General features: G+C 37.7%; 2 protein-coding genes across 2 annotated transcripts; both read right to left on the bottom strand.

Moving 5' to 3' along the window:
* Positions 1-9692: 9692 nt before the first annotated feature.
* On the bottom strand, positions 9693-32668 carry LOC103181128 (broad substrate specificity ATP-binding cassette transporter ABCG2). Its single transcript, XM_007897376.2, has 16 exons — positions 32553-32668; positions 31450-31851; positions 20608-20667; positions 19679-19793; positions 19349-19501; positions 18278-18435; positions 17964-18115; positions 17401-17520; positions 16251-16519; positions 15629-15711; positions 15419-15508; positions 14891-15015; positions 14347-14501; positions 13702-13791; positions 12843-12955; positions 9693-12011 (listed from the first exon to the last, which is right to left on the bottom strand). The coding sequence occupies exons 2-16, from the start codon at positions 31755-31757 to the stop codon at positions 11864-11866; spliced, it is 2139 nt and encodes a 712-aa protein (XP_007895567.2). The 5' UTR covers positions 31758-31851; positions 32553-32668; the 3' UTR covers positions 9693-11863.
* Positions 32669-46678: 14010 nt separating this feature from the next.
* Positions 46679-60476, bottom strand: pkd2l1 (polycystic kidney disease 2-like 1). Its single transcript, XM_007899726.2, has 16 exons — positions 60348-60476; positions 59408-59462; positions 59216-59329; positions 56444-56571; positions 53095-53348; positions 52311-52535; positions 51318-51546; positions 50664-50834; positions 49632-49813; positions 48859-48979; positions 48659-48757; positions 48286-48407; positions 47987-48104; positions 47363-47520; positions 47010-47157; positions 46679-46729 (listed from the first exon to the last, which is right to left on the bottom strand). The coding sequence occupies exons 1-16, from the start codon at positions 60474-60476 to the stop codon at positions 46679-46681; spliced, it is 2304 nt and encodes a 767-aa protein (XP_007897917.2).
* Positions 60477-72089: the final 11613 nt, after the last annotated feature.

The following is a 72089-nucleotide window of genomic DNA, read 5'->3' on the forward strand; positions in this document are numbered from 1 at the left end:
TACCAGAATGGCATTCTGTTTACACAAAAAGGTTGCAGGAGTCATATTTTATGTTACCCTTGGCTCTCCTCAAATATTTTCACTACAGTTAAGATCAAATAATCATTCACACCAATTAACAGGAAATGCCTGGTGCAAGTAAGGCCTTAACAATTTTCAACATGGATTTACTGCATCACTCTCATCGTTATTTCATTTGACATCTTTACTCAAAAGCCCGCCATGGAAGCTAAAATAAGCAAACTCATTATGGTGGAATTCTGAAAACATCTCCTGCCAATAATCAATATGATATTTTGCTTGTTTTATGCCCACTGTTTGATGTTTAGACTACGAAAATCTGGCAACTGTATATAGAATTTATATTTATTCTTTAAGGAAATAATCTTTTTCCTGAAAATGGTCTCTTCAACTCTCATCATGAATGATTAAACTGCTCTATTAAAAGGGAAATAATAATAATAATCCTTGCATTTGACATAGTGCTTCATCACATCTTCGAGATGTCTCAAAGCGCTTCACTGAATGTACTGTAAAGTGAATTGACTGTATTTTGTGGGAAAAATGATATAATATTTGGCACATACTGTTAAAGCAGTTTTAATAAAATTTAAGCTTACTAATAAGCTTAGCAATATGAAACAAGTGGTCAATGTGAAAAGCTTAGTTTGGTCTTAATGGATCTGTTCAGATTCTCCTGCTGTTCACATTATTTATAAATGATTTGGAACAGAGCATGTCTTCTAATAGACAATTTACTGATGATAAATTGTGGGCAGGCAGTTAACATAAGGAAGATAATATCATACAGGATGGTCTGAACCAATTAAGAGGGTGGACTAATGAGTATCAGATGGATTTTAATGTAGATAAATGCTATTGGAACTGTATGAATGATGAAGGAATGTTTATTAGCAAAAATGCAGAGGGAAAAAATGATTTCTAATGAATATCCATTTACTGAAAGTTTGCAGTACATGTATTTTTTTTAATATAAAAAATGAATGTTACAATTTTTCATTCACCTGCACTTCCTATCTGGATACCCATATTGGTCTTAAGTAATATGTGCATGTTAAATCAAAGAAGCAGCAGTTTAGGCAGTTAGGCCAGTGGTGGCGGGGAGAGGAATTATTCTTTTGTGAGAACTAAAACTACAGGATTTAGCATTAGAAGGGGAAGAGAACTCATTCGCATTCAGAACAGATGAGAAGAAAAGGAGAAATTTGGTGAGAGAAAAAAACAATTAAAATGTATTCTGCTAATACTTGGCCAAGTGAATTATCATAGCCAGTGTTCTGATTATCCTTCTTGGTGAAATGATGTGTAGTAGTTAATACACTTTAAGGGAATAACTGCTCATGTTGAAAGAACGTCTTAAAGCACATCACAGAATTTTACTGTAAAATGTAGTGACTGTGTACTAGAAGCCATTTGATGTAGTTCTCACAAGCATATGGCTACATGCAAATGTTTTACTCAATATACAATGTTCAATTATCATTTTTGTATGTTATTTGTGCAGCTGTCAGCATTGGGGAACCCAATTTGAAACAGTGCAGTTGTCAAGAATAAAATTGATCTTCCCACTCAACAGCCCTCAGTTAGCACACTCTGAAGGTGAAGTATTGGCAGTATGAACACTGCATTAATGTTTCCATTAAACTCTCCCAGGTTCAGTATGGCATCGCCAGCTGGTGTGTAAGGGCTATGTCTAATTGTACCAACTACAGGGATGATTATAATAATAATAATCCTTGCATTTGATATAGTGCTTTTCACATCTTCTAGACACCTCAAAACGCTTCACAGAATATACTGTAAAGTGAATTGACTGTAAATTTTGTGGGTGAAATGCGGCAGCCAATTGCACACAGCAGTGTCCCACAAACAGTCATGGATTGAGTGACCAAATTATTATTGTTTTTTTTCTTAAGGGATTATTATCAGGCGTGTGGAGTAAGGAAACTTGCACAAGATTTTGCCTTCCCAGATCTCTCACTTGCGAGGCGAGTGCTCTAATCTCTGAGCTACAGTACTCCTGAAGCTCAAGACTTCACCAATTCTTATATCATCAGTGAAAATAAATCCCCTCATCATTTTATAATGCCTGGTTACTAAATTTACCAACTCAAGGAGAATCATTTGTGCTCGGGATATCCTCCCAATGTGAAAGGCGCTATACAAATGTAATCTTGTTGTTGTTTCCCACCAAATTCAATCAATTTACAAATGTTTAGAGAACCATTTCCACAGTGCTCCAACTATAGCCTCAGCAGACCACCCACTAGCATATTAATGTGTATTCTCCTCCTTCCCCTCCTGCCCTTCCCCCACCCCACCCTCCTCATGTCAGCCTTACTTTTAGCCTCTCAATCAAACTGTCAACTTGGTGGGAATCTGGCTCTGAGCTAGCTTCAACTTTTAAATTACTGGATGTAGGGGCTCCTATAGGCAGGAGAGAAAATAGACCTTCATTCAATGTGTCTGACTAGATTCGAATCCAAACTCTAGAGGGGAGAGGGCAGTTTACTAACCCCACTACAAGATATGTGCCCTTTTCTGTTGTCGTATTCATATTTTTATTATTATTGACAGGTACTGAACAGTAGTATGCCTACAAAATGTTAATGAATTCATATTTTGATCTTAGGTATGTTTGTGGAGATGACTTGAGGCTAAAGATATGTGACTATTACAGACCGAGATTTAATAATGAGTCATAACAGCCTTGGAGCAATTGACATTTTTTAATCCATATTTTAAATAAACCAAAGAGAAAGGCTGGATACCATCTATATTTGATAATTGAAGTTCCCCCTAACAACTAAATTATGTTGTTTAATATGTTCAAAGATTGAAATTATTATCAATTACATCCAACAGCAAACATGTGTTGAGAGAATAAAACCGTTTTCCACATTTTTAGCATTTATTGGAGAAATAGGCTGAAGAGAACAAGAAACAGCGTTAGGCCATAATGGACCTTTTTAAATGTTATTAAAGATCCAAACGAGTGACAGTTCACTAGATTAATACCTGCACTGAAGAGACTTAGTTCTCATGAGATGTTGGGATCACTAGGCTTATATTCCTTAGAGCAGAGAAGGTTAAAGGGGTGAATTGATTGGGATATTTAAAATAATGAAAGGAATTGATAGGTTAGATCTGGCCTCTGGTAGAGTTATCTATTTCAAGGTACAGAGCTAAATTAAAGACAGAATTAAAACCAGTATTTCTTACCACAGAATGTTCTGAAGATGTGGAATGGTTTACCTTAGAAAATAATCCATAGGGATGTCTAAAAGGCAGATTGTTTCTTATTAGAGGTATTAATGGTGGGATGGGTGGAAATTGAGATTAAAAATTCTGTCAAGATTGGAACAGGCCTGATAAGATGAATGGCCTCCTCTTCTTGTGTTCCTATGCTCCTAAAAGACTAACACTCAGGCTCCACATTCAATACTGCGGTTGTCCTGGCAGTGATATGGCTCCCAAGGACTTAGAAATACACTGTATGCAGCTTCCATACTTTTTGTACTTTGGTAACCAACCTAATGATTGGTTACCAGTCGGTATAGCAGCAGATTAATCATTTTTCAGTTGCTTACTAGTAAAACAATTCTGCTGGGAGAACTGGTTGAGAAATAAACTTTCTGGAATCCAGCTTTAATTTTTTTTATGTGAAGCCACAACGTGAAGCATGTGGAAATGTGCTGAAAGTCATTTAGTAAGCACAGCAGATTTACTCTACTCCTGATATTTAATGAAATGATGCTGGTTTTGGATGCTGAGCTTGAGCAGAACTCGGGTGTCTGAAATTTTCAATAACTACTGGTTTCTTAGCAACAGAGGAAAGAATCTAATACCCTGAGAGAATTGAAGGAAAATGTGGTAAACATGCTTGTAAAGGTATAAACTCCGCCTTTAAGCACTAAGAGATTTCTTTCCATTTGGATAATGTTGTATAGACCAAAAATCTTAAACTAATACCCTATTGTTTCTATGTTTTACTGACTGATTCCAAACTTAGCACCATCTTCAACCGCCCATGGAAGAAGATCTCCCCGCAATCCCTCTCCGCTGCCTTGGAGTCCTCTAATCTCCTCCCACTCTGGCCCACCTCTCGCAACAACCCACTCGCTGCACTCACTCTTTTCCACAACACCCTCTCTACCACACTCAACTTCTTTACCTCCCGAACTGCCTCCTATTTCCGATCCTCACCCTGGTTCACCAGCCACCTCTGCTTGCTTAAGGGCCAGGTGCGGTCTGCCGAATGCACTTGGTTCAAATCCGGTCCACCGCCACATCTGGCTCTCGCCTCAGCCAAATCATCCTTCTATTCCAGGTTAATCCTGGAGGTGAAAGGCAATCCCAGGCTCCTGTTCTCCACCACTAACCATCTCCTCCACCCTCCCCGATAAGCCTCGCAGGTACTTTCCTCTGACTCTCACTGCAAGAAAATGCTGGACTTCCTCGAGTCCAAAATCGAGGGAATCCACTCAGCTGCCACTGCCCTCCCAACTTCCAACCCCTCCCTACCCCCACCCCACACAATTACCCATCCAATAATTACCTATCCCTCCTTCCACACCTTTGAACCTGTCACCCCCTTCATTGTCTTCAACATGGTAACCTCCATGAAATCCACCACCTGCTCCCTCGACCCCATCTCTACCCCTCTCCTTAAATCCCAGCTCCACCTCCTTGCCCACTGTTCGCCGACATCATTAACCTCTCACTGTCATCTGGCACTATTCCTTCCCTCCTCAAAACTGCCACTATCACCCCCACCTTGAAGAAACCTTCCCTTGACCCATCATAGTTATCTAGCTACTGACCCATCGCAAATCTCCCCTTCCTATCCAAGGTCCTTGAGAGAACTGTTGCCTCCCAGCTTTGCTCTTTCCTCTCGTCTCACTCCCTCCATGATCCCCTCCAATCGGGTTTCCGTGCTGCCCACAGCACGGCAACTGCTCTCGTCAAGGTCACAAACGACATCCTGATTGTGTGTGACCAGGCCTCCCTCTGCCTCTTCGTCCTCTCTGTCACTTTTGATAGCGTGCACCACTCAATCCTCCTCCACCGCCTCTCCTCCCACCTTAACCTTCAAGGTTCTGTCCTTGACTGGTTCAGGTCCTACCTTTCACACCGCCTCCACTTTGTCGCAGCAAACGGCTTCTCCTCCAGCCCCCGCACTATCTCGTGCGGTGTTCCTCAGGACTCTGTGCTCGGGCCCCTCCTCTTCACCCTCTACATGCTCCCCCTTGGTGACGTCATCTGCAGACATAGGGTAAATTTCCACATGTATGTGGATGACACCCAACTCTACCTCTGTGCTTCCACCTTGAACTCCAGGACTACTGGTGTCCTGACCAACTGCCTGTCCGACATCAAGTTCTGGACAAGGGACAACTTTCCCCAACTCAACGTCAGCAAGACCGAGGCCCTCCTGATTGGCTCGTGCCAGCACCTCCGCACTTTGGGCCCTGGCAGCATCAGCCTCCACAGCTGCACGCTTAACCTCACTAAGCCAGTCAGGAACCTGGGTATCTTGTTTGACCCTGAACTGTCCTTTCTCCCCCACATCCACACCATAACCGGCACTGCCTACTACTACCTCCGCAATATTTCCAGACTCTGCCACTGCCTCACCCCTCAAACTGCCGAAACCCTCACCCATGCATTCGTCACCTCAAGGCTTGATTATGGGAACTCCCTCCTCATCGGCCTTCCCAACTCTTCCCTTCACAAGCTGCAGATCATCCAAAACTCTGCAGCTTATGTACTTTCACGCACCAGGCTCTGTGACCCCATCACCCCCGCCCTTGCCCGACTCCACTGGCTCCCCATCCCCCAGAGGATCGAATTCAAGATCCTCGTCCTCACTCCATGGCCTTGCCCCCTCCTACCTCTCTGACCTGCTGACTCCCTACCAACCTACCCGTTCATCGGGCTCCGGGCTGCTCCATGTCTCCCGCTCCACCCGCCCTACCATCGGTGGCCGGGCTTTCAGCCTCTCTGCCCCCACGCTCTGGAACTCCATCCCACTGTCCCTTCGCATCACTTCCTCCCTTGCCTCCTTCAAGGCCTGTCTCAAGACCCTTCTCTTCAACCATGTCTTTGGTCTCCCTCCCACCTCTCTGCCTTCCCTCACCCCTACACCACCCCTCCCATGCTCGGGCCCCGACACCTGACTGTTCAGCGCTTTGGGATGTCCTCCCAGCGTGAAAGGCGCTCTATAAATGTAATTTTGTTGTTGTTGTTTGAAATAGCTAAAAGTCACAGATAGTGACAAATAACAAATCAGAGTAAATGCCGAGAGCTGCAATGTGCCTAAATACAAAATAACAAAAGTGCAAATTTTAAAATTCATTTTGATATTTATATACTTAGTAGAATTTTCACTTGAAGCATAAATAAATATTACAAGAATACTATTCCCTGCAAGTATTCAAGTCTCTATATCAACAAGAATACTCTATCATTTGCAAGATACAAGAGAAAATCATGCTTTTATTCACTGGAAGACATTACAGGTTGCAGCGCTTAATTGGTTTTTCTCAATTGGCTAATTTGTATTCTGGTCACAAAAGTTCATGTGAGATTTTGCAGATGCATTATCTCCATTATATTCCCGAAGGAACAGTTAAAGTTTCCATTTTTAGCTTTGCAATTTATTATTAAGTATGCTTATACAATATAGAATAATAGAGTACGTGTCCTAATGTGGCAATAGTTTCTATGTTATGTGTGGTAACAGAGAACAACAACTAAAAGGGCAGTATTCTTAGAAGAATAGCAAAATCCAAATTTTAAAAAGGGGTGGAATATTCAATGGTACAGCAAAAAACAGGTATGAAGAAGCAATTTTTAACAGAGAAATTGCTTTGGTTGATTTCTTGCAACACCAACAAATTACATTTATATAGCACCTTCCACATCAGGAGGACGTCCCAAGGCGCCGAACAGTCAGGGATCCGCACCCAAGCTGATGGTTGGGATCAGGAGGTGTGGAGGGCAGGGGTAAGAGAGTGACTGAAGGCACCATCAAAGAAGCGGGTTGCATTCATTCATCACAATAACAATACAGTGGAAGCCAGTTAAGCCGGACAAATTGCTATTGCTTGGTTAGAGGTTACCTGAAGTTTTTCCCACCCAGCAGAGGCCACAGCAGGGCTTCCTCCCTCACATTGCCATTCCCATTGGAAGGGAACAGGACCGATTACTGGCAGCTTAGTGGTCATTGTCAGTCTGCAGCCCCTTATGAATCGATAGCCACCCCACATACCCCAAGTGCCTTCAGCTGTCAATCAATCATGATTTCACTCCTTCCATTCCTGTTCCTCCACCTCCTCACTGATTGACAGCCCGACTCCAGACACTTGTGAATGGATTTTAATAATTTAAATAATTTTTAAAAATATTTGGACCAAATTATTAATAATACTTTCAATTCTGGAATACAAATTGTATTGTGGGGGGGTCATAAATTTGACATGATAAATATTGAATGAATCACTAAATTGACCCTATCATATCTTTATGTTTGGTTTAAATTAACCAATACTTTTGAACCTGTTGAACAGCTGATTTAGCCTCCATATAGCATCAGCAATCTCTCTATGAGTCAAAACAACTGCATAAGAAGCTTAATGACGCATTGAATTAACTTCTAAAATGCTAAAGTAATTTTTATTTTAGCGGGATTGCCAGACACCGATAAATACAATTTTCTATATTAATCAAAGTAGCTACTGTCACCTTCAAAACAATAAATTAAATCTATCAACATTAATCTCACTAAAGGACCATTAACACTCATTACAGCCTGCAAAAAATATTAAGTGTAAGGTAACTTGGATGAGTTAAATATGACATAATTTATTGAGAGAGTACTTCAAAGCAGCCAATATGGAAATTATTGGTTCCCAATAGGTTTGATCTGAAAAGCATATCATATTGCTTTTTTACACATTTGATTTTAACTTCAAAACACATGTGCAAAAGTAAACAATGAAATAAATATTACGATGTGTGGCTATAGATACGTGGTTTCCATGCAGACTGGATAATTGCATGAATGATGCAATGATTCTGATTTCTGAGAATTTATTTGTAACAATTTTTTTGTAGCCTTAGTAAATGATCAGAGGCAAAGATAATTATGTTATTATTTGAAGCTAATAAATAAATAAAGTACTTTCCACTTTGAGGATTTAACGTTCACCTGACCTTAAAGAAGAAAATAAATAGAAAGTGTTTTGTTGAAATCTTTTCTGCAAATGGATGACAATTTCATGCAGATTGTTTACAGTTTGTGTCAGGGTGGGTTTTAACACTTCAATATTCCCGAAATGTGTCTGTTACTAAAACTTAGGTTGTTTGCCTATCCTGGGAGTAAATGCTATGAATAAATCAATCACAATATTATTATTATTATTATTGTTAATGTAAATCTCTAAAATCTGATCAACTTACATATCTGTTGCTTTTTAATTGTGCAGATCGCTATTACATTTTTAAAGTAAAACAATTTACAGTGCAATGTAATAGCATGTCAGTGTTTAACTGCAGTGTGATAGTGTATTCCTCAGGCTGTTGGACTTCTGAAATAAGCTGTGGAAAGGTGCCAAATTAGGCGCAAATTGTACTGTTCCTGCTGTCTCTCACCCCTCCTGCTGCTTCTCACCAGTATTGCTGGAGGATTGAAAGCATGTCAATCTCACTTTCTCCCTGCAGGTGGTGAATGGCCTCGGAGATGACTAATAGTACAGCAATGGTGAACTAGAAGAAAAAACGCATTCTATACTTAGCTCCTTTTTGCCTTTTTGGGTCGTGGTCCCAAAAGGTTGACTCGCTTGCCTTTCTCCATAGATGCTGCCTGACCTGCTGAGTGTTCCCAACAACTTCTGTTTTTGTTTCAGATTTCCAGCATCTGCAGTATTTTGCGTTTTGTTACTTATGTCCTCTATGAAACGTTGTTATGTTGGTTTGCTCTTGAGGAACCCATTGCCCAAGTTTTAACAACTATGCCTGCAGTAATTTTCTATTGGATCTCCTTGTCTTGCACACTTTAATAGTCTCTTGATAAAGTGCATATTGCGACACAGCCTCACAGCTTTTAGATTAAAGTAACTACTAATTTGATTTACAAGTACCCCGAGAAACATAATTGTAGACAAAGTGCTACAGAGAGCAATATTTACATAGGGCTAGACAATCAGTACTTGAGGAGTTAACCTTTGAGTAAAGATTTCTTTCTGGTTGGGTTATAAGAGGATTTGTTTTGAGTCTTTGTCCCTCAACTTTTCATCTTTGGCTTCGTAATTCATAATTTTATGAAATTCACTGACCTCCAGTGCACTTTAATAACAATATTAAAGCCTTCATCCTTTAATGTTAACAAAAGAATTAATTCACTCATAAAGGGCTTCAAGTCTTTCATTCCTTTGGTCAGCTTTTCAGATAAATGTAAAATAAGGAATAATTGATAGAGTGATAGGAAGTAGAAGCAGGACTGACTGATAAAAATATTTTAACCATTTGTTTATCAACCATAAACTATATTAGGTTATACAACATGATACGCCTTTCATATTGCTACAAGATATTTAATATCCCAATCCACACACTTCTAATTTACAGAAGTTTCAAAACATTCAAACAAATTCAAACAAAACATCTTGGGTTTTTTTCAGTTCTGTGCTGATTAATGTTTATTGTTGCACAATGGATTCACAGCAATTTCTGAAGCTGCATCATCTATACTAATAAAGATGAAATATCTATGTATCTGTCCGCCAAATACGCAATAACTGATTGACATAGAAAAATGATTTATACCTCATCGGAAAGGTCTTGAATGGAGAAGTGTCAGGGGCATATTCTTTCTCCTATCATCGATGGCCTATGACCTAAACAAGCGCATGACGCCTGTATAGCAGTCTTGCTTAAGGTGTGCACATCAGGTTTATGGCATGTAAAATGGTTTTTGAGTGGTATCCCTGAAAATGCCAGCTCTAAAAACGAGCATGGCAGCCTTGCAATAACTCGAGGACCTGCCCGATCACACCGTACACCCCTTCGGTTGGCATAGCTTTGATATGATCTTCTGTCATTGATGAGCTGTGACCCAAACAAGCTCATTGCACAGTGTTTATGACAGGTTAAATGGTTTGTGAGTGGTATCGCTGAAATCTAGATTCCCTATTAGATCCTTTGGTTGCAAGCGTAGCTGCAATGGGTACCTCTAGTTCATCAATAAAAACAATGGTTTAGAAAATTTAACAAATGTATTCAAAATCTGGAGTTGAGTTGCAAATTGCAACTTCCAGGTTTCAAAGATTGATTGTGAAACCTGCAATGAGATTTGTAAAACAGTAAACCACAAGCCAGGAAAGTCCAAAACAATAGTGTTGCTCACAATCTTTGTTTTGGGCTTTGTTGACTTGGGATTTGGAATGCACAGTTATATGGTTTTCACAATTGATAGCTGCAACTTGGAAGTCAGAAATAACAGTCTAAGACCTATAAAGTCATGAGAGAATGAGTCTAGTACAATTTGCAACCATTATACTGAGTTGGTGTAAATACCACTGCTTTTGAAATCACATCTTCCAAATAGTAACTGGAACAAGCCTGCAGTGCAATATGAACTGTCTCAGTTCCCCCATTTATACAACCTTGACTGCGGTTGCCAGATTTTAATCTTACTGTTCTTTTAATCCTTATGAAACCTATAATATTACAATAATTTGACACATTTGTCAAGTAGCTTTTGTATTCTCTTAATTTTGTCTGAAGAGGCCCAAAAATATATCCACATCCTGCAATCTGTATTCTATTTTGAACATTTGTAGCATTGATGAAATAGCGATTTGTCAGCCTAATATTGATAGAAATTTAGATTGAGGCTCTACAACGTCCCGCAAAATGTAGTACAATGATAATTCCGGCCACAGCTGCTTGACTGTTAAATAAATCTTCCATTAGTAGATGTCCCCTCATTATTGAATTGCATGATAATTAGGCAGTCCCATGTTTTCCAACTACTTTTTTCACTGATGCACAAATGATTGACATTTCCATTTTCTGGAAGTACAAGTGAAGTACTCCAGGTTGCTTTAATTTCCAGATTGCAATTTGGAATCATTTATTTCCAGACAGATAGTTGTACTATTCTGACAGATGACTATCTCTACTAGAGGATAGATCTCTACCAGTGTATCAGTTCCTGGGCTAGACCCCTTCTCTTCTAATTTATTAATGCAGCTACACTTTACTGTTCAGAATTATGAAACAATCCACTTAGAAGAGTTGTAAACTATTTTACAAAACATACTAGGCCTAGAAATATTGCAACATGAATTTTCCAACATGTGCTTCATCCACACTATTTTGATATATAAAAGAACACAAGATAAACTTTTCCTTCTCTATAAACACTTTTCCTCCTCAGTGGTGTATTGACTGAACACCATGTCTGAGAAGAAAATAAAACATTCAAACATTTCTAAAAATGATCCATTCAGCAGTTTTAATCAACAACCTAATCCACAATCAGAATGAATATATAGTAAAGTTAAAATACTCATGCCAAATAGAGCATAAAATAGCTATTGGAGACTGAACTTTAAAAATCTACGCTTTCTTTTTTGTTGTATTTTTAAGTGGTGACTTTCCAATATAACTTCCACCACTTATAAACAATTCAGTGCACGTAAACTGCCGGACTCTTACATTTTTCAAATCTGTTTATATTTGGTGAATGTGTATCAAGGTAAATGTTTCAATATCCACTGGATCTGTGAAAGAGGGAAATATTTCCTGGATGCAAGGCTACCTATTTGTAGAATTTTTATGTGTACTTTCTCATAAATCTAAGTTTCATGTACGTAATGGTGAGAAAGATTATGGTCATGCATAAAAGGGCAACTATGTTCTCCCACATGGCCCAGTCATCAATTCCAATTCCTTGACTGCACAAGTATTCTTCACCATAACATCTGAAACAAAAGATATAGTAAATTAGAAACTACCTTGCAGAAGCACTCTAAAAGCAGACAAAATTATTCCATTCAAATGATGAACAACTGTAATGTACATTAGCTCAATATGATCTAAATAAAATCAATACTTGAAACAGCCAGTTGCATCCTGTAGAAGTCGTTAAATTGATCAACCTTCTTTTCATTACATCTTTTGCCTGAGAGGCAATATAAAGCTATATCCATAGCAGTTTCAGTACTAGTTGGTAATAATCTAATTTCATTGTATGCCAAAATAAATTGTTACAGTGCATAAACTGACCATTCAGACCTTCACATCTTTGTAGATGCTTTCCTCCGTATGAACCATCTTGTCTAATTCAGTTGAGACAGTTAGCATATGTGCATCAGATTTTTGCATTAATTTTGGATTTACGGATTAGAACACCATTTCGTGTGAACTTTGTAGAATAGCATGTGTGGGGCTGAAGCAAATTTTCAAAGTGTAGAAGCTATTTTGATTTATGAGCTACAATTAAGTAGATTTAAAAAATGCCAAATCTTATCTTTTTGACTTTATTTTTAAAGATTTAGATTAGACAGAGTCTGAAGAGATAAACTAACATAATTAGTAGGCTAGGGAATATCATGGCTGTGCTTTGTTCTATTGGCCTTGGTTATATTAGATGTAGCTACCACAAGTCAGGACAATCGAGGAATGTGAACAACAAAATAAACCTGAGACAGTTATGTGGTATCTGTACCTTATGTTGTTAAAGGGTCTTCTGTAGCAGAATTAAGATTACTCTAAAATTTAAATTTTGAGGCACACAACTGTTTGAAACTTACACTCCTCCAAACTTTGATGAGCTTGAACAATTAGCCAGCGCATCTGGTAACGAGGTAGAAATATTTTGTCCATCGCAGAAGTACAGTCCCCTGAACTCATTCACCTGCAGAGCCTTTTTAAAAAGATTAAATTCTATTTAAATTTTACTCCTTTTATGCATAACTTCTTATTACTAAAAACCCAAGGTTAATGTTTATTAAATATATTTAAATTGCTGTTGAAAGATAATATTCAGCTCAGATCAGCAACTGGAGCTCCAATTACTGGATGCACAAATTACATCCCATTAAACCCTCCCGACTTAACTGTATGCTTAGTAACATAGGAAAACATTGGATGGGGAGGAGAATATTCATCGCATTGAGCATGTTCCACCTAATTATTACATCAGTTCTTTTAATCCCAATGCTCCATCCTCTCACCATATTTAATACTTTAAATACTTCTAATATCCAGATAACTGTCTTTTTTTAAAAAAAACTTCCCTATTGATTCCATCTCTATATCTTTCTTGGGCATATATGTTCACAACCTGGGTGTGAAGAAACACTAACTGTCTTGGTTCTCAATATAAAGCTATGCCCATTGTAATGGACCCCCACATCTCTCTGCTTGTCCACCCCTCCTAGTATTTCCCCATTTAGAACACACGCCACTCTTCTTCCTTCTGAAATGCACTACCTCACACTTTGCAGTGTTCAGTTCCATTTTCTATATTTCAGTCCACTTACTTAATCTTCTGATATAAGATTTAAAGTTGCAGACCTATAATATTTAACAATTGTTTTAACCAACATTGTAGATTTAAAAAAACTATTCTGATATTGTTATTTTAACAATACAATGATGAATATTTACTGTAAAACCATATCTGGAGATACTGAAGTACTTGAGCCAGCTCAGCCAGCCCACAACACTTGGCAGGTTCACAAGGAGGCCAGAAAATATCTGTAAATGAAACAATTGTATATGATTATTAACATTCATCCTGAAGAAAGTTTTCTGAACCTTATGACAAAAGAGGGTCAGGAGCGCTTCTTTGTGTTTTTTTAGTGGAAATCCATCCAGTGAAAACCCGTGCTTAAGAGTATCCTAATCAGAACGAGCATTCCACATGTGTACGCTATCTACATATGGAAATTTCCCTGTGTCTGTAATGGAATGAACACTCTCTCCCTGGAGGGATGCTCGCTGGTTAATTTACTTCCAGAGAGTGTTGAGCACAGATTGACTTGTGTTAATAATAATTGCATTTGATTAGCATCTTATCACGTCTTTGAGATGTCTCAAAGCGCTTCACACAATATACTGTAAAGTGGATTGACTGTTTATTTTGTGGGTGAAACATGGCAACCAAATGCACACAGCAGTGTCTCACAAACAGTCGTGGATTCAGTGACTAAATGATTATTATTTGGGGGTGGGGGGGATTTTTTTTTGGAGGGATTAGTATTAAAGCAAATAAAAAAGATTCCTACCAGAAACCTCGTAACCAGTACTTACAATCATAAAAACAAAACATATGGTGCATATTAGGTTTGCAATAGAAACCAAATCCATCCCAGCACTGATAGCTAAAGACATAGAAGTGGCTGCATACGACACCGTTATTAGGCAAAGCATGAAAAAGAAGAAATTTCCGACAACCGGCTTGTAACCTGAAAACAAGAAATGTGTTTCCATATTACTCTTAAGGTGGCAACGCAATTATTTTCACTTCTTTCATATTTCATTTATATCAGTTGGCGTATTATAGATTACAAATTTTAATTTCTTTAGATTATATACAAAATACCTATGGTGTAATTTTACCTGTCTCTGCCCATTAGTAATTTTTCTACTTCCGTAGATGAATTAGAAAAATGTCTTTAACAGAAGAAATATTCATTTTTCATGCTAACACCTACAGTCCAAAATTTCTGACCTGCAGCAGACTCTTTGCTCAGTGGGTAAGAAGTGCTCTATGCACAACAGGGGTACCTACAAATATGTGGCATTTATTATAAATATTTATTTTAAAAGAACAAAAAACATCATTAATACTTACCGATCAACCAATAGGTTATACAGGAAAATAAAATGCCAGGCAGTGTTCTCATTGGCAACAGATCTCCTATTAACAGTGCAAGGAAGTATGCTGATATCCTGTAATATCCACTGGTGTATTCATGGCTAGTAACAGGAAATACTTTTAATACAGAGCATTCTGTTTGTGTAATAAAACAGCTAAGTAACCTTTTGATGTTTTTTGCAGTTGAAGTATTTATTGAAAAATAAGACCAAAAGCTGCACCGTCTTAACATGACAATTTTAGCCTAGTATTTTAAGGTTGGTGCTGATTGTGTGGAGTCACTTCCAAATCATTCTGCTTTACCTATGATATATGCAACATTGAAACATTATTAACAGTTCAGTATTATATATAATAGAAGCATAGAAGCATATAATAAAAATGCAATATGCAAGGAGCAAACTAAATTAGATTGTGCTGAAGAACATCTACTCTCAGACCATTTAACAGGCAAATAATACATACTCTAATTTGCAGTTCGATAAATTGTAGTGGCATACTTACACAAATAGTTTTTTGTTTCTGATGAACAGTTCAACGGCAGACACACTGGTAAAGCACTGGTTGGTGGTTAGAAAAAAGAGAGCTCCTATCCTAAGATACAAGAAGCACAGCAATGAGCCAGCATCACCTACGGATAAATGTCAAAAAATAATGACACAAAGACCTCATTTTGTATTTCCTTCAAATAATAATAATTTCTAGAGCTTGTACCGGTTTTGAATTCCACTGGGATCAAGGGTTACTCCAAAAAAGATTGCACCAACAATCAGACCCAAGACAGCAATTACAGCTAGCTGCAGAGAGATAATATTAACATATCACTTAAACAAAGTGCTTTGAAACATCTCAACAATGTGATAAGGTGCAATACCAAATGCAAGGATTACCTTATATCAATCTGTCTGCTCCCTCCGCTCAGCAGGCTGTGGCCTGCTCCACGTCCCCCACCCGTCCTGCCCCACCATCGGTGGTCGGGCCTTCAGCCTTTCTGCCCCCACCCTTTGGAACTCCATCGCACATTCCCTTCGCTTCCTCCCTTTCCTTCTTCAAGGCATGTGTCAAGGCCACCCTCCTATCCTCCCTGCCCTCCACCCTCCCCGGTCTTGACCCCCAGCTTAGGTCCAAACCCCTGACCGTCCAGCACCTTGGGACGTCCTCCCGACGTGAAAGGCACTATCCAAATTTAATTTTGTATTTGTATTAATTAGGTGAGAAGATACAGCCACCTACATAGAAAGTGCAGGATTAATGCAAATTGCCTCAGTAACAAGATTAATAAGAATCCAAATCTATTTAATCAGTACTTCAGCAAGTTACAAGACATTCCTCTCACCTGAGCAAAAGATGCTTCGGGGCTTCGGACAAGATTCTTAAATGATCGTCTGCTAACCCAGAGGAGTTGATGGAAGAATGATGTTACATATGTAATTGATTGTCCTTTTTTCTTGTTCGATTTTTTATCATCTCTGCTTGCTTCTATCTTCTTAAGGGTCTCCCCTACATCTTGCCAATGGTTTGATTTTAGATACAGTTCGGACAGTTGTTCGGCCATTGGAGTTACCTGCTCCACATCATCATCAGCTGAATATTTTCTTTCTACAACTAAAAGAATAAAATGTGACTCTTTTAGTTTTTACTAAATGCAATTAACTGTCATAACAACTCGCCAATCTAATTGGTTTTCCTTGATTCAATCGTTTACTAATGTCTTAGGCTGAGAATTTGAGGGTAACAAGAATGCCACCAAGTGAAGGTTCCATCAGCACAGCATTGTTCTTTACACCTTTGTCCTCTTTACTTATTTAAACATTTGTTCTGTCAGCATATGTGCATAGAGTTGACTCATTCCATCTGCAATGATGTATGTGCATGGCAACATCATCATACATTCTAGAGGCCACAACTAACAGGGTCTAGAGAAAAAAGGCTTAGCAAAGGCCAAAAGCAGCTCCTGAATGCCAAAGCAATTTAATTCTCAGGCTATATTGCAATTAACTCTCATTTGGCTAACTCTCATTTTGTTACAAGCAAAATTCCTTGTAAATTTCACGAAGTAATGGGAATGCAGCAGATGAGTGATACCTTATATATGATTATGTTCCCACAAGCCTGATGTGAATGCAATAACACCAAAACTCACTGGTAAGGCTCACAAATGACTAATGGCCAATTGGGTGAGGAACAGAGGACACCTGGTGTACAGTAGAAGGGAAAATTAGTCAAATGTGTTCAGCAGAGGATGTCAGAAATTGGAGGAGAGAAATTGGTGGGAAACATAATTTATAAAGTAAAACAATGCTGATATTTAATCATTCAAAATGCTTAAACTTTGATAATGGTGCAAATTTAGCTTTAATCAAGCAGTAAGACGGGACACTTTTCCAAAGTGTTAATATTATATTGTAATGTTTCTCCATGTAACATTTAGGAAGACCAAAAAAATTGACCATTTATGAATGTTGGATTTATTCTGCCATACATACCTGAACTTTCATGGTTCAAATCACTTGCACATTTTTCATTGGTTGTAACTGCAGTAGAATCTTTATTAATAATGTCCAAGAAAAAATCAGCTGGGTTGTTGAAAGCCTCACATTCGTATCCTAAAACAAAAGTAGCATTGCTTACATTTTACAGTCTAGATTCTAATAGCAAATTTATATGAATTGAATGGTTAAATATTGATTGGTCCGTACACTACACAAATAACTGTGTTAAAAGTTTTCATAATTCTCTTACAAAATGAATTCTTGTTCAAGTATTTAACTCCAGCACAGTTAGTCTAGGTATTGGTACTTCTTTACTCTTACATAGAGGTGTCAAAACTAGATTTGTTATTATTTACAGCAAGAGTGATACATTTAACACTCTTTCAAATTTCACCTTAAAGTGTTTGTAATATTATTGTATGAAAGTTTTAACCGATCAACACAGCCAAAATATGTGTTTGCTCAAAATATAAGGAATTAAAAAATTCTTGAGAAAGTTGATCACTTTATATTCTATTAAGTCCATTAAGAGTAACCATGTGTAACTTGTTTCTTACCAATAGATGAAAAGTATTGGAGTGCTAGTTTGGCTGGTCCATGATAAACCATTCTTCCACTAGCCAGGAGACTCAAGCTGTCAAACAGCTTAAATATGGAGTATCGAGGCTGGTGGATAGAAAATATAATCGTTCTTCCACGTCTTGAAAGTCTGTGATTAGAAACATCAGGATTCAGAAAATCAGACAAAATAGGCTTCAGAAATTAATACAGTTCAAGAAATACTGTATGTCAACTACAAGAAATACATATAATTTGTTCTTGATTGATGTAGAATGAATGCGCTATAGTTTTATTGTAAGAAGACTCATACCTTTTCAGTAGGATTAGAACAGCGTTTGCAGTACTAGAATCCAAGCCTGTTGTGGGTTCATCTAGAAACAACACTGGAGGTTCTGTAATGAGTTCCATGCCTATGTTTGTCCGTTTCCTCTCCCCACCAGATACACCTCGCACCATTTCTGTACCAACCTGAAAGTACAAGGCATGGTTAAATACCATTCTACATGGGATTTAAATACCATTACGTATCTCCTTATTTTACGGTCTAAAATTTTAAACGTTTGTCTTCAATAAGGTTGGCATTTGTTGAGCTCAAAATTAGACAGGGGCAGGATAAGAGTATGGCAGTCTTTAATGCTAATGTTTGCTTTATTCAAGCAAAAAAGAATCACTGATATCTCACATCTTCATATCATAACACACAGGGTGAGAAAAAAGGACTTCAACTAATACTAAATAAAAATAACTGGCTTCTAGTTAATGTAACATAGTTTATGGGGGGTGTGGTGGGGTGGGGGAGTTACAATTAAAAACTTATGCCATTCTGCCACCCCTTTCAAAAATCAAACCTTCTGGTCCAAGCCAGGCAGTGCCAATGCCAGACTTAAACCTACATTTTGCACCTATTCTGCATGCCTGTCATAATAAAGCAGCGGAGCGCCACCCCTTTAAGGGAGAGAACAAGCTATCAAAAGAGGCGAAAACTTAACTATACCTTGCTAGGTAATTCCTAAAGAAGTTAAATACAGCATTTTCCCCTCAGGTAAATATTGAAGATTATTAAAATACTATAAATTGATGTTATTGTTCATTAAAAAAACATGAATAGGTCTAGATAAATTTTGGATAAATGTTTTAGTCTGAAATTGTTACCATATTGTTCTTCAAACCAAAAATCTGCATGAAATCCAAACTTTTTACACCTCATTATACAATTTATATAGTTTACATTTATGTAGCATGTTTTACATCAGGAGGATATCTCAAAGTGCTTTACTTGTTCAACTTTATTTTCACAGACAATTGGCTTGATAATGCCTCAACATTCTTTACTGTCTCTGAAGGTACCTAAGGATGACACTAATCACTTATCCAGTTGTACCTTGGAATTGGCCACTTTGGTCAGTCCAAGCTCAGAGATAACCTGATCCACTCTTTCTTCTTTCTCCTTGAAGCTGATCGAATTTGGCAGTCGCAATGCTGCAGAGAACAACAGATTCTCTTTTACAGTCAATGTTCCCATGACAACATCATCCTGTGAGGGACACAAAGTGAAGAATCCACTTAAAGAACACAATTGACACAATTTCCCAAGAAATCTATACAATAAGTTAGCCTACCGAGAAAAAACAAAATCTGATTCACTATTGCAGTACCAGTGTACTCTATTGCAAATATAGTTTTAAGTAAAAAAANGACTAAAAACACTGACTTGGACAACATAGCCAGAAATGCACTTGAAATTTGATGGCTGATCTCTTCCATCTATTAGGACTTCCCCAGACAACCCAGCGGGATCTTTTCTTGCAGCCAAAATATCCAGTAGCCTGGTGGGTCAAAGGATTACATGTCTTTTTATCAAACAGCAGTAGTCACATTTTCTATCAAAACACTTTTAGTAATTGTGGATAAAATGGGTCTAGATTTATCATGAATATATTTTTGCAGCACATAGTTTGACCAATTATTTATAACAATATATGGATTCAGTGCTTAGTATAATTAGTAATACAAGTGATGGAGATTTTCTGATCGTTCATTTGATAATGTCCCCAGTGTGAAACTGAAAGAATCAGAACTAGAGGGCCAAAAGTAAGATGGACTAAGCCTTGGCAGCAGGAGTATATTACAATTGGTCACAGTGTTCCTGGGCTCCTTAGTGGAAAAGAAACCAAAACCCTTGCTCTTGAACAGTATCTAGTGACCCCTGCTGGAAAGTGCATGAATGTCAGATTTTTAAAACATTTTCACTTTCAGCTGTAAGATGAAAACAGATTTTCTAAAAATTACATTTATTATCCACAGCTGCTAGTTCTAATTCTATGTAACCTGCATAAATATGTCCTATGCAACATAACACACTTTTCATTCTGAAAACAAAAACAGAAGTTGCTGGGTACACTCAGCTGGGAACACTTTCATTCCAATATTCAGCCCGGGGCAGCTACATGCTGTTAGTTGGAAAACACGCTCAAACTAGTCAGAGACATAGTTGGAACACACTACAATTCAAGACAGTTATTATTTGTTAATGCTCTCTTACTGTTACAACTGCAATGCATTCAACAAAATGTGGCTTTAACATTAGCACATGTGTTTGTTAGTCATTGGTTGTGATAAACATATTCAACATTAACTTACGAAGATTTCCCACTGCCTGTGGGTCCAAGAATAGCATTCAAGCCTGGCTTTAAAATCCCACTGAAAAAGAAAACACTTGTTTCAATGAAAGTGATGGTATTCATTTATATCAGCTAACTGTTCTCGATCAGCCTTGGATAAAATACAATGGGTCTAGTTACAATCATTCTGAATGGGATTCTTAAATAAGGAATCCAAATCATGCAAAAGGGGACTCCTTCCAGTAACTGGACTCATCCATTGGAAATCTATTCTGACATAATGTGCTTCCAGAATAGAATTCCCCAGATCAATGGAAAATTATGGAAATATAACATAATATGTAATAGTACAAACATAAATGCTGAAACAATATGATAAAGTAAACAATGGGATTTGCAAATAAATATACCATCCTGTTTCCAAGAGAGCTTCCCTGAGAGCAAGTAAAGTATTTCCTTTCAATAACAACAGTTTGGACTTACGTGGTGTCTTTCACATAGTTAAATATCTCAAAACACTTAACATGGCTTTGAACTGTGGAGGACACATTCGGTATTTTTTTCACCAATAGATTCCTTTGGTTACTATTAGGAATATCATCAGTACATTCCAGGGAGTAAACCTAACATTGTGCCAGAGAGAGTTTGTGATAACGTGCTCAACTACTGTCTACATTAGTCGGGAAGAAGACAAGGTGAAGCTCGAGCAAGGTGAGAGACGGTGGGTGGGGGGTGGGTGAGAAGAGCAAAAAAGGCACAGTCAATGAGCCAGGATTTTTAGAAGGCAATTGAAAGCAGAAGATGGTGTAAGGAGGTGAGATTTAGGGAAGGAGCAGGGAAAACTTGACTGATGAAGTACACACCAATGCAAGGGAAGTGCAGTAGGCCAGATCTGCAACATTTGCAGTAGTCTTTGTTATATCAGTTTCCTGCAGCTGTAGATTAGAAACAAATTTAAGTTGTCTGATAATTTTTACAAAAAAACAGGATGACGGTGCATTGGCACAATATTCTTATCACAACCGTGCACATATGCAAACAGTGGTGGGCTTGCAACAAGTGGACTGATTACCACCTGTCACAAAAGTAATACTTTTTGTTGTCCATCAGTGTAACAAGGGCAAAATATTTTGAAATATCCTGCAGAAGTTAAATGAACAACGTCAGTAAATTCCTTTTCAATCTCATTTATAGAATCGAGCATTAATTTTCTCTTTATTTCCTCTTCCTCCTTCCCAACTAATGTAGTCATGATTCAGCACAATTATACCAAACTCCCTCTGGCAATATATAATATGAAGATCATGCTGGGAGAATGTTAGGTTTAGTCCCTGGAATGTACTGGTGATATTCATAGTAATAACAACAACAACAACAAAATTACATTTGCATAACGCCTTTCACGTCGGGAGGACGTCTCAAGGCACTGGACAGACAGAGTTACAGATCCGATCTGGGGGTCGGGGTGGGGGAGGGTGGAAGACATGGGGGGGAAACAGGGAGATCGAAAGTACAGTCGAAGAGGAGGGTCTTGAGGTGGGTCTTGAAGGTGGCGAGGGTGAGGGTGAGAGAGAGGGACCGCGGCATGGAGTTCCAGAGGGTGGGTGCAGAGTGGTGGAAGGCCCGTCCGCCAATAGTGGGGCGAGCAAGGCGGGGGACGTGAAGCAGCCGGAGCCCGCTGAGTGGAGGGAGCGAACAGGGTGGTAGGGGCTTTGGAGGTCGGAGAGGTAGTGGGGAGCAAGACGGTGGAGGGCTTTGAAGGTGAGGACCAGGATCTTGAACTGTATCCTCTGTGTGATGGGAAGCCAGTAGAGTTGGGCAAGGATGGGGTGATAGGGTCGCGGAGCCTTGTGCGGGAGAGGACACGGGTTAAGGAGTTCTGGATGATCTGCAGCCTGTGGAGGGAGGAGTTGGGGAGGTCGACAAGCAGTGAATTTACATAGTCGAGCCTCGATGTAATGAAGACATGTATGAGGATTTCGGTGGCCTGTGGTGCGGACAGTGTTAACCACTAACCTATTAACCATTAATAGGAATTTATTGGTGAAATATTAACAAATGTGTCCTCCACAATCAAAAGTCATTACCGGTGATTTTTTTTCCCATCAGTCATATAAATATCCGCCCAGGTCAACAAAACAATCTAATCTCTTCCCACACCAACACCCAGCCCCCCCCACCCCACACCCAAACACACACACGCACTCCTTGTGTTTTCTAATCCCGTGCATCTGTTCTACCCATCATGTACTTTTCTCCTTTATGTAACTGCTCATTCTGCACTGGTGGATGTTAAAAGATCAAATGACACTCCAATACTTTGAAGTGTCTTGGCGGATATTCCAATTGTATCTAAATTAATTGCTAATTCAGTCAATTCATCTAATTACTGGTGCAGATCAATTGTTAGGTTATAACAACCAATATTCTATTTGAAATTAATTCATTGGGAGCTAACTTGTTACTGGTTACTCGTTTTGACGCTCATTTTGTGAAAAAGATATTTTGACACAAGATGTATATCAAATGCATGTTTTTATTTTTAAACCTTGTTCCTGCTACACATTATTCTGCTGTTAGATATAGGAAAGAGATTTCAACACATCCCATACTTCCGGCTATCTCACTCAAATATGTGCAGTATAAGTACAAACATAAGAACATAAGAACATAAGAATTAGGAGCAGGAGTAGGCCATTCGGCCCTTCGTGCCTGCTCCGTCATTCAATAAGATCATGGCTGATCTTCTCACCTAACTCTGATTACCTGCCCTATCCCCATATCCCCTAATCCCTCTATTTTTCAAGAATCTATCAGTCTCAGCCTTGAAAATGTTCAAGGACTGAGCATCTACAGCCTTCTGGGGTAGTGAATTCCATAAGTTCACTACCCTCTGAGTGAAGAAATGTTTCCTCAACTCTGTTCTAAGAGGCTGACCCTTAATTTTAAGACTGTGACCCCTGGTTATAGATTCTCCTACCAGGGGAAACAGTCCCTCTGGGTCTACTTTATCCAGCCCTTTAAGAATCTTTCAATAAGTTTCAATAAGATCCCCCCTAATTCTTCTGTACTCTAGAGAATATAGCCCTAGTTTATTCAGCCTATCCTCATAGGTCAGTCCCCTCATCCCAGGAACTAACCGAGTGAATCTACGCTGCACCCCCTCTAGGGCAAGTATGTCCTTTTTTAAATAAGGAGACCAAAACTGCACACAATACTCTAGGTGCGGTCTCACCAAAGCCCTATACAGTTGCAGCAAGACTTCCCTACTCTTATATTCTAAACCTTTCGAAATGAACGCTAACATGCCGTTCGCCTTCTTAGTTGCTTGCTGCACCTGCAAACTAACTTTTTGGGACTGGTGTACAAGGACACCCAAATCCCTTTGAATACTAACTCTATCTAACTTCTCCCCTTCCAGAAAATAATCTGTTCTTTTATTCTTGCTACCTAGGTGAATAATTTCACACTTGCTAACATTGAATTCCATCTGCCACCTACTTGCCCACTCCCCTAGCCTATCTATATCTTGTTGCAATCTTTTTGCATCATCCTGAGAGCTTACTCTCCCACCTAGTTTAGTATCATCCGCGAATTTAGACACATTACATTCAATGTCCTCGTCCAGATCATTGATGTAAATGGTAAATAGCTGAGGCCCAAGCACTGATCCTTGTGGCACTCCACTAGTTACATCCTGCCAATTCGAGAATGATCCGTTTATCACTACTCTCTGCTTTCTACCCGATAGCCACTCTTCTATCCATGTTAATATTTTCCCATTAATCCCGTGGGCCTTGATCTTGAGTAACAGCCTTTTGTGTGGCACCTTGTCAAATGCCTTCCTAAAATCCAAATATACCACATCTACTGGTTCCCCCTTATCCAACCTGCTGGATACATCCTCAAAAAATTCTAAAAGGTTAGTCAAGCATGACTTCCCTTTTGTAAAGCCATGTTGACTCTGCCTAATCTTTTTATGGTCTTCCAGGTATCCCATAACTACGTCTTTTATTAAGGACTCAAGAATTTTCCCTACAACTGACGTCAAACTAACTGGTCTATAGTTTTCCCTATTTTCTCTCCCACCCTTCTTAAATAGTGGAGTTACGTTTGCAATCTTCCAATCAATGGGAACTTTTCCAGTATCCACAGACTTTTGGAAGATTATAGACATGCCATCCACTATCTCAGTAGCCACCTCCTTTAAAACTCTCGGATGCAGGCCATCCGGTCCAGGGGATTTATCGGTTTTAAGACCCGACAATTTACCTAGAACCATCTCTTTACTAATGTTAATCTCCCTAAGTTGCTCGCTAACATTGTCTTCTTGGTCCTCTATTTTTGGTATGTTTCCAGTGTCTTCTACGGTGAAGACTGTAGAAAAATACTTGTTTAATGACTCTGCCATGTCTTTGTCCCCTATTATAATTCCTCCGGTCTCTGCCTGTAATGGACCCACATTCACCCTCGCTAGCCTTTTCCTCTTTATATATTTGTAAAAACTCTTGGAGTCTGTTTTTATGTTCTTTGCTAGTTTGCCCTCGTAATCTATTTTCTCCCTCTTGATCAATTTTTTGGTCCTCCTCTGTTGTTCCCTAAAGTTCTCCCAATCCTCGGGTTTACTACTCATCTTCGCTGTTTTATAGGCTTTTTCTTTTGATTTGATACTTTCCCTAACTGCTCTAGTTAGCCATGGCTGCACCACCTTTCCCATGGCATTCTTATTCCTCAAAGGAATATGTGCTCGTTGGGAATTTTGCACTATCTCCTTGAATGTCTGCCATTGCTGGTCTACCGTCAAATCTTTAAGTTTAGTCTCCCAGTTTATTCTGGCTAAATCCTCTCTCATACCAGCAAAGTTGGCTCGATTTAAATTGAAGACTTTTGCTTCAGACTTAACTACTTCCCTCTCTAACTTAACGCTAAATTCCATCATATTATGATCGCTTTGCCCTAGAGGAGCCTTAAGTTCCAGTTTGCTGATCAGCCCTGTTTCATTACACAAAACAAGGTCTAATATGGCTTGTTCCCTGGTCGACTTCTCAGCATATTGATCTAGAAAATTATCTCTAATACATTCTAATACATTCTAATTCTATGTTACCTTTCCCAATTTGGTTGTCCCAGTCTATGTGCAGGTTAAAATCACCCACAATTAGTGTCTTTCCTTTGCTACATGCTCCACTAATCTCTTGATTTATACCTTGAGCGATACTTTGACCACTGTTTGGGGGTCTATAAACTACTCCCACTATAGTTTTCTGCCCCTTGAAGTTACGTATCTCTACCCATACTGACTCTACATCTTGCTTTTCAGATTTAAAATCTTTCCTCTCTACTGTTTTTATCCCATCCTTTATTAGCAGGGCCACTCCCCCTCCTCGTTTACCACATCGCCTATCTTTCCTATATACCACGTAGCCGGGAATATTCAGTTCCCATCCCTGATCACCCTGTAACCATGTCTCGGTGATGGCTACTAGATCATACCGGTTTGTCTCTATTTGTGCAACTAATTCATCTATCTTGTTACGAATGCTTCGTGCATTCAGATATAGCGCCCTTAATTCTATTAACCCTATTCACCAGCACTCTATCACTGTACTTCCTTTCCCTGCTTGTCACACTTTGCTCTTCTCCCTTGTTAATCTGCTCTCTTGCTTTTGTTGATCTCAAGTTTAACTGTGGTGGACTATACTTTACTATGTTTTCACCTCCCCCCTTAGTAGTTTAAAGCCCTTTCTACCTCCCTATTTATTCGCGTAGCCAGGACATTTGTCCCAGCCCTATTTAGTTTTGCTTTTGTCTCTAATCCATTTAGAAATGTACCGTCAAGGTTGTGGAATGCTTTTAAAAACTCCTATCAAAATGTAAGATCATATCTTGTACTGAAAATTATGAAGGATTGTAAGAGTATGGTTCCATTGGTTCCAAAAAAGACCTATTTGCATCACAAGGTTGAAATTAAGGCACAGTTATGTTCACACAACATGAACATAAATCAGCAAAGTCCATTTCCAAAACAAAATACCATTGCCAAACCTCTTTTACCACCTTCACGCTTTTTCCTCCTCTTCTCTCTTTCTCTCTCTTTTTCTACTCTCTTTTTCCTTCTCTCCCTCTTTTTCCTTGCTGTTCCACAGAACAAGATTTTCAAGATTTGTTTAGATGAAGAGGGTCCTTTGGTTATGATCTGATGTGATCTCAGCCCTCCAGTGTACCCAACTCACCATCCTCCCATTACAGTATCAAGCTGTTTTTTAAATTAACCAGTGTTGTGGCCTCAACCACCCTTCTTGGCAACCTGTTCCAGTCATTAATTGCCCTTGGGTAAAGAAAACCTTCCTGTATCCATTCCGAAATGCCCTTTGCTATGCCAGTTATGTCCTCTTGTTCTATTCTATTCTGTGGAGTCCTGTAGCTCAGTGGTTAGAGCACTCGCTTTGCAAGCGAGAGACCTGAGTTCAATTCCAGGCAGGGCGAAACCTTGGGCAAGTTTCCTTACTCCACACGCCTAATAATAATCCCTTCAAAAACCAAAAACAATAATTAAATTGGTCATTTTCAATCTACGATTGGTTGTGGGACATTGCTGTGCGCAATTGGCTGCTGCGTTCGCCCACAAATATACAGTCAATTCACTTTACAGTGTGTTCTGTGAAGCGATTTGGGACGTCCTCCCGACATGAAAAGCGCTATATCAAATGCAAGGATTATTATTATTATTGTCTTGGTGCAAACTAAAGTGTTGTTCTGGGTTTATTTTTTTTGATCCGATTTAACATTTATGGTCTTTTCTCAAGATAAAGAGCCCTAGTTTATCCAATCACTGCTCAAAGCTCATCCCTCATTGAGGATCATCGGATCATCCTTATTGCTCTACTCTGCTCGGTTTCTGTGGTCTGAACAGCCCTCTTATGTTGAAGTAACCAGAACTTTATGCCCTCCTTTTTCTTTCTCCCCAATTTTTCTTCTCCTATCTCAGCGCCTTGGGACGCCTCCCAACGTGAAAGGCGCTCTATAAATGTCATTTTGTTGTTGTTGATCGCCCACATTTTGGATTTTTTGGACATAACAATTTAAGAATGCAATACATAATCATATCAACTACGTGGGTCACTACCAAAAATGTGGAAAGGCCAATTCCAAATGCAAAAATTGCTCTTGTCATTTGCATACAACATTTTCAGGAAGCTGCAATGAAAAGATTTGATTTCAGAAACTTCACTCATTCAACAGCCCTCTAATCTAATCTTAAAACACAAAAGATTGGTAAGTGGATCAAAGGCTGGCTCCTGGCATGGGAGAGTATGGATGGGCACAAAGAGAATGAAAAGTGTCAAATAATAATTTACGATTGTGTTTACCTTGCAGGGTGCTGAATAAAGTTAGCACAATGACATGGAGCAAAAATGCTTTCAGCATGCACAACAAATAGTAACACTCTCTCTTCCTAATTAATCTGTCTTCCTATTAGTAAAGGCACATGATTTCTGTGATGTGTCATTATAAAGGGTGCCAGGAACAGTCAAATCCATTCTAACATGGCACATCAAGCAAAGCCAAATTCATTTTAATAGGTTTTAGTGGTCCACATATTAATTTGGAGGTGGAATTGCTGAAATCTTTTTCCATTGAAAGAAAAAATAGCCCTTTGATTGTAGGAAACCTGGCGAGGACCTAGTACCAACGCAAAATGATCATGACCCCATGGTGAAACCATAACAATGTTGTGTTAACTTTTTATCTGTTCTTCTTTGACAAAGTGAACTTTTAGTTGTTCAATAAATTACAACAGTTCATATTCCTAAATGCTTTATACTAATTACAGATTGGAAAGAGATTCTAGGTTTAGTCATCTTGCATAAGTTTACAATTACTGATTGACAAATAGCTCCTAGATAAAAGGAATGCCAGCAAAGGAAATTATTTGCAGTAGCTTTATCCCCCTGATAAAATCCTCTATTGATTGTATTCATAAAAATTCACCAAAAATTAAATTGACCTCACTGGTCCTTCCATTGATTGATCTGTTGTGCACAACTGTATTTTCTGTTTCTTATATCAAATGCAAGGATTCTTATTCATTAACATAATAGATGTCAATATAAATACTGTAAACTGATGGAAAGTTTATTTTATGACACTGAGACATTGGGAATTCTCAAAAATGAATATTCTATTATAATTCTATTTCATTTACAGCAAAGCATTTAATGACATTCAACGATTTTTAAAATGAAGGTTAGTGACTACAAAAACAACACTTGAGAGTCAAAGAATCCCCTGAGCATTGCTCTTTGTGCAGCATTAAGCACTGAAACACAGTGTAAGAATAGATAATGCTGGATTTAGCTGGTGAATTGAGTAGGTGACAACAGGTCTGTAGTCATTGATGAAATTGGTAGAAAATGTCACCAAACATCTGCATGAGATGCGCCTTTATTTATTTAGATGTCAGCCTGGTTCAGTTGGTCTCCCCACTGGATCAGAACAACAACTAACAACTTACATTTATATAGTGCCATTCACACAAGGTGACATTTTGGATTGTTTAAAAGTGGCGGAGCCTGATAGCGAGCTGGGGAGAGAGGTGACCGTCAAAGAGAAGGTTGTGGGATCAAACCTCTTGTCAGGGATTTAAACTCAAGAGTCCAGGCGGACACTCAAATCAAGCACTAATGGAGCGCTGCTTCGTTGGAGCTGCTGTCTTTCCGATGAGATGCTAAACTGAAGTCTCCTCTGCCTGTTGAGGTGAACATTAAAGATCCTGTAGCATTATTTGAACAGTGAAGGGAATTTCTCCCTTGCTCCTGGTCAATAACACCCAATTAAAATTAGTCATTTGTTGGGGAGACATTGTTTTGCACAATTCAGAAAGGCTGCATGAAAGGCACTGTATGAAATGCAAGGATTATTATTATTTTTAATATTATTTAGGTGTCATAATATTATCACTGTAGTGACCCAACTTCAGTTTTCCCTGTATGAAAACACATGTCACCAAATGCACACCTTGTATTTAGCAGGTTTTATAATTAGGGCTCTGGAAGCCACATACTTACAGACAATAATAATAATAATCCTTGTATTTGATATAGAGCTTTTCACGTCTTCTAGATGTCTCAAAGTGCTTCACAGAATGCACTGTAAAGTGAATTGACTGTATATTTGTGGGCGAAACGCAGCAGCCAATTGCGCACAGCAGTGTCCCACAAACAGTTGTGGACTGCCTAAATTATTATTAATTTAAAAATTATTATTTGATATTTTTCTTGAGGTAATTATTATCAGGCATCTGGAGTAAGGAAACATGCCCAAGGTTTCGCTCTGCCAGGAATCAAACTCGAGTCTCTCGTTTGCGAGGTGAGTGCTCTAACCACTGAGCTACAGCACTCTATCATCAAAGTAAACTATGATGATAGATGAAGCATTCTCTATGTTTGCTTTCCTGCTGGCCCACAGGGCTTCTACTGTGGACGTTGATGGTGCCAAGGCAGAGTTCCTGTGGATCCAGTTTGATGAACATTGGTTTCTATAAGGAATCCCCATTTGTGTGACTCAAAACTCTTAAGTTAAAAGTGCCAATTGCACAAATAACACCATGAGAGCATCAACCTTTCCACTTGAGTGTCATTCTTCATGCAGTAGGGAGCAACAGTAAGCTACATAGTTTTTGTGTTTCAAATAGTTTAGGCAATCTTTTGCTGAGCTGTTATAATAAGCCCAGTGCATCTTCAGGATTAGAGAAAAGTGTTTTTAAACTCTCTGCAGCACCTGTGTGAGAGGGTATGATGTGTCTAATGATGTTGCTGTTTTTGGTGGGGCTTTAAACCTTCGAAGTTTAATTCTATTTAATTCTACTGATTTGTGGCTTGTCTGAAAAAATGCTAATAAATTAATGTATTTATATGATATTTAAATATAGTCTTCAACTAACACAAATTACAAAATTACAAATGCTGGAAACCTGAGATAAAGACAGAAAATGCAGAAGTACATAGGAGGTCAACCTTTTCGGGTTTCTAATTTTTTAAAAGTTATTTTCACTTTAGAACCCGCCAGACGAGTTGCAGTGAAGACTTTTTCAGGTCTTGCACATTTTTTTGTTTTTCAAAAAGATGGTATCTGTACCTTTCTGTATCTTTTTAAAACATATTAGTCATCAAAACTAAGTCCACAAAAAAAAACTCCCCGAGTATTTGTAGGCAATCAGTACATGTTAGTGTATAAATAGGTGGGTATATTCAACAGGGAACATTTCGGCAGAGGGTTAAAGTTACTGCAGATATTCTTCTCTCGAAGAATCCTTTTCATCAGTATTTACAAGATTTTGCAGCATAGAATTATTAAAAACAGATACAATTTCCATGTTATGCTGAATTGGAAATAGTGCAGTACAGCACTATATTAGCATCTTTGATTACGTAACAATTTTAGTTTATATTAAGTTAATCAAAGAAGCCGAATGTTGGCATCATGCCTGATCTACGTGGCTCGATTAGATAAACCAAGCAAAGGAAAAATACCCTGATAAAAATATACATATCTCCTCGAAACTGCTTGAAATATTTGGATCATTTGGATGTGATTAGCTGATGATGGGAACCTGGTCAGTAGGTACCAGTACATTAGAAAAGGATGGAGACGGCAACCGAATCAAGAGTTGGTTGCGGGACCTGAAGCTTGTTTCACTAGTTCTAATATCACTTTTTTTTTAAATATGTCGGTTTTTCACGAGTCAAACTGGGGAGAGAGAGAGAGGAGAGAAAGAGAAAGAGAAAGAGAGAGAAAGAACTAACCAGACTGACCAGACTGCAAGGCAATCCCTGACCAGGGCAGCTCGGCGTTCACTTACTTGACACCAAAGAGGATCTGTTTCTTGATGACTTTGCGCTTGCAGGGCAGGCGGCTGGAGCTGGTGATGAAGTACTCGATGTTGTGGAAACTGACCACAGAGCCTTGGGGGCATCGGAGCGATTCCCTGGTGGGGACTGAGCGCTGGAACGAAGCGTCCTCGTCGCCCAGCTCCACAGAGAGCGAGCTGTGACCCGGGGACAGGCTGCTGGAATGGGGAAACTGGTGGTTGGGAATCTCGGCCAGATCCTTCTTGCTGTTTTCAGTTCCCATCGTGTTAAAAATAACAGCGTCCAGGACAGAGTTCATTTATTTGCCCGCAAATCGACTCGGTTTAGAGGAACGAGGCGTTAGTTACAGACGAGTTCCCATATATACATGTGTGTGTATATATGTATATATGCTGAAAAATAAATACAAAAAGAGTTAAACGTTCAATTTTGAAATAATTTAATGCGTTTCGAAATATCGCTTCGACTCATCCTGCGGCAATCTCAAACTTGACAGAGGCTGTTTGAGCAGAGCACAGCACAGCACAGGAGAGCAGAGCAGAGCACAGCAGAGCAGAGCACAGCACAGGAGAGCACAGCACAGGAGAGCACAGCAGAGCACAGGAGAGCAGAGCACAGCACAGGAGAGCACAGCAGAGCAGAGCACAGCACAGGAGAGCACAGCAGAGCAGAGCACAGCACAGAAGAGCACAGCAGAGCAGAGCACAGCAGAGCACAGGAGAGCAGAGCACAGCACAGAAGAGCACAGCAGAGCAGAGCACAGGAGAGCAGAGCACAGCAGAGCACAGCACAGCAGAGCACAGGAGAGCACAACACAGTAGAGCACAGCACAGTATAGAGCACAGCACAGGAGAGCACAGGAGAGCAGAGCACAGCACAGCACAGTAGAGCACAGTAGAGCACAGCACAGTAGAGTAGAGCACAGCACAGCACAGGCTGCGGGGAAGCCACACACCCACCGGGGGCTGATTGATGGCAGTCCCCGTCGGCACAGAATCGGATGTGAATGAGAGACCTCGCGGCCAATTCCGCGTCACAACGTAACGATGTGAGTTTCCTCCTCACAGCCCCTGAACCCCGGGGGGTCGCTTACCTCCCTCTTTGGCGAACGGGTCCTCGTCGGAAAGATCGGCACTGGGGGTTTTACTCCTTCAGCCCCAACACCGCTCAACAACAACAACAACACACCCCTCCCTCCCTCTCTCCCCCTCCCTCTCACTCCCTCCCTCTCACCCCCTCCCTCTCCCTCTCTCCCTCTCACTCCCTCCCTCTCACTCCCTCCCTCTCACCCCCTCCCTCTCTCCCCCTCACTCTCTCCCCCTCCCTCTCACCCCCTCCCTCTCACTCCCTCCCTCTCACTCCCTCCCTCTCACCCCCTCACTCTCCCTCTCTCTCCCTCCCTCTCACTCCCTCCCTCTCACTCCCTCACTCTCACCCCCTCACTCTCCCTCTCTCCCTCTCACCCTCTCTCTCTCCCTCTCACACTCTCCCTCTCACCCTCTCCCTCTCACCCTCTCCCTCTCACCCCCTCCAAACACAGTCCGATCCCCTAATGCGCGAACCTGCGGTCTCGAGGGCTTTTATCTTTCGTGGTGAACAGACCGCCCACTCGGGAAAACGTCACGTCAGCCACTGGGGTAACAGTTCCCGGGACTGAGGTCCCCGATGTTTGACAAAGTAACAGACAAACTCAGCCGCTGCCAACTCCGAACTGCAACCGGTGGGGAATTAAAGGTATCGGTTGACCGGATCGACCACTGGGACTCGCTTCCACTGTGAAGGAACCCCGTGTCCCGGTCTCACCCTCATCTCATCTCACCCGCGGCGCGTCTTTAGCGGATAAAGGCAATTTAAAGCGTTCGACTGACTTCCTTCTGCTCCAAACCCGACGCCCACATTGTCAGCGGTTACATAAGCGCGTTGACGCTGACTGGTGACTGCAGGGCACGGGTTAGGGTATGGGTGTGGGTAAGGGTATGGGTAAGGTTGTGGGTAAGGTTGTGGGTAAGGGTGTGGGTAAGGGTGTGGGTAAGGGTATGGTATGGGTAAAGGTATGGGTAAGGGTGTGGGTAAGGGTGTGGGTATGGGTATGGGTAAGGGTATGGGTAAGGGTATGGGTGTGGGTGTGGGTGTGGGTATGGGTGTGGGTATGGGTGTGGGTAAGGGTGTGGGTAAGGGTATGGGTATGGGTAAAGGTATGGGTAAGGGTGTGGGTAAGGGTATGGGTAAGGGTAAGGGTAAGGGTATGGGTAAGGGTAAGGGTAAGGGTAAGGGTATGGGTAAGGGTAAGGGTATGGGTAAGGGTATGGGTAAGGGTATGGGTAAGGGTATGGGTATGGGTAAGGGTAAGGGTATGGGTAAGGGTATGGGTAAGGGTAAGGGCAAGGCTAAGGGTAAGGCTAAGGGCAAGGCAAGCTGGATTTTTTTTACCCCTGGCCTTAGCCCTGACTGATGATTGAAGGACATTTACACTATTCATCTCTGCTGACAATCGTGTTCATTTTTTTTAATTTGCCCCAAAAATCCCCACCTCCCCCCCCAATTTTTTTTTAAAAAACCCTTGCACTGTACAAATGTGAAACTTTTTTTTAAACTTAATTTAATTTAAATGATATTAAAAAAATTCACATCAGATTCTGAATTTTATTAACACTTTTTTTTCCCTCTGGTACACAAATGGTGTTTTGCAGATCCCATTGATTGATTCAGGTCAGAGTTCTGTATTTGAACTTCAGACCCGCTTCTTTACTTTTTGCAGCTGTTATCTTGGGAATTAATATTTACCGAGATGTTTGAATTCAAGATCTTTCGATTTACTTTTACAATCAAAATGTGCACGCAACATATTTGGTTAAGATACGGAGGCAGCATGAAGTTCAAATTAGTGTTCAGTCAAGGAAACTGCTAAAGTATTGTGTAAAAACAGGGTTTAAACCGATTAACAATAACAAAAGCTTGTAATATGGGCTATGACTCATGTAATGAGTTTTATCATCCTATCATAACAATTCTCTTCTTGCGGATGACACAGAGCTAAGGGTGAAGACAGCTTTTCAGATCTTGTTGATCTCATTTTTTTCAGAATAAAACCCCTACTTTGTTCCTGTTATAGCATGAAGCTTTGTTTTAAATGAGTCTATTGCCCTCAACTCTACCACCTCTTGCGATAACTTGTTCCAGCTGTTGATTTACACTCTATGTAAAGAAGTATTTCCTAAACCTCATATTTCCCAACCTCAAAAATGTGATATCTAGTGTTGCTATCTTGGCATAGACTTGAACATACAATTCTGCAAATAGATGAGATGTCCCACTGGTTGATAAAGTAACTGATTTTGACATGGATTATGAACAGGTGGCATTTATGGAGAATGAGTGAGAAAATCAGATTCTCCATTTCTTCAGGTAATAGCCCTTTTAAACCCTCATGTATGCTTAAATTTACATAAAGGGAATTACATACACTGAGGGACCTCTAGGAGCACAGAGATTCACAGGATAACCAGTAGTGGAAGTCACAATCTTGCCAAACTTTAATAAATCTATTCTTTTCCTACCAGAGAAAGCACTAAAACAGATAATACTACAAATCTGCAGATGTGGTGTTTATGGATTTTCAGAAGCTATTGATAACCTGCCTCATAGGGCCTAGTGTAATGATCAGAAGATTTTTTTCCCCCACAGAGGAGTGTGAGAATGTGAAATAAACTGTCTCAGAAGGCCACAGAGTCATAATCAATTGACATTTGATTTTGTTAGGCTTAAGAAAAAAAAGGGTCAAAGGAGCACGAGAGTATCAGCAAACATTATAAATTCAGTTCCCTGTGAGGTAGTTTTCAACTCACTGTCTGTTGACCCAGAGGCAAGAGAGTTAATAATTGAGTTAAACTGACACTTGTTCCTGTTTCGGCAGCTTTATAGTCTGAAAATACATGATCTGCAGAACAGTCACAGCCTTTTAATAAATAGAAAATATAACAGTGGGTGCCAGATTGACATTGTTTATTTTGAAAAATATATATAATTCAAAGATGGCCTTTGCACATGCTGCAGTTATATTGCACCCAACAAAGATGCAACATAATGTGTCACGTTGTACTTTATGGATCACTTTGTACTTTATGGATCGCTTAACATGCATGGTGTGTCATCATGTGTTTTGTAAACGGTGACTTTACATCTGCTGTAGTTGTCTTGAACTTTCATAAGATAGGCATTGGCATTGCTAGCTAATGATGTGAGATGAGAAATGCATAGATCAAAGTTTAAACACTTCTAGACATGCTACTGGCATTTTTATGCTCAACCTGTACGCAGAAATAAAGCTTATCAACTGTCTGTTTTCAAACAGTCTAATAGAACAAAGCAATATATCTATCTGCACAATATGAATGCTGAAAATCCAATCCAATGGACCTTTCTAGAGTAAAGCAGGAGTAAAGCAGGTTAGCAAAATTAGTGTAATGATTAGCATTCGAGTTCATAAGAAATTTGATTTTATTCATAATGCGAGAAACAGAGCAGCTCGTGGTGACCCAGCAGTAATGAGCTGTCGATTCAAAAGCAGCGAGTGAATCAGTGGAGTGGTGTACTACTCAAAAATGTCAGCAAATACAAACGTGGAAGGCAACATTCAATAGTAAAACTAATGAATGATAAATTGGTAAAAAAATAAATATTTTTGGTAAGCCAGGTGTCTGACACATGCAGAAACCCATCACCAGGCTTAAGAATGCTTGAATTTAAACCTTGAAAAGACTGGCAATCAGAACAACAACAACAAAATTACATTTGTAAAGCGCCTTTCATGTCAGGAGGACATCCCAAGGCGCTGAACAGTCGGGGATCAGAAACCAAGTGTGGGAGGACAAGGTTGGAATGAGGGAGGGCAGAGAGGTAGGAGGGTAGCTGAAGGCATGGTCGAAAAGAAGAGACTTGAAATTATTCCATGGCATTTTTAGTGGGTTAAAAATCCATAAATTTTGGCAAATTGGATATAGTTACATTTTGCATTGTTTGAAAGAAGCCGAACGATCTGAAATAAATCGGATTTAATTGCTGGTCGCATACCTTATGGTTATACTTTGTTCGAAGCATTTATGATCCTCTTAGCCAAAGTTCACAAAGTGATGACTATATGGGCTATAGATTTGTCATGGGAGGTGTTTCACAAATCTACATTATCCCAGGATGGACAAAATCTTAAGCTTGGTAATATAATAATTCCATTGGAGTTCATTACCAGAGATGATTCTCAGAGTCTGGGTCCATAAGATGCTCTGAAAGATGACGGCACCTTTACTTCAGGTACTCCCTACCTTTACAATTGTTGTGACTTCACTACAGAATTTAAACTTTCAACAAAAATGTTTTTAAAACACTAAAAACTGGAAACAAAAGAGTATTGACTCTTTTGTTAAGAACTGTACTTCTCATGGTCATTGTAGCATAACAAAATCCGTAGATGCGGACAAGCTAATTTACCCTAAGCTGTTTGAAGTGCATCGCTCATTTACAGTATTATGTTGGGCTAATTTGGGATTATATTGAAAAGATCTAATGCTGTTAGTATAAAATCCATTATGTGCTGTTCTTTGTAAAATAACCTGGAGAGCCTGTACCAAATGCACAAATAGCATGTAGTATTATACTTTAAAAGATTCAGATTATTAACAGTGCAATATACTTATTTGCCTGAGCGATTAAGAACTCAGCACCCATGTTAAAGTACAAGTAATGGCTATAAAACTGCAAAGATGTTTTGTGGGGTCCATCGAAAGGGTTTAAAATTGGTGATTTTGAAAAGAAAAGCTGTAACATTAAATAACTTCATGGAAACAGACTTTGATGGATGTGCAGAGCATGTCGATCAGTAGTAATAATAATCCTTGCATTTGATATCGTGCCTTATCAATTCTTTGAGACATCTCAAAGTGCTTTACAAAATATGCTGTAAAGTGAATTGACCGTATATTTTATGGGTGAAACACGGCAGCCAATTGGCAACAGCAGGGTCTCACAAACAGTCGTGGATTGAGTGACCAAACTTTTTAAAAAAAATTTGAAGGGATTATTACCCCCAGAAAAGCGATTCGCCAATCGACTAACAACCGGATTCCTACTTTACTGGTAGGTAAACAGAGGCCTGTGGAGTAAGGAAACTTGCCCAACGTTTCTCCCTGACCAGGAATCAAATCCAAGTCCTCTTGCGTGTAAGACGAGCGTTCTAACCACTAAGCTACAGTGACATAAAAAGTAAAATAGATTCACTTTTCAGGTGTGATTGTGCTGGAGTAGTCCATTTTAAGAATGAGGACAGCAAATGGATCTAGATCAAAGAAAAAAGGCATTAGAAAGAAGTCAAAAACGTTTATTTGATGAGTTACTTCATAAAGAGAGAACTAATTGTTTAATTAACAATTGCTTGAAAGAAGTCACAAATCATTATGAAAGGTTGGGTCGAAGAATATGAACCTGCTCTATCACTCATTTTATCTAAATCCTCTACCTATCTGTGTTTGGTTTCACGTGTGAAGAGGTGTGAAGACGTAAAGAGTGTCTGTGACTAAAGACAACAAAAACAAACACCCACATGTCGCAACTTCATGTGGTTGCAAGGAAAAATGCCTGAGGAATACCTTTTGTGAGGAAATAGTTTCAAAGAAGAACTTGTCTCTTCAGAAAATGTGCAAATGAAAAAAATAATAAATCAATTCAGCTTCTATTGCAAAATGGTCCCTAAAACATTGAACAGCTCAGGAATCTTAAAGCAACCAAATTTAATATTGTTAAAGAGCGAGTCATACAATAACATTAAAATGAGACTGTTCCATCTCACTGTTTCTTTCCAGTGATGCAAAGTTAAAGGTCCTGAATTTGAACTGCTCAGTCAAAACACAAACCCAGATGCTCGAGCACAGATGGCAAAAATCCAGCCTCAGGATTCACCGCCAGCTGTGGCTTGAGCATCTCCACACCTACCGCCTCTCCCTTTCACAGGCCCAAACTGACTTTTACTCCAAAGCCAGCCTGGAGACAAACAACAATCCAAAGATGCTTGATCCCTTCCCCACCCAGCTGCTGGTCACTCAACTCCTCCTGCTCTTCCCCCTGCCAACCGACACGGTCAACCAGTCTCTCTCCTCAGGCTCTGTTCCACTCCCCCTGAAAACTGCTGTCATCACACCCCTCATCAAAAAACCCACCCTCGAACCCCCTAATCTTGCACACTACCATCCCATCTCCAACCTACTCTTCCTTGCCAAAATCCTGGAACGCATTGTTGCAGATCAACTTCAGTCACACCTCTCCTTGTCATACTGCAAGGGCATCATTCCATTATTACATGACCTACGGTTCACTTATGCAAGAGCTATTTGTGAAAATATGTTTTGTATATCCATAACACAACATAGTTACGTCTTGCTCTGTCTCATTCTTTAAGGCCTTGAATCAAAAGAGTTATCTGTAAACTGGTTTGGTCACATTTTCTATGTTTATAAAATTATATATAACAATCTGAGAAACATTTAATCACAATCATCTTGACACAAGATGCTCTCAGGCGCATGGAGAATATACACTTTACACAACCTAGCATTGCATAATCAGCATGACAGGACTAGTACAAAGGTTAGCTTATTCTGAGCAATGTACGTCAAATGAATTTGCCTAGAAAGTAAAAATAAATTTATGTGGAAAATAGATCACTACAATTAATTCCATCATTGTGAGCTTTTATTTGAGTTATTAATCCATTTTCAGAACACTATTTTCAATTAAACAGCAGAACCAATGGGTTACAACACTGCATTATATCATCATATGAAAATAAACTTGAAAATAAAATTAAGAATCCTTACATTTTATGTAGTGCCTATAATGAAAGGGCTTTACGGGGAATTTCTGTAAAGTACAGTGACTGTGTATTTGTAGGTGACCACAGCAACCAATTTATGCTGAGTCATGTCGCACAAACATCTAAGAATTGAATGGTCAATTTAGCTGGTAGATTCTTGCTGAGGAAACCAGGAAAAAATTCCTTTTCTTTGCAAATAGTGTCATAGGATTCATAACCTGAGCAAGTAAATGGGCTTTGGTTTAGAATCTCATCTGAAGAATAAATGATAAGGCAGTACTTCTTCAACATTGCATTGGTATATTAGCCAAAGGGTTATTATTCACGCACATCTGCTGTTTAAATAGATTTTCAGGCTTTCAGCAGGTTGAATAGCATCCACCCATTAAAATGTGATTGTGTCGAAATGCTGCCATACCCACTAGGGTGTTACATTTCAATGTCATATTGCAAGAGCATCACTCCATTATCACATGGGAAGGGAAGGGAGGGAGCGAGGAGGGGGTAGAGAGTCGAGAGGGGAGCTGAAGGCACTGTTGAAGAGAAAGGTCTTGAAGGAGAAAAGGGAGGAGGCAAGGCGAAGGCAATGGGGGATGGAGTTCCAGAGCCTAGGGGCTGAGAGGCTGAAAGCCCGACCACCGATGGTAGGGCGGTTGGGGCGGGAGATGTGGAGCAGACCGGAGCCAGAGGAACGGAGGGTACAGGCAGGTAAGTAGGGGGATAGTAGGTCAGAGAGGTAGGAGGGAGCAAGGCCGTGAATGGCCTTGTAGGTGAGGATGAGGATCTTGAATTCAATCCTCTGGGGGATGGGAAGCCAGTGGAGGTGAGAGAGGGTGGGAGTGATGTGGTCGCGAAACCCGGTGCGGGACAGTACACGAGCTGCAGAGTTCTGAATGACCTGCAACTTGTGGAGGGAGGTGCCGGGAAGGCCGGCGAAGAGAGAGTTCCCGTAGTCCAGCCTTGAGGTGATAAAGGCGTGGACCAGTGTTTCAGCAGCGTGAGAGGTGAGGTAGTGTCGTAGTCTGCCGATGTTCCGGAGGTGGTGGAAGGCAGTGCCAGTTGTGGCACGGATGTGGGGAAGAAAGGACAGCTCAGGGTCGAACAGAACACCGAGGTTCCTGACTGGCTTTGAGAGGTGGAGAGTGCAGCCTTGGATGCTGATGCTGTCAGCGCCTGAGGTGCAGAGGCACTGACGCGAGCCAATCAGGAGGGCCTCAGTTTTGCACACATTGAGCTGAAGAAAGTTGTCTCTCGTCCAGGACTGGATGTCAGACAGGTAGGGTTCACTTATATAGGAGCTATTTGTGCAAATATGTTTTGTACATCCATAATATAACATACCAATCCATTGCACTACTCCCTCCTCTAACCATACTTCTTTGTCATCTTGCTTTTGTCTACCTCTCAGTGCTTTGGGGCATCCACCTGACATGAAAGGTCCTATACAAAAGTAAATTTGTTGTTATTGTTCCCAATGATGTATTTATTGACCTACTAGGGGAATGAGTACTGAGGTTTCTGCATTCTGTACCTCTTGCTAGGAGATCTCTACTTCATGGCCTACTGTTTCTAAAACTTGCAGGTTACCCAAACAAGTTCACTGAGGCCTCGCCTCAGGTAATTTTTTCGAAGTGTGAATGTGCGCTGCTAGTTGTTCATTATTTGTCCTCTACAATTTGCATGAATTGAATTCATTTTCCTCTGTAGATTAACAGAATTGTTTATTTACTTTTTTCAGGAAACTTCAAACATTCTAAGTTCACTTAACATTTGAACTCTATTTTTTCATTAGATATTTTTCTCATTAGTATTAAAGATGTCCTCACTGGAGAATGAAGTGTGTTCCCAAATTGTTACCCACCATCAGCACGAGGCAAAGATTTCAAAATATGAATTTTAAGTTATTTTCTATTGCATCTCATATCATTGTTTTCAGCATAGATCACAAGGCAAGAACAATTGCCACCCAGAGGTAGTACCATTGTGTAAGGACATCGTTTGGCTATACTGACTTCAAGACACCCAATACACTGAAATTGTTTAATTTTACACCACACATGGTAGAAATCATTTACAAAGGAGTACTCTGGCATTACTCATGAAACCTTATTTTGCAAATATGGAAGAAAATGTCATGTTCTAAAAAGTCTCTCCACAAGGAGATAGAATGTAAAATATCATATCTGTCTATTTATTATCCCACGATTATTATACATCAATCACACTATCTTTGTATACCACACATTCGGTTACTAATACAATTGAAAATAAAAATGTGAAAATCTGCTGTACATTTCAAAAAGGAAATAAGATTTGTTTTCTGAGTGGCATTTGATTCTCAATAGGTTGTGTAACGTTTATAAAATCTGAGTATGTGCCATCCTGCAAAATACTCTTCCGCTAAAATTTTACACACGTGATACACGAGCAATACACATGGGCTAACTTGAAAGCAAATTGCAATGCAAGAACAAAATAGATACAGTGATTTTGGTAATATTTTCCTCTCCAACATTGTATTGGAATATTAGCCAAAGAGTTATTACTCACACACATCTGCTGTGCATTTAAATAGAATTTCTGTAAGGTTCTGTGCCTGTGCATTTGTAGGTGACCACAACAACCAATTTATGCAGTCATGTCGCACAAACATCTAAGAAGTGACTGATCAATTTATCTGGAAGATTGTTGGTGAGGAAACCAGGAAAAAATTCCTTTTCTTTGCAAATACACTATACCTGAGCAATACACATGAGCTAACTTGAAGGCAAATTGGAATGCAAGACGAAAATAGATACAGTGATTGTGCAATACTTTCCTTAACCTCCTGATCATTCCTAGGAGCTCAGGTTGACTGGTGGTGATTTCCACCAGCCCTGTATCCCATGCTTTAAAAATGTTAAGGCTCACACCATGGAAAAGTGCTTATACCTAGATGAAGGATCAATGCTTCACTCAGGCCTCAACGATTGCCTGGCATCTGAAGTATTTGTTTCAGGCTGATTGAACCATTATAATACTATAAGAAATGTAGAAGACAGCTTTGCATCTCCGTGAGAAGAGGGCTAACTCTGCTTCGGAAATAACTCAGTTTATTTCAGCTGCTTTAATCACGTTGATCAAAGGGATATTTTAGCTCTGAGCTGCTTTAGTACCAAGAAAATTGATAAATGATGCAGAAATAATGAAATGCTTGTTGGTCAAACTCATTGGATTTAAAGTCACAATGTCAAGACCATGGGATACAAGTCTAAATGCTTTACTTACCATGCTCAATTGGCTGCTGTGTATCGTCTATAAAATACACAGTCAATGCACTTTACAATATATTTTGTGAAGTGCATTGAGATGTCTCAATGAAATGATAAGGCACTATATCAAATGGAAGGTTCATTATATTATTACTTGTTACATTTCATTTATAATAGCACAGATGAAACAACTCCATAATGTTGAATATAGTTTGACTGGAGTCACCCTTCCATAAGGTTGAGTAACCCAATCTCTCCACTGGAATATTGGGGATTAGAAGGATATATCATTGAGGGTTCACATAGTCACAACCTTCTCTATTACAAGTTATCCCCTTCCTTTCTCCCCAGCTGAACTAGTATATATCACTATTATGAGGCAACTACCTCTATCAGAAAGAAAATAAAGGTTCTGCTTTTATTAGGCATTTCAAATCAAGGCAAAAAGTGAATATTTATGTCTAAAAATAGCACTGATTTGGGGAATACAAAAGTCTTAAATAATAAACCGAACTAAAATGACTGCTATTCATTGTACTAATGATATGTTTAAAGCATAAGGATTGTGCAGCTTTCTACACCTTTGATTAATCAAACTGTAAGTAAACACACAAGATATTGCTTGACATTGCATTTATTAAATGTTATGCTTTATTCACTTCACTCAATACAATAAATATATTTGTCACAAAAATGACTAAGGATATATTTTTTCTGCAGGTATAGGGATAAAGTGCTTTTGAGTCTACACTAGCAACTACATCACAATTTACACTTTGTTGGAGACATTACGCTGCCAGTTAATTAGGACATTGCAGTTACACCAATGGGTTACAAACACGGCTTTAAAGAAGAACAACACGCTAGAAAAGTGCTTTCAATTTGAAGTGCTTTTCCCTTAGAAACTTTTTAGAATCATTCTCATTGTCCCAAATTGCTCATTTTTTACTCCTGCAGAATTGTCATGTTGCATATTCTGGGTTTGCTTACCATAAGTGTGAACTCCAGTCTACTCAACATAATGAAAGCCATCTGAGGTGGGATCCTTTGCATACGTCAGCCAAAATAGGCCTTTCTCGTTTTGCAGGACACTTTTTTCTATTAAAAATATTTTTCCAGTGTATTGTACTCCTTTATCAACATTCTATTAAACAGGTGGGATTTCATACAAGGTGAACCTGGAGGGGAAATCTACATTCTTCAAGTCAAATTGATTTCAAAATATTTTAGTGGAATTACTGCTTTACTCACAAACCTCGATCACATAAAAACACTGTCAGATCATACATGCACAAATGCAATAAAAATAAAGGGATTTATGCTGCAGGTTATAACAACCTCAATGCAAAGTTTGTCACAATGGCAGTACCTAAATGTAAATATACCCCACTACACTATTTTAAAGCAATCTTCTACTGTTCCTATTATACATCTGCAAGTTTCACTATCATTAAATATTACTGCTGAATAAAACATCATACAGAGAACATTTTAAGAAGCTATCCTGGATAATATGTTCCCCAAACCAACCTTTTGTCAGGAATTAGAATTTGATTGGACATTTGAATAATAAGCAAACTCATCTACAATATATGTAGATCTATTGGCAAAATTGACAATCTTTTCCATGCATATTTATTTTGTCATTTCCCATTATAAATGCACAATGAAAGGAGCATTAATTTTAGAAATCAGCATATGATGAATATTTAGTGAGAAAAGTTTAAAGGACATTTCAAACATACTATAAGCTTTTCTGAATATCATTTTGCAAGCAACAACTTTCTCTTTTTTAATTTAATCCTCAAATTTGTGTTAGTCAGAAAAATAAGTTTGACAGTATTATTTTGGGGCGAAATTCCAACTCATCCTATTGCACAAAGGAATCTACTTTGTAACATTAGAATTTATAGACAAGAGAATTCCATTGTCTATTTCATTTAAGGGTGTCATGACTATGGCCAACGGGAACTCTCTAGCTGAGCTGTAAAACTTTTCAAGAGATTTGGGATTGCTTTAAAAGAAACAGTTTACTCACTTAATTTCTACGGAGAGTTTAATTTGAATTTTAAGCACTCCTATATTTATGCACATAATCCAGAATCATATCGTGTGTATGCATTTTTTTGCAAATGCTTCGGACGCAAAACATATTATATTCCTGAATTGCATCTCTGATTAACAAAGTTTGAGTTAATAATAAATACCAGATGGCTGTATAAGATGCATTGTGGAACAAAAAGGGCTTCTCCACAGTGAAAGACAATAATGTAGTTTAAGGATTATTTGTAATAGAAGTAAAATAATTATTAAGTGTGTGCTCATTGTTAGAATATGACATATATAAGGAAATGATTTAAGGCAGGGCTAAATAAAATTGTAAACATTAAATTGTTAATCTTGTTTGTATTAATCCATTTTGTATCTGAACCATCACTCAACATCTGTTAATAGCACAAGTTGTTTTTTAAGAAGAAATGGTCAACATGAAATGTTGAAGTAAGACAACCACTGGCCTTAGGAGGATACAAGCTGTTTTGTAGTCAAAACGCCCAGTTCTTGGGAAACACAAAAGTAATAGCACGGTTGACTCTTTTCCCAGTTGCGAAAGACCTATGTGCCTGACCATTGATTGGATGAACAAAGAGGTGTAAAGCATGTCACGAATAAGATAGGAAAGGTATAAAGTTGAAAGCTTGTTGACATAAAGCAGCAGACTTAATAGGGAACCAGGCACATGGGAGACGAAGAGCCAAGCACACTGACTGCTCCAGAACCGGGTAGTTTATGTTTTATGGATTCCTGCTGTGCTTAAATTTAAATAAACTGAGTTAGCCACAAAACTTTATTGTCTGGTCTTTTGACTCAAACACTGGGACTTGAGATCGCAACATCATGGCAAACAAATGGTTAAAGGTTTGTTACTGTACTATGTATTTTGATGCCTGTAAACATGTTTATATACAGTTCCCTTTGTGATGATCGTGAAGTGATAGGATTTGCTGCCAAAGATTGTCAAAGGGCAAAGGAGCAACTATGACTTGCAAAGGTGAAGGCTGCAATTTAATAACTTTGATTCTGCTGTGAACATGGATTTAAACAGACGGGCACATGAAACATACTCCATTCTATTTTCTCATGGCTTGCTTACAAAGTCTACTGCTACTCTTTCTGAATGAACAGGGAATTGTTAGGTAAATGTGGCAAGGACTTCCATTTTTAGACCCTTTTCATATTACAATTACAAAGAAACTGTTTGAATGTTTCCATTTCAAATCACAAATCTTCAAAATAAAGCGCTTTGGGACGTCCTCCCGACGTGAAAAGCGCTATATTAAATGCAAGGATTATTATTATTATTATTATTATTATTATTATTATTATTATCACTTGCACGCAGGGGCACCACTTTAATGAAAAATGTTTTTAACTCAAACAAATATAAAGCACGTTGTAGCATTTTAGAATGGATTCCTACTTATAACATGTCAGAAGCAACATCAGCCTTTGAACTGTTGAATATTTTACAGATAGTTAAATCTACTGAAATACTTGCATGCAAGGTGAAGAATTGTTTTATATATAGGTGAACTAACTCTCATTTAGTAATACATTTAAATTAATTCACCTGCCTGACACTTTTCTAGTTTATTTTTGTAATATATTGTTTGATGATGAATTATGTTTCTCTTAATGAATTCCAATCCTATATACAATATCTCCACGTTTTTACTGCACTGCTTTGCTGTTGCAAAGCTGCACAGATGGGAGCAGATAGGACCAGTCACAGACAACACCAAAGTCTAGCAGACTAACATAAATATGCTCATTATAAAATCATACTTGAAGTTTTAGGGTCTATTTTGCGACGTGACTGATAACAATGAAGAAATTAGATGTAAATTAATCAGAGATTGTGCAAAATAAATAACAAACCATGCAAAAAGTTTGCCCTAAAAGTACGAGTTAAAATGGATTCTGCTGATTATTCTTTGAGGAGCAAATTGCTGATGAACCTGATTTACATGATTCAGGGTGATGTCCACAGGAAACATCCTCTCAGTGATTTGACATTGATATTCGTGCTGAGGCAGAATCCCAATTTTCCTGCTATTCCTTTTCTGTATTTCCTACTTGGCCATTGTGTCCACATCTCGCATCCTTGAAAAACAAATTTCACAGAGCATTTCACAAAGCAGGATTATTATTATTATTATTATTATTATTATAATCATTCCTAGTCAATGGATTTATAATCATTCTGCAGCATGTCAAAACAATGCAAAATATTCTAAAGCAGGTGAAAGCAAATTATTCTCTGAAATAAAGCTATTTGTAGGCAGGGAGATTCACATGCGCAATTATATTTTATACAATGATTGTGGTTTCTGTGATAATATTGTTTTAAAGGAACTTAAAGTAATAGATTTCTGATGTTTACCTCATGAATACTGTCAAGAAGTTTTCCCATCATGTCTTTCCGTTTCACTTTGTTTCTTTCCATAATCTCAAGTTTGATAGTGATGGCATCAATTTTGGACACAGTGTTGCCAATTAAATGTTCCAGCTGAATCACACGATGTGCCAAACTAGAATGGGAAGATTTCATTACAGAACTGCGCCAATTGATAAAATATGAATTTTAACAAGAGATTTACCAATTAAAAATATGACGAGTTTGCTTTCATTTAAAGTAATAACGTTCTTTTTATTAAACCTCCAAAGCTACTTGGGTGGTTATGTTTTATTTCAAAATTCTGTCGGTGCTTTATTACTCCTATTCACGATACGTACCTTTGGAACTCTTCATCTGATATGCCAGTGTTTGCTTTGTTGGCGATCTTATTGCTTTTTGTATCATCATCAAAGTCTTTTGACTGAGTAAAGGCGTGTGTGCTATTTGGACACATAAAATTCCTTCCCATGTTCTCTATCTCCACACTCAAAGCAACCTGCATAACAAAAATAGACATTATACTTCTGCTTCATTTCATATAATAATTAGGTTACTAAGGAAAAAATGCCTTTGAAATTATGCTAGCAGTTTGTTTGAATAAAGACTGAAAAGACTACCTACTATCACTCATTTTACTCAAAAAAATGTTACCCAAATGTTATTTAGGATCGGGACTAAAGTCTGCAGTCGCAATAGCATGACATGGAAGAAATCAGTAACTCTGCAGAACAAAAATAGACAACCATCACAACTGAAAAGATAGTGATTATTTGCAGCTTAAAGATAGACCCAATTTAGCTTTTTTTTTGCACTGGAACTATAAAGTACTGATGGGACCAGTAGATAAGTGTTACTCTAGTCTTTGGACTGTGCACCAGTTGTTGTTGTTTTTCTTTGTTTTGAACCGAAGATCTACATCATGCTTTTCATCAATTTCTGTCTGGATGGCTAACACTGCTTACCTTCTTTTCTTCTAACTCTTCTTTCATTCTTGTCTGTTCCTCCTCATCCAGAATCTTATTGCCATCATAGTCATATTTCGAGAATGCATCTGCGATCTCTTGGTCCGAATGACCCAACCTGAAAAATATCGAGTACATTTCAAAACATTTCAACAGCACTTTTCTGCGTAAGTTTTGTAATTCAGAAAAATGCAATCAAGAATTGTGCAGGTAGAAATCTGATTTTTTTTTACTAGCAAAAAATCCTCTCAACTTGAAAGGCACGATATAAATGTCAATTGTATTTTGTAAATTCATACCCTTTAAGGTTGTTTTTGAAATCCTCAAAACCTAGTTCCTTGGATCCAATCTGCAGTGCTTTTTGAACATCAGCAATCCTCTCTTTCTTCCGTTTCATCTTCGTTAGAGCTTTATTGTATCCCTTTCAATTGAAACAATACAGATATATTTTAGAAAACGTTCAGGCTGATGGAAAAATACGAAGGCAAGCATACAAGCTTACTCAAACCGAAACTGCAAAGAATGCTGCTGAACAATGTTTTTGATGGACATCGTTGATTATTACATATCGTAATTTCAAAAGGAAATTAAATAAGAACCTTTAGTTTTTTTTATTACGTTATTGCATAAAATGTCGGTATTTTTGCACTAAACAAAAATGGTCAAACAAACCTGCTTGATAAAGTTGGTAATCTGGAGCTCATCTTTCTGATCTGAGAGATCTGCCTTCACCTCAGAATATGTATCATTTATAATAGCCAAGAACATATTCTGAAAGAGAACAATGTTTGAAAAATCATTGGGTAAAATAGCTACTTAATTGAAAGATTGTGAAATTGTTTGATTCGTATTAGATATTAGATGTAACTTACAAGAAGGACAAAGAAAACAAAGAATACATATGTGACAAAGTAAATTGGACCTAAGATTCTGTTGGCGTTGTCTATTTCATCATAATTGAAGTCACCCAGGATAATTCGAAACTGCGTGAAGCTGGGAAAAGATTAAAGAGTTACATGTATAAAATGAAATAGGAGCAAACAGCACTTTAGAATGAGATATTACTGAAGTAATTTCTTTAATGGAGTTGAAAGGTAATTCAGTATTTATTACTTTACTGTTTCAATATATAGAGCTGGGAAAGCCAGGTGACCACGTTTTGAAGGCCCGTTTATTTTTTATTTGCAATGTTTATACTACAGTAGGAAACTAGAGTTACCTCTGTGTTGTTTCACTGCCTACTATAAGTAAAATACATCACTGGGTTGTATACACAGAATCTTTATGTGTTTGTCCTTGAGCCAATTAAACCTGGCAACTGGATTCTTGTTTCAATTTTATCATAAATGTCTGCAAAAATGGTTTGAAATAATTGTTCTCTCCCTTAACTATAGTCCTGTTGATAACATATATTCAATTCTATCACTTTATCCCATAATGTTGACTCATCAGTTTGGAACTCTTAGATTAACTGACTTCTGTACCTGTTTCATCAAGTTCACCCAGTTTAAACTTTAGTTATCACTTTAGGGAATAAATTGGTCGAACCAATTGAGAGAATGCTGGTTTGAGCAAAAAAAAGAGTTTTTTAAAGAAAAAAATTAACATACAAGGCAATATTTGACTGAAGGAGAAGTGAACTTACATGCATTTGAGGAAGGTGCTGAAGTTCTCTACCTGGGTTCCAAATAGAAGGTAGCCCAGCTGAGCGTAGGCGAAGAAAACGATGAAGAACATAATCGCAAAACCAAGAATGTCCTTAGCACACCGTGCTAGTGTCGAGGACAGCTGGGTCATAGTCTTATTAAAACTAATATACTTGAAAATCTGAATAAAGGAAAGCATACATTAAAAATAACTCCTTACTAAGAAATTTGATTACTTTTAAAAGACACATATAGAGTGGCAATGGGACATCTGGAGCACCATCTTCAAATCCTGTAAATGTTTTAACTAAGTTAAAGTTGAGAGAAGTCCATAATGCCCATCTTGACATTTCTCTTACATTGTGGGGACAAATGACTGTTAATTGATGTATTTAACGTTGAGTACTTTGTTGTAAAACGTGTATGCATGGGAGGACAATTAACAGTCATAGAGCAAATTTGTAGACATAAAAGCTGTCAGTGTATTCAGGCAACCAGGTTTAGTTTTGTTTTCTATTGCGGTAATTTTACTTTACATTTGTAATGAAATGGTAAATAATTTACTGGAACGCTCTGAGATGTTAGGAATGGACATTGAGAAAGTTGTGTGTTTAGAGTATTTTATTTATATTTTTCTAAGCAGAGGTTTGCTGTTTGCTGGATTTAGGCTAAGGTCATCTGTCACTCTCAGCCAATTGTCAACTGTATGACTGCAAATAAAACAACACAACCTTCTTTAGGCTGACTACAACAGAAATCAAAAGATCACAGTGAGACCTGTACTCCCAGTGCAAAATCTAGAAAAGGTTAAAAAAAAGTGTAACTCATTAAAAAAACGATTGAGAATAAAACATTTTTTTAATGGAAACTATTTAAATTGTTTGTTTCAGCTGTATTGGGCTAATATAAAGTTGCTACTATTTAAGCATTATGTTTGGTAGTTGAAAAGCAAACAAAACCTTCCAGCCCTGGGAGACAGTGACATAGAATATAATTCTATAGTTGGTGTTTTTCTAGGCATAACTACTTACTTTGATCCAAGCAAAAAACAAATTGACTGCATTCATGTTGTTGTACTGTGTCTGCCAAAAAGCCAAGAATTCAAAGTCAGCATAGGCTTCAGGATACTTCAACAATGCTCCCAATATTATGTTCACTTTAATCGTGCGGAAGATGTGGAAACCTATTGAAACTAGAGAAAGCTGGAAAAGACAATTGGCTCCTGTTATTACCATAGAAGTTGTAGAAACACAACTGTTATTATTACCACAAATTACATTTATGCCTGCTATAAAAAGCAACTTCTCTAATTCTATTGATATCCGTGTTATAGCCACGAATTATGAAATTCTATATTTTAGAATAAATAACAAAAAGCTTTGTCAACTCAATATCTCTAGCAATTTGCTGTTCAATTCCCAATCAGAAGCTCACAAGCTTCAGTCCCTGTTTTACATTTTATTTAAGTTTGTTCATGTTGTATTGGTTCTTACTTGCACTAATCTGACATTAGACACTGTTACACAGTTACAAGGCATTTTTGTTTGAAGTAGGGGAGCTCTCACAACCCGTCAAGCTCTGCTTCAAACACACCTCCTGTTAGCTTATCATAAATCCCTGATAGAGGATGGTTGTATCCACCTCCAAAAAAAGGACAAAATGGTTTAGAAAAAGTATAAACTTACCAATATTACCATCAGGTCCAAGCAGTTCCAAATACATTTTATGTATTGCAGTTTATGTATTCTTATTTCCAGTATCTCTTCCACAATGTAGTAAAAGATGAAGACACAGAAGACTATTTCACAGCCTATGATAAAGTAATCCCAGTTGTTGACATATCGAATGAGTTTCACTGTGCGAAATTGCCAAGAGGTTACTGCACCACCAGTTGCAGGGAATTCTACTACCAACCTTTAAGAAAGGGGCAGTGTTAGAATGAATACAAACACAAAGGCACAGCTTGTGCAAATATCATGAAATTGTTACAAGTTATGTGTGCTATCATCATTAAGATTGTCTGTTATTTATTATTTATTATTTGCTATTTATTATTTGATATTATTTTGATACTTGATGTAAGAATCATTACAAAAGTTTCCTTCCCAATGTATTATTTGTCTGAATGCATCCTCTGGCGAAAAAGTGGAAAGCTACTTCCAGTTATCTGTTCTATCACGGTGGGGTTGGGGTGAAAGGGGTGGGGGGAAGGAACCTGGATGAATTCCGATATTTGCCTTGTTCACTACATCGCAATGATCCAAAGTACAGCTTGGTTTTAACAGTTTATTTTTGTTAATTATCTGGTACAAGATAGTCATGTCACATGTCAAAACCACAACCTGTAGTGCTTAAAACCAAATCAAATACATTCAGTATAATGTTGCTATTCATTTGTTGGACGTGTTACTTAATGATTAGAAGTCAAACTTCTGCAGATTAACCAACCTTTCCATTAACAATGTTGAAATTGCAATACGATATGTAATTGTATACAGTAGTTATTATTGGCTTGAGAGACAAAAACGCCTGGCATCATTCCATATCTGAACTATAACTTAACTAAATAATGATACATCTCCAGACTTTGCAACAAATTAAAAATTCTTGAACAACCTAAATTTAATGTTTAGGATATGATTGATGTCTCTACGAAAGTAAACATTTTTATGACCCACCTTATAATGCAGAACAGATTAATGTTGGCATTATACACTGAAAGATCAACGAAAACTGCCCGAGTCCCTCTGTCCAGCCACAGGTTGTCCTTTAGGTCCTGTAGAATTGCAGAACTTTCGACCATATTTGACTTGAGGTCCTGGTAATAACCACCACCACTGTACACAGTTAGCTTACCCCAGTGTGAGGAGCCTCCAAGTTGTTCCTCGGAAGAGTAGGTCCATCTGTGTAAAGACCACATTCAATTAACAAAATAAATGTATCACATTTACCTGTGCATAAAACATGGTTACAGTGGCAGATATTTGTGCTTTCCTGTAACATTATTTAGGATCTATCAATAATTAAATCTGCTTAAAATCCCAACAAATTGATATTAAAATGGTGTAATTTATTAATTTCAGTCAGAAATCTTAGACAGATCTCAAAGCTATTTAGAAGATGTAGTTTATAAAACCATGTGCTAAATGTTAATAAATAGAACTATTTAGGAATTCAATACTGTGAATTCTGTAAACTGTGGTTTTATTTTACTGATAATATTAAGGAAGAAACTAAGAGTGAAAAACTTCTAGAGCAGCTCATGTGTAATCATAACTACATTGTGTGGTATCAGGAACATTCAACCCATTTTTTGGAGACATTAATATGCTACTACATGATTTTGCTTTCTTCCATTAATATGTAGTCACAGCACAACATTGAACAGGCAATAAGTGGAACAATTATTGTCCAATGTGATATTTGTTTATTCCATTATTAATAAAAAAAGGATACACTCACGCTGTTCCATTTTGAAGTCCAAATGGAGCTTTGTTTTCATTGTCTAATGAATAAACATTATAGCATCCAGTGATGTCTTCTCGAAAGTCCTTGTGAACCACACACGAGTTGTTCATTACTTTTATCTGTCGGATTCGCGGTACACCCAGCACCATATTCTCGTAGTAAATGAATGAATGAGGGCCACGTGAGAAGGAATCGTTATTGTACCACTTGGTCCAGTACAATCCATTCAGCAATGGACCCTGTGTGTACTGAATCAACACAAAACAAACAGGTTTTATGCAATTCATGAAGATAAATGCACATAAAAGTAAGATGTACAAGCTTTCAAAATATTTATAACGTATACTTCAACATTTTCTAACGTGAAGGGCACTGTACCAAATGCAAGGATTATTATTAAGAATGTACAGCAGTGGACTTTTTAAGCTGTGTTTATGCACTACAATAATAATCATATTCTCCATTGGAAGAGTGAAAATAAATGCATTCAAGGTAGATCATCACCTAAGAGTGGGTAGGTAGATAGAGACCAAACAGGATGAACCCCAGGGTTAGAATGATGAACCCTGAGGAATACTTAATTTCTCCATCCAGTCACCTCAGTTATGTTATCATCATCCTGATTATATTTGAAAAATAGGAGCATTTCCCAATAAGGCTTTATTACTGATTAGCAAGTCAGCAACCTACAATATGTTTTACATTTATATAGCACCTTTCATGTTGGGAGGATGTCTCAAAGCATCAGAATGTAAACCAAATAGAATCGGTCTCTAGACCTAATGGTCATCATTTGTGTTCCACTATGTGTACTTAATACCATTCAGGCCCTTGGCCATTTGATTAAGCAGTGAAATAGAGTTATCTGTTTCCCTCAAGAAGACTATAAAATATTTTTTGAAGAATTTAGCTTGACTTGTTATTTCCTTTGGAAAAGTGAAAACAAACACACATAGTTTCCATAGGGAGGTTTGTAGCTGCCATTTTAATTACTATGGAAACCGTAGCATCATTAAAAGAAGTTTGTTATAACAGCAAAAGGATTCTATGCAACCACATCCTAGAGACCAACTAGAATGAGTAAAACATTTTATTTGGCAAGTGTAGTGATGGGAATTACATCCATAACTGAACTTGAACAGGAAATTACTAGGGAAGTCTAATGTGTTCAATGTCTCACTCTCCACATCAATGTCATTTGTAACTTGTAATTGAAAAACACAATTACAAATGTTCAGAATTTAAACATTCTTCCAGGATCTCCCAGAAGTTGTTCAGCTGAAAAATGGATTAAAAAGATCATGAATCCCATGATATAGATGGAATGACAAAACAGCTACTTTCTGTTATTGCTGGTTGATACATCTCAATAAATATTGTCAGCCTATTAGACTATGAAGACATAACCTAGCCCAATCCTGCTACCAGATGTCTAGTCTCCAGTGAGGTTACCAGAATAGTTATAAGGATTACTCTAGCTAGTTCCGCTCCCCAAAACTTGCCAGTGTTTTCATCAGATGATCAACATTTCTTTTGATAATACTGCCACCTATTGTTGACTTGTTGTAGTCTGGTTGGCAGTCTAAATATTTTGTTGCACCATTTTCTCACCGGTCGAGACTGGAGTTACAAGCTAAGAATGCATTGTTTAATAATTAAGACACAGATTTAGATTGAGAGAATCTCAGGCTTTGAAACCACAAAACCTATTTTCAGTGAAGTTTTAACTCACAGCCTTTTTGAGTGCTTTATACATTAGCAAATTTGCCACATTTTAATGTGAAATATTAATCAACTATATTAATATGAAAATTAAAAGAAATTATTACTGCTGATTTTAAAAAGTCATTTCAAGTGTTTTTCTTTTGACATTATAACATAATATTAACTGAGATATCAATAAATAGAAAGTACCATAAGAAATATTTATATTCACAGTTACAGCAAATTCTTGTTTATAACATATTGTGTGTTTTCCTGTAGCTTGCTGGAAAGAAAGTGTTCTTGTTACATTAGCAGAAGTCTTGTGATGCCTTGTGTTTTAGTTATTGCATCACTGTGATTTTTGTTATCCTTTCAACTATAATCAGTTATCTCTACCAAGCTTAATAAACTACTGTAGATGTAGAATAAATCCTAAAATGTATACTGGATAGAGTAAAAATGTCCTGAACTTAGTTGCACATGATCTCAGGACTCTCCTTACAATGAGAGATCAAAAGACTCATTATTCCCTTGTAACTCACTGGCATTGTACACTTATCTCATCTCACACACGTGCCTTAATCTCTGTATATAATCAAATATATAATTATCTGAAGCCTGTTATGATAGATGACACCAACAAAAAACATACAATGAAACTGAGGATATTATTCATCTTCTCTGAAAAGACAGGTGGAGCTATGCCCAGAATGAATGATCACATTGAACAAGTTGGATTCAGTCCAGGAAACACCTAGTTATTATAGTCAATTTCTGGAACCTTCAATCTGTAGTTACAAAATAAGAACTAAAACAACTGTCTTTTCAGGAGAAAAACAAGTTATTAAAGCAAGACCAGTGAATACTTTTCATAATTAACACTGAATATAATTCTTGGAGGAGGAAATATTGGCGCATAATAATATCACCCATGATAATTACTACATAAATCAAAATGTGACCAAACACAATCAATAGCTATCACTTTACCTTGGCAAGAGGGAAGCACTCACACCTGAAGCCAAATGAGAACTACTGCCAGCCTTTGACTGCTTGTTTTGGTCAATGATAATTATCATATTCTAATATGTTTCCCTATTATGTTTATTGCTCAAAAAATACTTATAAGGTCATTTAAAAAAATCTAGTTTTTTTTGATGATGATAATGGATCCAGTAAAGAATGCAATAGAAATGTTTATGAAACATCTTATTTTAGGAGTAATACTCCAATCATTTGTGCTTCAATAGAACCACAATTGCCCAAGAATAATTTAGGGTAGAAATGATCCCTATTTTCTGCCTGAAAGTTAGGCGATAATAAAAAGGTTTACTTTATGTTCATTCCAAAATGACACCACATGCTGTATTTTTAGTTGTTTGACGGGTCGTCTGTATTCCATAGCAGAATGCCAAAACTTAATCAAAACCCAAGGGTCATGGACCCAAAATATTGACTCACTTTCCTTTCTCCATAGATGCTGCCTGACCTGCTGAGTGTTCCCAGTGACTTCTGTTTTTGATTTGCCAAAACTTAATGACCACTTTTAGAATGCAATGAACACGGGATATGTAAGTATTGTAACAGAAATAACTTGGACCAGCCATGTCATGAAACAGATTCACAGAGCTTTACTCACACTCCAGAAGTCAGCCATGCTGCCAATTGTCTGAAAGGACACACCTGTGTCCGATGCAGCTGAGAGGAAAAGGTTTGACATGACCTTTGTGTAATAGAAAGTATTTGAACTGGTCATTCCATAGGTCACTAGAAAAACAGAAATAAGACAGAAGATGTTATGGTTATACTATCATTAAATGTAATACCTGGTCATTAGTTCAGAGCAAATCCTCTGCTGTTTGGAATTTGCGTTCCAGGTTTTTGATCTCTGTAAAATAATACTATAATCGCCATTATGACTTTGAGCTGCAAAAGATGTTTTAAATTTAGACTACATATGTGTTGATATCTGTACAGTTTTTACATCTCAATTTGAATGAGAGAAACAAAGAAACCTGATCAAGAGTTGAGGTCACTGAAACTTAGCCCTTGGAGCTTGTTACACTGAAGTAGTATTGGTGGGGGAAAGAACGAGACAAACATTCTAACAGAGCCACTAATGATAACCTCTCAATCTATGTTTACAGAAGTTTTGTATTTGGCATTAGTGTGGAAGCCTCCATTCAGTACTTTATCTAAAAACCACGCAGTCACTACCCTTAACAGTAAGTCCTGTGAAGCACTTTGAAATATTTTCCTGACGTAAAAGAAGCTACATAGAAAGCAAGGATTATTATTATTATTATTATTATTATTATTATTATGTGTATTATTATTTGCCTAAACAAACCCCTCCTTTTGTTTCTGCTTCCAATATCTAATCATAAATGTTGTTAATCTGAGCAGACTCAAGAATATCCCTTAGAATATAAATTTGTGATTCTTGTAATCGATGATTGAGCCCCTGTAATGAGAAATTAATAGGATTGAAGAAAACGCTCCTAATAAAGATGCTGGAAAACTTTGAGGAAAATCAATTAGCAACTAAAATGGAACCGTCAGAACTGTCCACTAATCAACATTACCAACACGTCAGCCTGCAAGCTTTCTGCATGTTCTCATTCACCTGCATAAATAATGTAAACCTGAAAACAATGTCCGTCCCATTCAAAGAGAAAGAGGCATTTATTATCAGGCACACCTTTTGCCCTGATATATCACAGATTAATAACCTTTGCTTCTGTTCAAACCTATTAAATCACCTTAGTGCGACTTGGCAAACATTTGTAAATCTTGATTTATGAATTACATGCTTGGCTCCTTTCATCAGAATAGAAATACTTTGCAGTAAATGTTATATTTCCACAGGTGTCTGTCAGAGATAGCAATATAATGCTATTGTTGACAGGTCCAGATTCATTTCATTCATTTCATTTTATGACCTAACAGAAAGTATCATCACAATTAGCTTTGCTCAGAAATAAAAGAGGTTTTGAAGCACAAACATTAGCACAATGCCTGTGCTCATATCACCTTCTTGCAGATTCTAATTAATTCAACAGCAACACATAATAGACAGGCATTTAAACATTGCTGCAAAAGAAAACACAATTCCGTTGTATCTATATTAAGTTCATAGAAATTGATGACTTCAATGCCAGTTCAAATGTTTAATTCAATAGTGTAACCTGAAGCCAGGATGAATTGAATAAGTTTAATTCATCATATAGAAAAAGCAAAGTAAGTGAACAGGTGTTCTATACCATCAGAGGCCAAGTAAACATGAGGCACAATAAACTAATCTTTGACCAGCTGATGAAACCTTAGTGAATACAAATACAAAAAACAATAAATAAAAAGGATTATCAGAAAGTCACACTCTTCAGAAAGAGGATTCAGGAAGAGAGAGACTCAAGCTCAAAAATCATATGGTAATAATACAGAAATATTATGTAATAGAAGATACCATGCAATAAAATACAAGTAATGATCTATCTCTTGTGTAACTTTCAGGGTTTCATGCTGATTCTCCCTTTTTGATTTTTATCAAGTAATGAAAACTAAATAAATCAATTGTTCCATACTTGGGAACATGGCATTTTAACAGGGATTCCTGAAACACCTGAGAGACCTAATACAGCATTGCCCTCCAAAGATAGAGAGTGCAGTAGGTTCAAGTTTTACCTGTGGTGAAATAACCTTCAAGTAATTTTACCTTGTATGCTTTATTATTTTACCACTTTGCACATCATGCAATGGCAAAAATGTAAGAAATGTTGGATCTGATATATTTAGATAGTCACAACATTTCAAAGTATAATCGAGTAAATTACCTTGAAAATATGAAAAACATGAAAAACATCGTCAAACTTTCCATTCTATAGATGACATCATTGAAATATCTCAAACAATATGATACGATTTAAGTAAAGGGTAGTGGCTGTATATTTGAGGTCAAATAAGATGCAATGTCGAATTCAAGTATTGTAGTGTTTTATTAATTCATTCTCAAAGGGAGTAAACATCGTAGCCCTCGCTTCTGAGTCAGAAGATGTAGGTTCAAGCTCCAGGTCAGGACTTGAATTTGCATAGTCGAAGCTGACCCTCCAATGCAGTGCCTGAGGTACCATCCTGATGTTAACTGAGATCCCATCTGTCTGTGGGACACTGCAGTGTGTAGAATGGCTGTCGCGATTGCCCACAAATAAAGTCACTTCACGATAAATCTCGTGGAAGCTCTTTATGACATCCTTCTGATGTGAAAGGCACTATCCCAACGGCAAGGATTATTATCATCATCATCTGATGAACAGATACATTTGTATCAGTCATTTTGAATGTGAGCAAACGTGCTGTTATTGAGCCTGTATTTGCTGCTGACTTTGATATTAGAAAGAGATACATTACTTACATAAACAGATGTCCACCAGGAAAACAATGTAAACCAACAGCTCTCGCAAGGTTGTCTTGATATAAAGCTCTGGATTGTTGGACGTATTTTCAGTTAGTTTCGTGCTCCACAGGCCTGTAGAAAGGAAATAAAGCACCATTGTTGCATGAAATGAAAAGCAAGCAACAACAACTAGAACAACATAAATAGTGCCCATCGCACAGGGTAATGTCTTAGAACACTTAATATTGGTGAAGCTTGACTTCGACTTGGGGAGAGAGGAGAGTAGGCATTGAGCACCATAATGTTGGAACAGTCGATTTCAAAAATAAATGCTCTAACCACTGAACTACAGCATGCCACTAGATAACTAATATTGCAACCAACAGTCAGGCTGGTACTTTTCAGAGACAAACAGGTTGAACATCATTGCTGGTCATAACAAACTGAAAAGGGTATACTAACCCTGGCAATGCTCTTTGGGATAATGGGAACTTTAGTTTCCTATTAACGGGCAGAGAATGTCTGCTTAAAAGGGAAACCTAGTTACAAGTTCCTTTCACTGTTGTTAGCTTCAAGAAATATTATTTCTTTCCAGTCGTTCAGTACAAATTCTTTCATGAGACAGAATATCGAAAATACAATAATTACAAACTGTTCTCTCGATGGAATCTGAAATACTTAAGGGTATTTGCAAACTAGAAGCTTCCTTTATTTTGTTTAAGAAAGGCTACAGATGCTGTAAATCTAAATTGAAATAAAATTGCTGAAATCTACAGCAGATCATTCAAGAATAACACATTATTAGATTTATTTGTTTAAAAATGTCAATCTCTGAGGCACCCAGTTGTAACTCTTCTATAAACACATTTTTGGGAAAATCAACATTTTTACTATCTTAGAGGATTGGATCTGATTTTATTTGTTTCTACACGACAATGTTAAAGCAGCAACAGTTGAAGAAGATTTTAAAGTCTGAGCTGAATATTGAGAGTATCTTTCACTTACTGCGGATTCCTTTAAAGACAGCGGAGCAGCAACCAGAGGAAGGTGTCCCATTCTTTCCCGGCTTTTCTTTACTTGGGTAAAATGGGGGTTCGTCGCAGCTGTAGGGGTTGGCTGGGAAGGAGCCAGGATTGTAGATAGTCTGCACCTTGAAGGGAGAGTTGGGAGGAGATCCCTCGAACCCCGCATTATCCCAAGCTGTCTTATTGGTTAAACTTTCCATTTCGTGCACTTCTTTAGCTGTAAACTTGAAGCCGTTGTCCTGAAACGAGCTCATTTTAATCAACTGCAGCCTTTGGCGATTCAGATTCTCCAGGGCTCTTGTCCTGGGGCAATTCTAGTTTAAGCAATCTGCAGTGTTTGCCAGGGTACTGTATGAGTGCAACTCATGCTAACTTAGCTCAGTGCCTCTCCAGCTTTTGTTAGTAGATGACGCCATAGTAAAGGGAGGGGGCTGGGTTCTGAAAGAATTGCAGTTTCCAGTGACATGGAGAATTGAAATGTTTTGAAAAGCCATGGGAACAAGTGACAAGGATAATGCATTAACCCTCTCGGGTGAAAATAGCTTCTCTAAATGTTTGTCTTTAACAAGTCGGGTTATTTTGACACCCTCCCTACTCCAAATTCAAGTTAAGTCACAAAATACGTCAATTTACCTCAAGAGCACGTTGTAAAACAGCAGTTTTGGATTAAAACCAGAAATGTTGAAAATCCACAACCAGCCAACCAGCGACTGGAAGCAAATTTTATTTTATTTCAGATAAAGTTTTCTCTTTTTATTCGCACCATTGGATTAAATAGGTCCTTCGTAATAATGGAGCGAAATATTAACAACCGGTTGTTTCATCTGTAATTGATTATTATTTTGGAAGCTTTAGTATTAAAAATAAAACAGCAGAACAATAGCTACAACAACAACAACAGGGTAGCATCCTGGAGTGCTTGACAGTGCCAGAGTCTGTCCCCATGCCAGAGGGAGAGGGTGGGGGAGGTGACTGTAAGCACGATCAAAAAGGAAGGTCTTTAGGCGGGATTTGAAAGTGTGGAGGGAGGGGGCAGGACAGAGGGAGAGAGTTCCAGAGTTTTGGGCGTAGTGGCTGAAGGCACAGTTACGGATCGAGGAGCAGAGGGGACGAGGGTCAAACAGGAGGCCGGAGCCAACCTAGCGGAAGCAGTGGGTGGTGGAATGGGGGTAAGCAGGTCAGATAGGTAAGGAGGTGCGAGGGCTTGAAGGGGTTTGAAAATGAGTGAGAGGATTTTGTTGGGTATCAGAGGCGAGATTGTAGCCAACATATCTTTCCACATTTGACTTTTATGCTGTTTTAGCACAGATATTGCAAAAATACAATCTTACTGTTTATGTCTGTTTAATAAATGGCATTTAGTGTTTGGTTTGTTGAAGCTGAATTGAAGATATTCCCCAGAGAAGGTCTCCACCTTGTGTTCCTTATCTGCTATTGCGACAAACTTCAATCCAGGCAATATATCACCAAAAAAAACAAATTAAATTTTCTTCCATTCCAATTGTTCAAATCTCAGAAAGAATAGAGTTTTGATAGCTTTTGATTCAAGTCTTCATCAGAAATAGTCAACCTTGATTCAATTGCTGTTTGAATGAATTATTTGTCTACAGAAATACAGTCACTGCACTTTACAGTACAGTGTACTTTAAAACAACCTCCTGAAATAAAAGGGCACTATATGAATTGCAGGGTGTATTATTATTATTATTGGAAAATAACAAAACCAAGTGTAAACAATACATATAAAACATAAAACCTAGTTGAATCAAAAAGAAATATTGTTTATTTTTGTGTAATTGTTGACACGATAACAAGGTTCAGTTAGACACTGTTAGAAGGATGGATGTCCTTCAGATTTAACTCTGGCAGCTGTTTGACTACAGAAAGATTCAGTTGTACAATAACATCAATTGAGTAGCCAGAGATTTGCACTGCCTAATGCTCACTCCAGGACTCCAAGTTAGTATATTATGGTGACTGTCTCTTAGAAAATCGTCCACTATTAAAAAAACAAGGTAAATAGAACTGAGGAAAGTTTGCCTTGCTTTCAAACTAAATTAACTGTTTTTACATCAAGATTCTGAAAACCTTTGAGCATGCAAGAATTGTATACAAATCTTATTAGAACTTACTGCAGTGAATTGGGAACAGTTCTGAACAGAAGGGAAAGGTTCAATAAAAATGGGAGTTGGTATATTCCAAGCTGTGTCAGTGTTGGGTTAAAAAGTCATTTGGGGGGTTTATAGACATTGATTTATTACTAGAGAAGCTGAGAAAGTAAGTTCTGCCAACGCATGGAAATTCTCTAACATAACCAATAAACAAGGCAAACAGGATGCTGGACTATATTACTAAATCAGTTGAGTTTAGATGCCCAGACATCATTCTCAGGCTGTATATTGCTCTGGTCAGACCACATGTTGATTACTGCAAACAGTTCCGGTCACTGCGATTTAAGGACCCGAGAGGCAATACAGAGGAGAACAATTAGGATAATCCCTTGTCAGAGGAATAAACCATGAGCAACGACTAGGCAAGTTAGGCACTTCGGTCTTGATAAAGAGGACTCAGAGGACTCATAAAGTTGTGTAAAATTTTAAATGGAATTGAAAAAATAAACCCAGATCTTTAATTTAGGATATATTGTGACAGTAGAACAAAAAGACATAGGTTCAGGTTTCTAAAGGGCAATTTCAGGACAGATACCAGGAAGTTTTTCTTTATGCAGAGGGTAATCAACAATGGAACAGGTTGCCAGTAAAGTTGACAGAGGCAGGAAATTGGACTCATTTAAAAAGCAGGTTGAAGCAATGATGGGGACAGTAGGGTGGGTGTTCTGGAGGGATGAGATTAGATGGGCAGAAGGGCCTTCTTCATCCAAACCGATTTTGTGGTGACTGAATTTTAGAAGGCAGTTTACATGAGGCAGAATGACTTGTGTCAAATAGTTTTCATTGCCAGAAGGAGTCCACACTCAGTTGTAGTAATTTCCTGCTAACAGACCACAATAAATAGAATTGGTAATTTTCAAATTTAAATTAATAGCAATATTTTAGACTTAACTGAGATTTGGGAAACAATGTCAGTAAGTTCAACCTAATAATTAAGGAGTGAGAATGTGTGAACGTTATGCACAGTTCTCTGTGTTCATAACTTTTGCTCATTTGCTAATATAATTATCGATCAATGATGTGATCTTGATTTCAATCAAACTGAAACCCAACAGATGAATGTTGGAGAATAAATTATGTTAAGGCAGATGAGTCAACTCAGAGGCTGCAAATGACAGAATTTGGCTTGTGACCAACCCAAATATCACCCAGTATAACAAGCACTGCTATGTTAAACTAATGCATTTTAATTCTACTTCCTCAAGTAAAAATAAAAATAAGCAATTAAAGAGTAATGTCGTTCATGACTCTTCATTGTGTTACAGTGAGAGGGTTCTGTTGCCTAAACAAGTTGAATGTACACTGCGGTAGTAGCAGCTGTGCAGTCTCTCCTCAGTATTAAGTGCTTTCCTTGTTCCGAAACTGGCTTTGTTAAGGACAATAACTATACAGCCTGTTAAATAATTAGTAAAACAAGGGCCTGCTGTTGGTTGTGCTAATTTTAATTGTACAGCCACATTCAGAACAGTTTGGCTTTAAAACTTTCCTCCAGCATATGGCGCAAGCTAAATTATAAACAATCAATCAGGCTCCTCTAATCCATTTGAGTTTTAAGGTAAAGTTTCGGGTTGCCATGGTAGTTTCCCCTTCTCTGCAGTCCGCTACAATGGTTGCAAAGAAAAAAAATAGTTTAACAATAGGGATGTGCTCATTTTGACTAATAGATTGCTGCAAACATTTAATAATTAGATCATGGTTCAAGAGAGATGTGACCCAAGCAAACCCTGCAGGTCACTGTGGTAACATGGTTATAATGCTACGCGTCATTATGTCAATGTTTTGTGACCTTGAGTACTCCAGGCCCAGTGACAGACACAGGGCAAGCATTTTTAAATTAAAATAAACCTGGGTGATCTCAACTTGCCATCTGAGATTTTACTGACTCTTCTATCATCCATGTTTTCTGTGTTTATTTTTACATGCAGGTAATTTGTGGGCAGCGGAGTGGGAAACTAAAATAAAATTTCAATACGATAATTAGTTACTAGGAAAATACATATTACATCTAAATTAAGTCAAATGGATTTAAAATATTAATAACATCTGTGAAAATCGGAGTAACTGACGAGGTTTCAGAATATATGTGCGTGATACCTAACAGCTCGATGGCAAAGTGACGACTACATCTTCAGCTAGGCATCAATCTGCTTCATCTGTGTCCAGTTTCTGGCAGATATCACTCTTGCCACCAGACAGTGTGTTCAGCCCCACGAGGTGACAGATCCATCTCTCCTTGTGCTGGGGCACGTTTGCACAGGAACCGGGTGCTCTCTGCTATGCCTCCCAAGAGGCCATTCTTCCTGTGTTAGCTTGAACAGTGAATGTCAGCAAACTGTTTGACTACAGATTGCATCACAGCTGAGGCTGATCCTGTCCTGACTTGAAACTCATATATGTACACTTTCTAGCAGTGAATACTGCTAACACTGAAAGCCAACCAGGATGGGGATTATTTTCACTCCCTTGCCCAGGGCCCTGGAACCTACTGTAACTTCACCACTGCTGCCTCAGCTGAAATCAACAACAACTTGCATTTATATATCACCCTTGACATGGGGTATTGTTTTGCAACGCTTGAAATCAGATAACTCAGCACAGAACAAACCCAGTGGGTAGCGGCTTTTGTATCCCACTGCGGGAGCTGCATGCCATTCTGAAAATTATTTTCTTGCTGCCTCCATGCCTCTCCTTCTGTCATACAACTCCACTATGGAAAGGTGGGCTGCAGGGGTGGGACCAGGGTACAGGATGAAATATAAATATAAATATAAAATCCTATTTTCTCCCAGTATAGATGTAACTTTTCATTGAGAAGGTTAAGCAGGCACTAGTCCTTTTCCAAGGCAGCAGGTAAAGGTAGGTGATCAAAATCAATGTTTTCAAGTCATTGCATTTATTTGTATGGAAAGGTTTAAACATTTCAACATAATAATAATCCTTGCATTTGATATAGCGCCTTATCACGTCTTCAGGACATCTGAAAGCACTTCACAGAATATACTGTAAAGTGAATTGACTGTATATTTTATGGGCGAAAAATACACCATACTAGGATATTTCCATGGCATATATTATCCTGGAAGCACTCAGAATTCGGCATGAAGAACAATGTGAAATCAGTCGGGGCATCTAAGAAAGAGTGAAAATAACATTGATACAAGAAAAATATTTAAGCGCTTTGGGCTCAAATCTTACAATTAACGATTGCATCATCGGTGTTAGTACGAAGATTGATGAAATGAATTGCATTTCTAAAAAATCAGAATTTAGAAAATTGGTGCATTTATGTGCAGGTGGCTGTAACTCAATCTGCTGCTAATTCAAATTCAAGGACTTGTTAGAAACACAAGGGGAAATGGTTATCTATGGAAAACATCTGGGGACAAGTTTCAGAGGGAGAAAAGCTGTATGGTTATCTCTAAGCCATCCATTACATTGCTGTATTTACACAGTGCTTTCAAATAATAGGGCCACATACAAAATGCTGGTTATCTCAATTACTGGTCATGTTGGCAGTAAGTAGCTGAGGAGATATGATTATCTTCAAGACAAATAGGTTCAATTGAGTAATTTTTAATTGCTGACATATTATGAAAAATAATTTCTGTGCAAAGAGAAAAGGGGTCAATGGTGAGGTTAAATAAAACCATAAAGAAGAACTGGATGACGGCAGAGGTGAATGCAGATGCTGAGGGAACATGGTCACCTTGAATTAATCTAAACCTGGCCTGATGACTTTAGCCTCTCGTTGAAAATAGATGTGAAAGGAATACTCTGAAATAAGGCTCCCAAATAAATCCTCAAATAATGTTTTTAAAAAACAAATACATGAATTACAAAATGTTATAAACATTTATCTCTCAATGACCAGAGGCATTAGCTTTATGCTTTTTATGAGGCGACACTCGGCACTGATATGTGATAAATCTCCAACCATTTTGCCTTGCTCCCTCATCCTCCACTGCTCTACTGAAAACACTGTGCCTCAGGAAACAGCATGTTTTCGGCAGCACCAGTGATCCTCAATGGGCATTTTGAGTGAATCAAATGGTTTTATACATAAAGAAACTTCACTTAGAAATACTCCTTTTTTAGATGCTCAGATGTAAAGAGAACATTCGTTAAACGGTTTCCAAATTCAGCATCATTTCAAGCTCAAACTTAGCCCTTTTAAGATTGTTTTAAAAAACACAAAATAACCAAAAGTCTGACCGGCATCACATGTTGCTTCCATAATTTGCAAAAATAAGAGATAGGTTATCACCTTATAAATCAAAGTGTACTGTTGATCTGTGATATTTAAACGAGCAATTACAATCTCTTTCTGAAGGTACTTTCTATTTGCTGTAAGATGCAAAGTGTAACTGTTTTTTCAACTCAACTGTTTTTATTATCAGTAGAAAAATTAGCAGTGTTCAGGTGGGAAATCCATTAATGTATTCTAAATCCAATGCTTAGTTATCAGATATGATTTATTATTGATGAATTAATTCTACCTGATTGTGCAGTTTTGGTAGCTAAATGGGGCTTTAAAAGAGGTTATTTTATTAATCATCGCTGCACTAATTGCAGACACTTACAGAAGGTTCACTGTTTAGATATGCAAGCACATAAAAAAGCCTCCGTTCTGCTGAAAAATGGATTTATCCGGCTGTAAGTCACACCGCCCTAGATGAAGTTTGAGTCTTTTCTGAATAATTATAATAGAAAAATTTAATCATCAAGTAAACAGAGACTATTATATAAATTGCTAACTGTATAATTATCTGAGAGTCATAAATTAATATTTATAACTATAACTAAGTGCTCCAGGACGCTAACCCATGTGCAGGGTGCTATATAAATGCAAGTTCTTGTTGTTGTTATATGTAGCAGGTGTGTAATGACAACAGTGTTATTCAATTCATGGGGTATTTTGTTTTAGAAATACTTCCAGTTTTATCAAACTATTGGGAAGATTCTCTATCTATCTATCTATCTATCTATCTATCTATCTATCTATCTATCTATCTATCTATCTATCTATCTATCTATCTATCTATCTATCTATCTATCTATCTTTCTATCTGTTTATTTATAGCTGCAACATTCCGCAAGCGTTCCAGCTTATTTATTAAGTTACAAGACATGTATTGTTATAGTATTTCTAAATAGAAAGAACTATTCCAAATGGACCACTCATCGTGTATTTTATTTCCAGAAATCTTGATGAATAAAATGATAATTTTTGTAGGAAAATTAAAACCCTCCCCAAAATTAACACCTGTTCTGCAACATGTAGGTAGGAACTCAGGAGATTTTCCAGATGGCTCTGTGTTTCGGAAGACGACGCTGCAAGCACTTCATCAATCTTCCACTGATTGATTCTCTGTAGAGCTCTCAACTACATTCAAACCTACACAAGCAGAATTTCAGAGCTCCTTTCAAAGACTTGCTAAACCATAGAAAACTAGTTTCCCATATTATTCGTGCATGACCATATTAGTTTACATGTTGTACTAACTGTGTCAATAAATTATATTTGAACCCAATAGAATTATTTAATATTCAATCTTACATGCTGAGATGGAGTTACCTTATTTTATGTTGTCAGTGGCCTCTTCATCGTTAATCATACTTTTTTTTAGCAGTTATTCTGTTTATTTATGCCCATTTAATGAGATTTGAAAAGCGGAGGTACAGAATAGAAGCAATATTTGTTGTGTGGTAAACACACTTAATCATCTGAGCTACATAAGAAAATGCAATAAAAACTATTGATTCTTTTGACCTAATCTGGACAGTGTTAAAAGTTTTGTTACTGTTTAGTCACTCACTGCATCAGTGCATTTACTTTCATCCTTACATAAAAATGTTAATGTTAACTTTTCTATCGGCATAATTTTGAATATTCCTGGACAAATATGCAATTCACTTTATATGTAGACTTTTAATAGCAATAATCCATCTATTCTAAATGTCAAATAATATTGCACTTGCATTTTAAGTGAATAATTCTGCAGTCCATACACAAAACTTATTCTTTTACCCTTTGTAAATGCTGATGACTTCATTGTTCAAATGAATCGATTGTTTTAATGCTTCAGCCAGGCAGTTGACTAAATGTAGAGACTGACATGCATCATGCACACACTTCACATCTGTCCCTCTTTGGTCTGTTAAAAAAAATCTTCAGTCATAAATACAACAGGCTTTTGAAAGTAGATATATTTTCCTCTTTATTTCTTTTGTTCCGATTTCACATTACCCAACAAACTAGATAAATAAAAATATATATATTTTAATCCTCATCTATCATGACTTTAGAACCTCTTCTTCATAAATATTAACCTTAGAATTTATAAAGGATGTACTTACTTCAGACTTCCTTCCTTCCAAGAGGGAAGCTAAATTTGAACAACTATCATTGAGGAGGATTTAAAGTTATTTTCATCAGTGAGTCAACTTGTACAATTAATAGCCAATCACTATTTATCATTTTATATTATATTCCAAATGCTCTAATGGCAATTTATAAATTAAATATACCTTGCAATAGGTGTCAGAGCTGCACTCACATATGAGTTATGTACAGTAAATTAATTTGATAATTTGAGTTGCCAGCACTGTTCCTTTGTTTCTGTCCCAGTAAGGCATCTAACCATATGTTACATTTTTAGTGGTTATGGAATGAAATGAAAAAACAGCAGGTTCTATATACACAATTACAAAGCTTGGACATATAATCAATGTTCATTTTGTGTGTGTGTGATTGGCAATTTCAGTGCTTGTAGCTTTGGTCCATCATGTGGGAAAATCAATAACCATCACAATCACTATATATTTCAGAATTAACTTGCAGAACATCTTAAGGTTTTATCAGGAGCCACACGGTACTGGTTACATGATTACACCTAACTAACATTGGTACAAAATACCATCATAATAATCTAGCAGCTGCAGCACATTTGTGAAAGACTAAATCATTATCTCCTGTTTAGTATACAACATATTCAGCATGTAGCAACACAAAAGGAGGATGTAAAACTACAAACCAATGTGTTACTCACCTATAATGTGTTACTCATCAAAGGAGAGAAATCTATACAACATTAAAACAGATCCATCTTTATGCTGTTACCCGTTTTTACTGTTTGCCTTGTATAACTTTATGTTTGTATGTCTGCCTGTCTTCTTTCTACCCTTGTTTCTGAGAATCCTGGAATTAGTGTGCCCATTTATTTTCCTTAAATTACTAGCCTTTATCTACTGTACTTTATAAGTCAATTAAGTATTTGAATGCAATTGTATATTAAGAAGTAATCAAGCATGAAGTACTATTCACAAAAAATCAGATCATAGAGTTTAAAGCAAATTGACTCATGGGGCTTTTGAGACTTTTTGAGACTTGAGTTTTATTTAGAGCTAATTGCAGAATAGAGTTAAATCATGCCAGCTCAGCACAAATGCACTAGGAGGGAACACAATCTCAAAACATATTATGCAAGCACTGTACACACATATTGACCACTCCATACACATTTTTGTTACAACAGTTTCTGAGTTAGAAGCCCTGGCCCTATACAATTTTAAGTAAATTTAAACGTAATGATTAAGAGATTCTCAAATGATTTAGTAGCTTCACGTGTGGTAAATAGCTCAGAGCGCAAAAATACAAATAAAAGTGAAAAATATAATATTCTTTACCTTATGGTTGAAATTTATAAATGCAAACATTATTTTACGTCATCTTTTTATTCATCTTATCTACTAATGGAATGATTATTATAAGAAAAGTAAGAAATATAAGAAATATTACAAGAAACATTTGACCATTTCCATTTTATTCAAATACAGTGTAATTTTCATAAAAAAAGAAGAGCTACATTGAAAATACAGGGAAATGCATTAAAATTGGGGTTATCTTGTTCTGATTGCAAAACGCAGTGAATCTTTTTATGTATGTTCATAATGGGATATCCCAATATATGTGAGGATTGGAAGGCACACTCCACTTAAAGACTTGAGCAGAATATCTCCTCTGAGTGATTAAAGGTATAGATTATACAATGAAATCTCATAGTTATCTTTTAACTATATTGACAAACTGAGATGCTCTACAATCGTTTTTAAAAGGGATTTTTTTAAAATTACATTTAAGCATTTGGAACAATATCAAAAGCTTGTTGGAAAATGTGATACATTACCCATTCTTCGGATTGTCAATAATGTAGCAATATAAAATGGCTGTTTTTAAACTGTATTAAACTATCCAATTTAGTGATACTTTGTGATTTTGGGGGGAATTTGTTCATCATTGTGCAGGATTTCACCCAATACCATAGAAATATAAATTGTTCTTTATACGTCTAAGATAATTTATTTTTGAGAAAAACCTGCCACATAATTAATAACAAGCATTGTCAACATAAGTATCCATCATTCACTCTGAAAACAATTAAGTCATGTGGTGAAGCTTCTTCTAGATACACAATTAAAAGCTGTCACATATGGAAGGGGAGGAACAACGAGTTTGTACTTCTATCATTACTTTTTAACCCCTGCCAGTTATATCACAGGCACCTTAAATAAGGGTTAATAGAAAGCCTCAAGGACCGCTTGACTGCTTCTGTGGAGTCACTTAAAATGCTCAGGCAAATCAAGCATTTCATCACCGCTCGTTTGATTTTGTCTGTCATCAGGACTCAAACGTATTTAATTAGTCCCAAGTCAAATGCACTGGTACTAATGTCTGTTGAGCAAGCTTCAGTTCTGATGCTTGACGCCACTCACCCTGCAACACAGCCTGGTCCCCTCTCTACTGTCCATATGGATCATTTAGAAATCTCATGCAAAAATGCAGCAAGTGAATGGTAGTGACTAATAAACTCTGTAATCAAGGAGACATAATGATCATGTGAGTAGTAACTAGAATAAACTCTGACTGAGAGGTTACGTGATTGACAGCTTCATCACACAAGGTCATACAAGCACTCAGACCAAGTAGCATCTGGCAAACTGCACCAATTTGAAATCAATGAAACTCTGCTGGTGGATATAATTTTATGCTTCCTTGCACTAGACAATAACTTCTCAAGCTAAAGAAAGAAGGTATTTTAACCTCCACCGCCTTGCTCACCACCATCCCCACTTTATCCTTCCCAAACCTAAAAAGGTTTACATGAACATGAAAATCACTTGTTTTTGAATATTTTCTCTTTTAATTTATTTAAACTGTATCTGAATATTTTTATCTATAACTCTACAAATGTACCAGAAGTATAATCTATACAATCCTGAGATGGATCAGTCAGTTCCTCATTAGTAAATTCAATTTTAATCTCACTTTGTACTATATGTTAAATAAAATAGAATTAATTATAGTATAAAATACTATTTAGAAAGCTAAAAGTTGCTTGCAATAATAAATACTATGTATATCATTGGTAAGTCATATATGAAGGATGGTTTAATACTGTTGAGCAACATATATATTCTTTTTCCTATGTACCACAGAATGTTACAACAGTGATTTTTCCCCATACCAGTGAAGGTGGTATATTTATTCAAAATAAAGCCTCTGTATTGACAGCTTTCTTGTGCAGAACCATCGTAAAATATGACATTCACCCTGAAGTGGTACACAGGATGTCCCCTGTAATTTCCCTTTCAGTTCATTTACAGTCTCAGCCAGAAAATCTATAACAGGTACCAGCT

Source organism: Callorhinchus milii, unplaced genomic scaffold (assembly GCF_018977255.1).
Source record: "Callorhinchus milii isolate IMCB2004 unplaced genomic scaffold, IMCB_Cmil_1.0 Scaffold7, whole genome shotgun sequence".
NCBI classification, from domain to species: domain Eukaryota; kingdom Metazoa; phylum Chordata; class Chondrichthyes; order Chimaeriformes; family Callorhinchidae; genus Callorhinchus; species Callorhinchus milii.

Bases quoted from the DNA above. Each gene is read 5' to 3' on its own strand.
- LOC103181128 (XM_007897376.2), bottom strand. From the start codon at position 31,757: ATGAACTCTGTCCTGGACGCTGTTATTTTTAACACGATGGGAACTGAA. The intron at 19,502-19,678 runs GTCAGTGTTTTT...TGTCCCTCACAG, and splicing joins TTTCTGGCTATGTTGTCCAA to GATGATGTTGTCATGGGAAC. The intron at 15,712-16,250 runs GTGAGAGGAATG...ATCTCTCTGCAG, and splicing joins CCGAAGCATCTTTTGCTCAG to CTAGCTGTAATTGCTGTCTT.
- pkd2l1 (XM_007899726.2), bottom strand. From the start codon at position 60,476: ATGAGCTCGTTTCAGGACAACGGCTTCAAGTTTACAGCTAAAGAAGTG. The intron at 59,330-59,407 runs GCACTATTTATG...TCCTTTCTACAG, and splicing joins GACATTACCCTGTGCGATGG to GCCTGTGGAGCACGAAACTA. The intron at 49,814-50,663 runs GTAAGTAGTTAT...TCCTTTATTCAG, and splicing joins TGTTTTTTGCTTGGATCAAA to ATTTTCAAGTATATTAGTTT.